This window comes from Camellia sinensis, chromosome 10 (genome assembly GCF_055761805.1).
Source record: "Camellia sinensis isolate YWXY chromosome 10, ASM5576180v1, whole genome shotgun sequence".
NCBI lineage: Eukaryota > Viridiplantae > Streptophyta > Magnoliopsida > Ericales > Theaceae > Camellia > Camellia sinensis.
Genome location: NC_138970.1, coordinates 170,358,758 through 170,430,846, shown reverse-complemented (window position 1 = coordinate 170,430,846; position 72,089 = coordinate 170,358,758). Strand labels below are relative to the sequence as shown.

The window sequence follows — 72,089 nt, the reverse complement described above, 5'->3', positions numbered from 1 at the left end:
TTGCTTTCTTCCTCCCTTTTCTACAATGATTTTCTCTTCTAAAGAAAATACAAAAACATTTCATTCAATAATGACAAAGTACGAATCTATAGATGACTATATTTTATTTCTCTTTTTAACGATAAGTGATCTAAATGTTTTCAATTTTTATATTCTTAATGACTAAAAAATTTTTTATTTGTTTTTGGGGATAAATTTTGTTTATTTTTGTTCATTGTATTTTCAATTTTTTAAAAGTAAATTAGAAGATTTTTGTTATAAAATGCTTTCTTTTTTAAAATTTTATTTTATGGTTTCCCATTTCAAATATCTAAATGGCAGATTGAGATTCTCTTGGTTAATTTATACTTCTTTGGTAGTTTCCCTCAACCATTAACATCTCTTCAGCATTAATTCTATTTAGAAGCTTTAATCTCTTTTTTCATTATTAGTTTAATTTTGTTCATTGTTAGTATAAATTTATTTTTTCTAGATTGCTTTGATCTCACACAATGTTTGACTTATGCAATCACCTCTAAGTGACTTCAGAACTAATAACTTTTTGAAGGGTTGCACCATCAACCTTCTTCTATGGTAAGTGTTCTTTGTTTGTTTATTCGTTTTTTTAAAGTATAAACTTTGTAATTATTTAGTAAAAAAATAGTATTTATTTATTAGTTATTATTTATGTTTATTAATAAGTAGTTTAGAACTATCACTATGTTTGGTTACCACTTTTCAAAAACACTTTTCAAAAAATTTTATTTTCGTATTTTTTTATTTTTACTGAATTTTTTTAATATTTTGAGCAATTTTTTTAATTTTTAGACATACCTAACATAAATATATTTATAAAGTAAAAAAAATTGAAAAAAATCTTTTAAAAATTCACTAAATACCAAAAGTACAAAAAAAATACGAGAATTCAGTACATTTTTTGTATTTTTATGTATTTATTAATTTTGAAAAATATTTTTCACAAATTTTTTACTTTTTAGATACATCTAAGTAAGGTGCATCTAAAAAAAAAATGTTTAAAATTTTAAAAAAAAATCACTAAAAACAAAAATACACGAAAACTAAAAAATTCAATTTTCAAAAAACTTGATTCAAAAAACTCAAACCAAACACATTATACTTTCCGAATGGAAAATTCACACCAATTGTACCAATGCCGCAAAGGACTAGATTGCATCTCACTCAAAAATTATACTTCAGCAAAAGCAGCAATTATTAGGCTATTTTGACCCGTTAAAAAAAAAAAAAAAAAAAAAGGAGGAGGAGGTAATTTATTAATTTATTAACTTATTAGGTGATATTATTTTTTTAATTTGTTTAAATAGTTTTTTTTTTTTAAAAAGTTAAAAAATTAAAAAATTAATTTTATTATTATTATTTTTTGGGCAAATTACATATACCCCTCGACGTTTAGCAAAATTACAGATATCTCCTTGAGGTTTGAAAAATTACAAATACCCTTTAAAGGTACTGTTTACATAACAAATTAGGGGAAAAATTATTATGAAAATATAAATTTTAAAAGATATTTGTAATTTCTAAAACTTCAAAGAATATTTAACTAAACTTCGAAGTAGCTATATGTAATTTGTCTAATTTTTTTTTGTTTTTCAAAATAGGTCCTGTCACCAAACGGAAAAGTCAATCTGCCGTACAAGAATTATAATAATAGTTTATTATTTGTTTATTTATTTTAATGGATCCAAAGATCCTATTATAATAATGTAAATTATATAAATGCCAAGTATCAACGGCCATGTTATGTATTGAGGAATAAATAATAATTTTTTTATAATGTTAAAATTATTAGACATAATATTTTAAAAAAAAATTTATGTATTTTTTTCAAACGTAATATTTTAATATTACACTCAAAAAACATAACACTCTAATGTAATCCATTAAAAAAAAAATTTAGTATATTTTTCTCAAACGTAATAATATAATATTTCAAAAAAAAAATTTAGTGTACATTTTCAAAACATAACATTCCAATCAATGTAACACAAAAAATATTAGTATATTTTTTTTAAACGTAATACTCTAATATAACACACTAAAAAACTCATAAATATACTTTTCTTAAACGTAATAATGTAACATTAAAAAAAAAAAAAAACTCTTTAGTATATTTTTTTCAAACATAACACTTTAATCAATGTAATGCACAAAAAATTCCTTAATGTATTTTTTTAAAACATTGTATTCTAATGAAACACTTCAATTAACACCAAAAAATCACACCAGCAGAAATGTAAATTTCCACGCTCAACAACCACACTTCAACCATCAATCCCCCTAAAAAGAATCATTCACACTTCACCTTCCCATTTCCATTCCCATTCCCATTCCAAAAACAAATCAAAAAATTAAAAAAATAAATCACAAAAGAGCATTCAGTTAAACTCAAAATAACACCAAATCAAATAAATACAACTTTCCAAAAGAAAAGGACTAATTGGTTTATAAGAAAACTTTTAGAATTAAATGGATCGATATTCCCCATACAGGATTTATGGGTAAAATTTTCTTTTATTTAACAGAATTAACTAAAAAAAATAAAAAAACTTGATTGCTATCCCATACAATAATAAAATTATTTAAATTATTAATTTAAATAAATTTCTGACTTTATTAAAAATTATAATTTGACTTATTGATTTATTAATAAAATGGGTCATTTGTTATAAATTACAAACTTCAGGGGGTCAAATGTATTTCCTAAAATTATATTAGATGATTTATATTTTAAACAAACCTTAAGAGGGTGTATTTGTAATTTACCCCTATTATTTTTAGGTTTGGGTTTTCTGTTAGGCACAAGCTTGTCTCTAGTTCACAATTGGATTGGAGCTTGTTGTTGGGTTCCATAACCTCACTATGAAACTCATATCGATAATCTAAATCATTAATGTTTAGGACTCGTCGAGTAATTCATCTCTATAAAAAATCACATTGATTAGATATTGATAACTACTTGATTAAATTAAATTTGTGTCAATAATAACTGTGATTGTAAAAATAAATTGTTGACACAAATGTATTCTGATCAAGTAACTATTGATATCCGATCAATGTAATTTTCTTTTTTCTATGAAGATAAGATATTTGACGAACCCAACCCATTAAACTGTTCGGATTAACGATGTGGCCCCATAGTAAGCCTATAGAAGCCCAACAACACGCTCCAGCTAGAAAACCCAGCAAGAGAGAAGCTCATTCCTTCTTGTTATAGATAAAACACTAGTACGTAACCCGTGCGATGCACTAGAATTTATTTTTAAAATAAAAAATTGATTTTGAGTCTACTTTATGTGTAAAAAATTTTTACAATTGAAAGTCAAATACAAACAAATTTGCAAATAGCTGATGAAAATTTTTGTCACTATGTGTGATCTATGTAAAAAGCTCATAATTTTTTTATTTTTTATTTTTTGAAAGTTAAAAAAATATGTGTATTCTCAACCTGAAATCAAATCTTCATTTGTGTTAATCAAATTTATCAAAAATCATGACTTATACTTGTATCAAAATATTTTTTTCTGAAAAGATAAAAACATTGAAAAATTCTATTATATACAAATTATGACTTGGTTATAACTCATAGTGTATTATTATGGTCACATCAATCGAAAAGATCTTTACTAATTTCTTATATTTTTGGTTATGTTTAAAGTGTATGTTGTTGTTTTTTAATATAGACACTTTCCATATTCTCAAAAAAAAGAAAAAAAAAGAAAGAAAGAAAAAAGAAAAAAAAAACAGATGCATCAGATCTTTAATTATGCTTTAAGTGGTGTTTGATTATGATCCATTATAATATTTTTATATGATAATATTTAAGTATTTTATTACATGAAAAAAGTGCTTAAAGTGAGTTGATTCAAATGTAAGATTTATGCTTATATCAGTAAGATCGTAAAAAAATATTCATGTTGACACATAAAAAAAATTACAAATTTTTATATCATAAACAATGTCTTCAAAGGGAATCAGACACAAAATCTCTATAACCTTAATAATTTCAGTTCTCAAAATTCTGATTAATTATGTGACACATCATAATAACCGCAAATTTTTTATTCCAGCTAAATTATTTTTGCATTTTTTTTTTTGGTAGAGCTCATGAAGGTGCATTATCAATAATGCTATAAATTCAAAATTTTTATTTAAAAATTATTCAAGAAACATCAATAGGTGCCTTAAATATACACAATCATTTTCGATGAATCATCATTCTTTAAAATAATACTCTGCGTTATTTATCATTTGACATTTGTCAATTTATCTTCTAAAAACTTAACAAAAAAAGGTATTGAATTTCATTATTTTAATCTATCAATATCAAATTAGACGCTGCACATGAATGTAAATCACTTCTAAATATATGATTTTTGCCATAAAATATAATGGAGTTAACTTTATGATTATTTTTTTTTACAAAAGAATAATTTAAATTTAAATTTAAATTTAAATTTAAAATAAAATAAATTTTAAATTATTTATATTAATAATTTTAATCTTATCGTTCTATAAAAGTATTATTTGAATACTTATATATAATAAATTTAGTTAAATTATTTTATTATTTTGATGATTTTAGTTATATTGTGCTATAAAAATGTAATTATCATATAATGACTTTATGTGATATATATTACATTATAAGATAGTAAAATAAATACTCATGTTGTTATTAAAAATAATAGCTAAATTAAAAGAGAATTAGTAATATAAACTAAAAGCGATTCTAATTATTTAATTTGAATTTGAATTTATATTTGTTTAGAAAATAAAAATATGTAGAAATAAAACTACACAAAAACTATTAAAGAGATCAAATATAAATATGACACGGTTAGATTAAGAAGAAAATATATAAATTAATTATGTATGAGCATTGATTTTTTTTTCTTCAATATTAAAAGAATTTTTTTAGTAACCAAATGTTTGATTATTTTTTAAGTTTTAGTCGCCTAATGTCTGCTTTTTGATGGCACTAAGCTTCGTAGTCACCATAATTGTTTAGCGAAATTTGTTATAAAGTTTTAGCTACTAGCATTTTAGTCACTGAAATATATACTTTCTTTTTTAGTATGAATTGTTTAGTCGCCAAAAAAATAGTCTTATGTTTTATCACAAAATTGTAATTTCTCCACAACCTGTCTATATTCCGTGCAACCTATAGTATGTATATAAACAAAACAATACATATTTTATCAGTCATTCCACAATCCAAATTATTTCCATCCATCCAAAAATGAATAACTGTAAATGTACATATTCCATACAAACCAACTATTGTCCAAACTAAAATTATACTTCCACACAAAATAGAGAAGCATACAAAAATTCAACCCTCCATATACAAAAAATTATATTTAGTACCATGTGAAATGGCCATTTGGCATGGTACAAATTACCATCGTAATCTGTATCACGACAAAAGGTGATCTATATGCCACGCCAGTAACTATCAGTTGAATTACAAAAGTTATCTGTTTTAGTAATAGTAATATGTACAAAAGCAGAGGACGACATAGTTAGCAGAATTATACAAAAGTGTCAACTGTCCTCCATACCCAAAATTTGATTATCCACAAGTCTACGCCAAAAGCCATCTACAAAAAATTAAAAAAAATAGCACCTATTACAAAATATCAATTGCTTCAGACATATGAAAAAAAGTTATAATAACATGCATTTAAGGTAGAACAATCTGTAAAAGCTTTTTTTCAAAATACAATCATACATATGTTTGATGAAAGATTTATTCCAAACTTGATTTCAATTTACAAAAAATACAATTTTTAGGAGTATACTTCTTACAATGTTTATTGGTAGAATGTTTTGCTTGTAAATTTATTTTAACACTTCTTCATTCCCATTTTCTAAGTCAAAGTAAAATAAATGAGTAATCTACGGGGTTATCTCCATAACCATATCATGCTTTCTTAATAGGTTTACCACCCAAATGACCACCGTCTATGATGAAACAATGACACCAATTACAATCAAATTGTTGAACATTTATTGGATGTCAAACTGTCCCTTTTTCGGTTAAGTTTAAGGCGTTTCCGGCTCTAACTCTCAATCTACACGTGCTAATGACATTCCGTCTATGGTCAAAGGTTCTATTTGTCATGAGGAAACTAGTTGTGATGTCCGTACGGTGATTCGGGGGCTGTTTTGCATTTTCGCCCCCTTAACGCCCTTTCTCAGTTAAGTTTAAGCCGTTTCCAACTCTAACTCTCAACTTACAGGTGCTAATGACATTCCGTCTATTGTCATAGATCCTATTTGATGTGAGAAAACTAGTTGTGATGTCCGTATGGTGATTCAAGGGCTGTTTTGCATTTTCGCCCCCTTAACGCCCTTTTTCGGTTAAGTTTAAGTCGTTTTCAGTTCTAACTCCCAACCTACATGTGCTAATGACATTCCTTCTATTGTCACATGTCTTATTTGACGTGAGGAAACTGGTTGTGATGTTCGTACGGTGGTTCGGGGGCTGTTTTGCATTTTCGCCCCGTTAACTCCCTTTCTCGGTTAAGTTTAAGTCGTTTCCAACTCTAACTCCCAACCTACACGTGCTAATAACATTTCGTCTATTGTCACAGGTTCCATTTGATATGATAAAATTGGTTGTGATGTCTGTACGGTGGTCCGGGGGTTGTTTTGCATTTTCGCCCCCTTAACGCCTTTTTTTGGTTAAGTTTAAGCCGTTTTCGGCTCTAACTCCCAACCTACACGTGCTAATGACATTCCGTCTGCTGTCACAGGTCCTATTTGATGTGAGGGAATTGGTTGTGACATTCCTATGGTGGTTTGGAGGCTGTTTTGCATTTTCGCCCCCTTAAAGCCCTTTTTCGGTTAAGTTTAAGTCGTTTCCAACTCTAACTCCCAACCTACACGTGCTAATGAAATTTCGTCTATTGTCACAGTTCCTATTTGATGTGATAAAACTAGTTGTGACGTCCGTACGGTGATTCAAGGGCTGTTTCATTTTCGCCCCCTTAACGCCCTTTTTCGGTTAAATTTAAGCCGTTTCCAACTCTAACTTCCAACCTGCACATGCTAATGACATTTCATCTATTGTCATAGGTCCTATTTGATGTGAGAAAACTAGTTGTGACGTCCGTATAGTGATTCGAGGGTTGTTTTGCATTTTCACCCCTCTTAATGTCATTTTTCAGTTAAGTTTAAGCCGTTTCCAACTCTAACTCCCAACCTACATGTGTTAGTGAAATTTTGTCTGTTGTCACAGGTCCTATTTGACGTGAGAAAACTGGTTGTGACGTCCATGTGGTGGTTCGAGGGCTGTTTTGCATTTCTGCCCCCTTAACGCTCTTTTTTCGTTAAGTTTAAGGCGTTTTTTGCTCTAACTCCCAACTTACATGTGCTAATGACATTACGTGTGCTGTCACAGGTCCTATTTGTCGTGAGGAAGCTGGTTGTGACGTCCGTACGATGGTCCGGGGGCTGTTTTGCATTTTCGCCCCCTTAACGCCCTTTTTTGGTTAAGTTTAAAAATATCACCAATAGATATACTTTTAGGGATAAAAATATTTCATACAAAAAAGATTTACCTTTTCAAACGAAAATTTTGATTTCAAAAGGATAGTGATGTAATATTTAATTTTCAATTTGATCCCTAAAACTACAATAATGACAAAAATGTCATTTTCGTCCTTAATTTTTTTTTCCCTCCTCTAAAACCTTAATTTATTGTAGTGTTGGTTGTGGGGTGAATCAAGAATTGGCATTTACACAACAAAAATATGAGAGCAATACTACATTCACTAAAATTTTTACTAAAACACATGTGTCCATCTATCATTTGATGTTTCAAGAATGTCTAAGAAAAATGATATACAAACCTACTTTTTAGATCTACTTTTTTATGTCCAGTGATGTGTAAATAAGATGATTAATTGATGATTTGAGAATAAATAAGAGAAAAAATTAATTTAGATATTTTAATTAAGTGTCATATCATTATGTTTAAAAAATGAGTCTAACATTAAGCGATGAAAAACCATGATAACAACACTGCATTCCTAGTGAAAACACTGAAAACATCGACCTGCAACTTCTTCAATTATCAACTTGTAATTGAATGCCAAATGTGTAATTTTTCATATCTTCAAACCTTATATTTTTTTTTCTAGGAGGGAAACATGGATTCTTTGGCCAACTTGACTGGAAATGAATAAAACATGTTAAATCAAAATTGTCAATGCATATATACATTCAAATGTGAAACCATACTGAGAACAGCTACAGTCAAAGTGATTTTCTTTTTCTTAGGGTTTAGCACTTGATCTTTTTAGGATTCAGTCTGAACTAATAAAAAGCTATTGCATGACTAAACAGACCACTTGTTTTTTTTATAGAAAGAACCCAAAAATTACCTTTAGCCTCTGCTGAAGAATCAAGATGATCTAATCCTTGGAGTATGCCCGAAAAGTTACTACCATAGGCTTGCCTAGCATAAGAAAGGGGCAGAACCAAACAGTTAGTGTTATGACCAACCAATATAGTGGCTAATTCTATTGCATCATATTTACATAGGATACTTTGATGGGGGATGCAGAATGGGGTTAATAGACACCTACCAATGGACACTGCACCAAGTAGTGCTTAAGAGTTGCCTCTAGCAGTTGTAATGGGAGATGAGGTAGAAAAAAATAAGAAAATGATATATCCTAGCTAAGAGGACAAGTAGCATGTATATTCATTCCCAAACAGGTCTTAAATTGATTCGATACCAAGGAACGGGTTTAAAGTTTGGAATATTCAGAACTTATAAAGCACTATTCATAGCTTCTAAATTACAATCAACAATTCTTCCTCTACCCCCACTAAGAGGGGGAGAGAGTGAGAGAGAGAGAGGAACAACCAAATATTACAACAATTTTCCTTCTTGATGGAAACCAGCAAAGTTGTTTGGGAGAGAAACCAAATATACATTGGTTGTACAAAATTATGAAAGAAATTATTCAAAGGATATAAACATATTTACAATTATCATACCTATCAATATACATCTAGAGAATGGGAAAGTTGTGAGCATAAAAAGATCATGAAGCACAGCCCGATCTTTAGTTATTAAATAATCCAACTTAGAACCAGGATTCTCATCTAATAGAATTGTTTTAAGTAAAGAATCCAAATGTGGACTTTCAATAACCTCTTCAATATGAACTCACACAAGAGCTTTGACCATTATGAATGAAGTTAAAATGAAGAAACCATGTGATGTTTTGCTTTTTGTCAACTAGTTAGTACTTTGTTGAGTCAATGTCACTGTTTTTGTTCTTAAATTCTCTCTTGAAATTCTTCTACATATATGCAAGAATTTCTGGTATCAATTAAAGTAAGAACTATGTCATCACTAATCAATGCAAATTTCAAGAGATATTGGCATCAAATTAGAATATAGTGACAAAAGAATAACCATGAAAAGAGGGAAAAAAAAAGGTACAAAAAAATAAAAAGAAGAAAACAAAGAAAGTGATGGCAACATCACTCAGATTTTACGTCTTGTGGATTTTTAAAATCTTCTATGCTTGTTACTTCCTATATGTGGAACTAATTACATCTTGTGGATTGTTAGAATCTTCATTTCCCAGGATTTTTTAACTCCTTACAAAGAATCTAACTTACTCATTAGAACAACAATAACACCAGGAATACAAATCTATGTATTCCCTAAAATGAGTATGGGAATGCAAACTTTAAGTTCATTATAACATTTTTATTCCAGTTTCAAATGCAAGACTAGTTTTCTTGTTAACTTAGAATAGGGATTCTAACAGTGCCCTTAAGGTGCAACTCTCTCAAATACTACACCCGAATTTCATTTTTGACACACACACACACACACACACACACACGCACACGCGCACACACACACAGGTGTGCTTCAATATTAATTGAATCAGATTACACTCAACTAACATTTTTCTTGAAAAAATAACAAAAAACTACAATGCTATGAGCATAAAAATGTAAGTATTGAACATATTAAAGACCTTGGATAATGGATGGTAACTAAAACACAATGGTAGATAACTATAAATGTAAGAAATAAGAACACTCCAAACTATACAGTCTGAGCAAACATTGACAATCGATATCCCGAAGGATAGTAACCTGGGTCCCATTCAAGAAGTTGTATGTCCATAATTTTAACATAGTGGTGGAGGAGAATATAAATAAATCAATGATTACATAAAAGACTAACACTACCAATTCTATCAATATCAGGCTTATTGAAGCAACTTACACAAAATGTATTCATGTAAAATCATTGAACTAGTGAGTGAGTTGGTCACCTTTTTCCTTTCATTATTTGATAATAAGTAAGTGGCATTACCTTAGATTTGAAAATTCAAGATGGTAATGTACCCGCTCAAGAAAGCAAAGTGTACAGAGCCCTCCTAATTGATTGAAGGAGATATCCACCACAATATTCTGAACAATGCATTTAACAAGCTTAACCTGCCACCAGAGAATCCAATATCTAAAAATATAAATATGCATTACTAATAAGAAATATTATGTATACAAGCATGCACTACCAAAGGGTGGCTTGGCCCATATATAAGTATGCATACCAAACTACAAACCTTTTACCATTTAGCATAAGAGAAAAAAATAAAAATAAGAACAAGATGAGTAAAAGTAGAGAAAAATAATGATAACAATAAGCACCTCAATTGGTTAGGGAGGATGAGTTGTACACAAGACTACATTGAAAATATCTGAACTCAATAATCAAAACCACAAAATCCCCACTTAAAAAGGTATATTACCTTAAATGAGAATTCCATAACTTTGTGGACCCAGAAGAGAAATGGGACAGCATAGTATATTGGTGCACAATTATGTGCCAGTTCAAGCATAAACATGGCATTTATGAACGCCCAAAACCTTTTGGGAAAAAAAAAACTCTAGATCAAGAGGTTTTAAGATAAGTACAAGTAATGTTGAATACATGGGACCATTTGTTCCCAAGACTAGACAATACGGTATTGTTAAACAGTGAGGCAATTGGCATCAAGACAAGGAATCCTAAGAGTAAATGTACCCCGTCCTACATTTGTTTGGTTCAGGAATAGAATAAAGGAGTATTGAAGAGTGATTTTGTGTGTGTGTGTGTGTGTGTGTGTGTGTGTTTGGAGGGGGGGTGTGAGGCTAAATTCTGAGTATGGTATGCATCTTATGCTTTTCAAGTTGTTAAACCCCATCACTTTTGTTGTTAAAAAAATTAAATTAAATTAAATTAAATTAAATTAAAATACCCAATCATAAGTATTCACAATTCTAGCATTCAATCAATTTAAATTCCCAAACAAAAGTTTCAATTATTCAGTGTAGACCAATTTATATGACTAATCAAAAGAAAATAAAATGCCCAAGACATTTTTTTTTATTCCCAATAAAAAGAATTAAATTCAAATTCCCAAACAAAAGTTCCAATTATTCAATCCAAACCAATTTTTATCAATAATCAAAAGAAAATCAAATACCCAATAAATTTTAGTAATTTTTTTTCAGAATCAATTGATAAATTTGACGACAGGAAAGGATTGGATATCAGACCTTCTCGTTCAAGGAATTACACTTGGACTGTACAAAGCTATCGGCATCGAAATTATCAAACTTGAAGACGTTGAGATTTTGCTCGAGCTTATTACTCGAGTCCTTAGGGTTGCTGCTCTTCGCTGTAGTGTGTAGACCGCCCCTGGAACTCCCGGCTCCGCACTGCGAGAGCGCGAATCCGTTTTGTTCTTTAGGCTACTACAAGTTCAAACTCGTGTCACGGTTCTGAATCTAATCTCACAAAGTGCAATATGAGACCGATAAATCACCAAAGAGTCCAAATCCGGCAAATCGTTTTGGAAAATTGATTTTAATAAAGAAGTGCCAAACATGGACTGCTTTGCCAGATACAGAGTCGCCACCTAAATATTTTATTTTGGGAGAATTTAGGAAACCCTGACTCATGCCTAAGGCCACGTGTCCGTCATTACCAAAGTTGCCTCGGCTCGGGAACTTGGGTACGAGTGGGGAAGGTCATGCAATGAGCACCCCCGCTCGCCCGATCAAAAGATCGGCCTTTACTAAGCATGATATTTTGTTTTTGAAAACACATGTGTTCTTATTCCTTTTATTAACGTAGAATTACTATGTTATGTGCACAACATACAAGTATAGACTACATCGCCTGAGTTGGAACAAAACATTGCATATTCGTTTGTGAAAATGATTTTGAAGTTTGCTACTCGCAAGTAGGCTTAAGACCAGGATTTCGATGAATTGTTCTAATTCAAGAAATCCAACCTTCACCCACATGCATTCAGGCAGTTAAACACTTAAGCATTTAGCCTCATGGTAAGCATGCTTTCATGGAAACATTAACACACATGTAGTATGCTAAAGCGTAAACACTCATAGTGTACTCCGAGCCAAAACAGAGAACTAGTTAGAAATCATGCATGATCCTAGTTCATGTTAAGATGGCTAATGCAACACATGCAAAAATGCAACTAAGATAGGCTCGGCTATTCTAAGATGGCGTATGAAATGCAACTTGATAACATGTATTCAAGTAGGAATTGAAATACACTACAGTTAGTATGATGCGCCAAGCCCGGTGCATGCAACACAGATGAATGAATGCACGCATGCGAAGCATAAGGATGTTAATCGAAATATGCCCTAAAACTAACCATCGTAAGCGGTTAAGTAAAAGGGAGAAAGAAATGGGGGTTGGAAGACATGTATCACATACACGCACGTTTATTACAACAATTGACCTTTTCAACGGAGGGTTCGAATAAGAAGCTAACTAGATAATCTAAGCTAATTAAACTAATTATTACATCACAAAATTGATTAACTAGCTATAATTAATTATTACAACACAAATTGAATAGCTAAGCACATTAGCTAATTAAGTACAAAACCAAAGCATAAACTAGCTAAGCAAATTAGCTATATAAAGCAGTAAAACAGGAGCCTCAAAGGGAGAAGAGTGTAAGCATGCTCGGTTGCCTCGTTCGGAAATTCGTCGCGATGCCCCAACTAGCCTCTGTTTGCAATTGACCTCAGAACATTGTACAAAGCTCCACAAAGCTTCAACTCCACCATGGGAACCTGTAGGAGCATGGCCAACCAGTTGTTAGTGTGGGAGACCACCTGCTGACCACTTTTCTTTACTATATACCAGAAAAAGTGGTCGGCCAGCTAGTTTTTCTGGCTGGCCGGCCAATTTTTGTTGTACTTTTCCAGTTTGCTACAACAGAGAGCAAGAAAGGGCATGACAATGTATTTGCAAGATATGTGTGCACAACCACCCTCCCTATCATTTCATGAGCTCAAGGAAGTGTAGTTCTCATCCCTCGGGCCACCAATCATGCATCTCGATGCATGATGGCCAAGAAGGCAAATTGCACAATTCAATATGAAATGAATGCACACGTAAACACATAAAGCCTGGAACTCTATCATGTATGATCAAGAGTGTCGGCGACCGAGAATTGAGGCACGTTTTTCAAATATGAAACATCCCTCGTTCCTCGTGTTTGGACTAACACCTAATCCAAACACAATGCAAGCAACAACATGCAAATATGCAATGCAACTCAAGAATGCAAACATGTAATGTAACTCAAGCATGCAAAACACAATGTAAGGCATGCATACACAATGCAATGCAACAATATGGCATACTCAATGCAATGTGACATGGCATACACAATGCAAGGTAACAACATGGCATACTCAATGCAATGTAACATAAGCATGCAAACAACATGATGCAATGTAACAACATTCACATAACATGCTCAATGGACTTAAACCAAAATGGATAGACCTCAGTCATGCCCAAATCAGTGGCCATAATGATGAAACTATGGCATGAAGTACAAAGTAAATGCATGCACAATGCAAAGGCCCATTGATCAGGCATAAGAGTACAACTCTCAAGAGTGCTCAAAGAGTGACAAATGTGGAAGTGTAGCAATATTAAGTGCACTGAAATAAGGTATGAAATGATGCTAAATCATTCAAATAATACAAGTATAGCATGCAAAGGTCCTTAAGCATTAGAGCTAGCAAAGAGGACTACAAAGGGGACATGCAATACATGGCATAAATGCATGAACCAATCATAGATAGAGCTCAAGTAGGTCTAAACAAAGACCAAAACATGCTGAGATGAAGACTCAAGGATCTAGGCAAGATGGCATACATGCTAGGCCACAAACAAGGTAACAAAGCACAACTCTTAAACCACAATTAGAGAGTAATGTGCATGAGGATATGACAATGCTACATGCTCTGAAATCAAGTATTAAATAATGTCAAACCATCCAAATAGCTTAAAGATAGCATGCAAGAGGCATCAAAACACAAGGCTAGTATGGCCAATTGTACTACAGCTATACAAAGCATGAAGCATATGGTTGAGGCAATCCAAAACAATCCTAGAACATGTCAAAATGAGTCTAAAACATTCATGGAAGGAAGCCAAAACAAGCTAGCATGAGGGCATAAGGCATGATGCATACACGGCAAATAAGGTGGATTACACTATACCTATTAAGACCAAGCATGAGATGACTTAACCAACAAAAATTAGAGTTATATCATGGCAAAATAACCCCAAAAATACATTGAAATGACAGCTCGTAAGCTTAGGCATGAAGGCATACGCAGTGACTCATGTTTAAGGCATAAAGGACCAACCCTCCAACGCATTGAATAAGTGAAAGATGTGAGTGTATGGCCATGAAATATGCACTGAAATCTCATAATAAATGATGTCAAATCATTCAAATAGGCCAAGCAATGCATGCTAGTGGAGTTGATACACAAAGCTAACAAGCTAGAATGCATTATAGCTATACAAAGCATGGTATGCATGACCAAAGCAACATAAATCAGAGCTAGAGCATGCTAAAACATGGACAAAAGCTTCTTAAAATTAAGCCAAAATCATGTTAGAATGATGGTCTAAAGCATGATACACATTAGGCTAGTTCATGTAAATACACTACAAGTACATGGAGCATGCAAGGGGCTATCAAACCAACCCAAAACAGATCTAAGGCATGGAAAAACACCACCAAAAACCTACTTAAATGGACTCAAAACAAGCTAGAAAGACATGCTCAAACATGAGGCATACAAAGCTAGTTTGTGAGGATTACACTACAAGTGTATTAAGCATGCATGAGGTGACAAAACCAAACCAAAACAGTGGTATGCCATGCTAAAATAACCCCAAATACATGCTAAGATATGGCCTACATAAGCTTAACAAACATGCTCAAACATGAGGCATTCAACCCTCTCCTATTGGGAACCTCAAAACCACCTCCCCACCACTAAAAATCCTCTGGATTTCAGTGGTGAGAAGGCCATGCAAAGGCTAAAACAAGATCCTAAAGGGATGGCCCAGAACAAGGCCTAAGAGGGGGTAGACCATCCCTAACATAAAAGTAACCTTAAACAAACATTTTAAGGACTACAAATCAGAACTTTTTGTAGTTAAAAGTTAGGCTTAAATAAGCATGTAAATAGGTCCAAAATCTTAAGCAAAGATAAGGGTTTAAAGGGTTAGAAGCTCATCCTTGAAGAACACCTTCAAAGCTGTAACTCCAGCAACTTCTTTGAGCTCAAACCAGTCCAAAAACTCCAAAACAAACCTAAAGAAGCCTCAGTAACAAAAGGATGATGTTTGAGTGTGTGTTTGTGTGTTAAAGTGTGATAAAATTACACTTTTGAAGCACAAAATGAAGAACAAGAGCAAGATAGAGACAAATGTGTATGTATAACTCTCAAGCCCTAAAATCTGAACCTGGAGGAGGGAGGGGGAGGTTCTCTCTTATAGAGAACAAAGAACAAGCTTGTTGGACAAGCTTTAGGCTGAAAGCCATCCCTTCATACGTGTATGGAGGATGGCTTTTGTGCCTTCCAGCTAGCACAGTTGGCCTATGAATATCTCCAAAAATGTGATGAAAAGCAGCCGACCACTTGAAATGGTCGGCCAGCTACTTGAAGTGGTTGGCCGACCACCACAAGTGGTCTCCCAAGACAAAAAGTAGTCAGCCATGGTGGGAGATGGTCTACAGCATGAAAGAAAGCTAGTGGTGTGGTGGCCGACCAGAAAAGGTGGTCCAAAGACTAAGAACACCAGTTGGCCGACCAGAAAACTAGTTCGCGGGGAGGAAAGTGATCTCCAAGGGAAGAATTGGTCTCCCACCCTTGTACCACCTTCCAAACAAGGAAAACAAGGTTTGTACCAAAAACAAACCAAAAGGGATGCAAGACGAAAGTTCGTGAGGCAAAGCGCGCAGCCGAAAGCCTCGAAAACTAGTCTACCGGCATCAAAAATGGTCTCCCGGACCATAGTGTTCCTCTAGGCAAAGGCAACAAGGTGTGGTTCAAAAACCACACCAAACGGAGAACGTTAAGCGGTCCCGAGACAAAGCGCACGACCGAAAGCTCCAAAAATCGAAAACCGGTCTCCAAACGAGAAAAGTGGTCTATGACCACAAAAGGGTGGTCTACAAGACCTCTCCCTCCCTCCAAGGAAGGAAAACAAGGCTTGGTACACAAACTGAGCCAAAGCACAAAAAGTTCTGAGGCTCGGAGGCAAGGCTCTCAGCCGAAACTTCGGAAACTCGAAACGAGCACAACATGCACAATCACCGAGCGCTCAATCGATAACGTCTGAGTCTTAATATCGGTCAAAAATGGGGTGTCTACATAGTGTTATTACCCTTGACTAAGACGACTTCGCTGAAGCCATTAAAACTGTATACGGTTTCTCAACTCAGCTCAGATCAGATCAACAACAAACAAGCAAAATTTAGGGCTTTGATATGGGAACAAACAAGAAATCGAAAGAAAATGATTGGTTTAGATCTAAGGAAGAGAATGGATAACGAGATTGAAGAAGGAATAAGAGATAATGATTGAAGCCATGGCAGAACTCGAAGAAATGGGCACACGGGAGTGATCTCTTCGGAAGTCTCTAAGCATGTTGATTTGGCGGAACAGCCAAAGAACGAGAAAAAAAATTGACAATAATAAATCAAAAAATTAGGTGCTATAAAAATCAGCAAAGCAAAAAAGGAGAAGAAAAGTAGTTGATGGTGTTTTCGAGAGACGATGACAACAAGATGAGAGGTGGTCAGCAGCATCGCGATGGCAGTGCTGGCAAGAGGAGTAAGGATGGCAATTTGAACCCGGCCCGACAGGGACCCGATCCCCCGACCTCGATTAGAATGAGTTTTTCCCGAAAATTATCCCCATAAGGCCGAGGATGGTATTAAAAATTAAATCCCCGATGGTTTTTGGGCTGGGGACGGGGATAGGTTTCCCTCGCCTAGGCCCCGGCCCCGGCCCGGATAATCCCCGAATAATTTCCCTAAGATTCCCCGAATATTCCTCATATATATATAATATTATGTTTATGTTTAGGGTTGAGTTGTTTGCCTCTCTCTCTCCCACTCACTCACTCACACTCACCTCTCAGTCTCTCTCCTCTCAACCTCTCTCATTCTCTTTCTCTCTTTGCTGCAGCTGTTCCTCACGACGTCGGCGTCAGTCGTGGTGGCGACTCATCCACTGTCCTCTTCCTCCTCTCATCTCGTCGATCTCCGATCTCGTCGAACTCACCCATCTTGTTGATCTTTTCGATCTCACCGATCTCCCTCATCAAGAACATCACGACGAAGCCTTTTCCTTGCCGGACTCCGACGCCTTTCCCTTCACTGCCGTCAACGTCACTACCTTGTCGCCAACACCATCTCTCTGATTTTTCTTTTTTTGATCTATTGTGCGTAATGATGTTGATGATTTTATTGATTGTTGTGTAAGTATAGACGATGTGTTATTGATGTATGATGTTATTGATTGTTGAGTTGATTTGTTGATATTTTGTGATCTACTGAGTTGATTTATTGATTTGTATTATTGATTTTTTTTTTTTTGACCGGGGAATTTTTGGGGTCGAGGAAACCCGATCCCCGTTAGAGGCGGGGATGGGGACGGGGACGGTGGTAGGTTCCCCGTTAGGGATTGGGGCGGGGCCGAGGACGGGAAGATTATCACTATCGGGGATCAGGGATCGGGGAGTGTGATCCCCGGCCCTGCGCCCGCTCCGCCCCGTTGCCATTCCTAAAGAGGAGACATATGAAAGAGAAGAGCTAGAGGAGAGACAGAGGACACTGACTAAGAGAGAGAGAGAGAGTAGTGAGTTCGTTGTGTGTAATCCATTAATTGGCAACTAAACATTTTTTTGGTTGCCAATTCATTTTAAAAATCCCTCCAATATTTGAAACATCACCCTCCAAATATTTTAGTTCTTTAGCAACTACAAATTTTTTTAGTCGACCAAATTTTTTGGTCACCAAAGATAAAAAGTAAATTTTTATTTTTTATTTGGCGACAAAAAAATTTTAGTAGCCAAAGCTAGCTCTACAGCGACTAAAACATTTTTTAGTCGCTGAAAATAAATTTTTGGCAACCAAACCTTTAGTCGCCAAAAGTCTGAAAGTAATTTTTTGTTTTTCATTTCGCGACTAAAAAATTTTAATAGCCAAAACTATCTATACAGTGACTAAAACAATTTTTAGTCACCAATTGTGACATTTTTAGCGACTAAATTTTTTTTTAGTCGCCAATAATTAATATTTCCCAACTAAAAAATTGGTAGCTAAATATTGTACTTTTAACGACTAAAACAATTTTTGGTCCCCAATTCCACAAGTTTTGGTAGCTAATTTTTTTTTTTGTTGCCAAAAGTATATTTTGTTGTAGTGAATATTCCTTTTTGAATTATTCGTACATATTCTATATAGATATATAAAATTTAAATTAAATATAAATGCTTTTTAATAAATAATTTCATGTTAAATAAAAAATAATATTAAGACATCAATAAGACAGATACAAAAAATAAAAATACAAAAAAAAAATTAATTTGATACGTGCGATGCACATAATTAAACATATTTTGTCTTATTTATTTATTTGTATGTAAAAATATATTTTTTTAAAATATCATAATAATTAAATTAAAATATCAACTATATAAAAAAATCTGACAATGACAAAACTAAATATACGATGAAAAGTATATAAAAAATAAATATTCGTCAAATAGAGTCCATATAAAATTAGTTATTATAATTGAAACTAAATTTGTATAAAATTTTATATGTAAATAAAAAAGGCTTATTGATGTATTTTTAAAAAAAAAAAATTAGAATACGTCACATAAAAAAGAAAAAAAAAACACTATTTATATATATATATATATATATATATATACTGGCAGTTCATCCGTGCGATGCATGGGCTATTGTTTTTTGTGATGACCGAGTGTGTAATTCGCCTCATCCTCTTTGAGTTATATTGGGTTTATTCTTGTTAGAGTGTCAGGTTTTAATGTAAGGTCTTATCAACTGTTAGGTTCGTTGTTTTTGAAAAAAAAATTCTCAAAATTCTTGTTCTTAATTATTTCAATTCCGAGTTTCACTTGTTACGGAAGGTGCGGGGTTGTATCCAGGGTGTCACAGGTCAAGTAGGGAAATTTTCTAGCTGGGAGGCAGAACCACATGTGCGAGGGCTTGGGCCACATGTGTGGAGCCGGGGCCGCACGTGTGGAGAAGAGGGGGTTGTCAATGGTGCATTTTGCTTTATATTCACCAGCGGAAGGAGGTGCGGGCGGGGGGGGGGGGGGAGTGCTACACATGCGGGGGGTGAGAGCCGCACGTGCGGATGGGGGTGCCGTACGTGTGGGAATGGGTGCCGCACGTGCAGCAGTCTGTTGAGTCCAAAAATCTGTCTTTTTCTCTTTTCTTGGGCTGAGTATATCTCACTCTTTACACATCTCTCTCTCTAAAAATATATTTTTCTCTCCCTTCTCTTTAAAAACCCCCCACCAAACACCATAAACTCTTGATTTCTTGTCATCCATTGGAGATTGGATTTTAACACCATCAAATTTGAGGGTTTCTTATCTTTTCTTCTCCAAAATCTGAGGTAGGGATTTTTTTTAGAGTTATATATATATATATATATATATATTTACAAGATTTTGCTGATTTCATGGAACTCCCTTTTGTGGTATTGAAACTTGATTTTGATTCAAAAGTGTTGATGAGTTTTAAAAAAAAAAAATGGGTTCACACCTTGTTTTCAAAAAGTTCTTGAGAGTTGAACTACATTAATAATGAAGGGTGTGTTAGAGAGCTTGTTTCAAAAAAAAAAAAAAAAAAATGGGGATTTTGCCTAGCTTGGGGAAAACCTAGAAATTTGGAAATTTTTTTGTTGATAGAAATTGAAAACTTATAATTTTGCTCTATAAAGTGTTAGAATGAATGGTGAATTGAGAAATTCTTATTGTTGTATATATATATATATGAAAAATCCCATGGAATGTATGAAATAGTTGTTTTGAAGTTGTTATTCAAAAATGTGAATATAGTCGCGAAATGATTAAATGGTTGAGGATGTATGAAATGTGGAAGTGTTGCTACTCTTTAATAGATATAAATTATTATATGTTTATGTTGTGAGATTGCATTGAAAATGTAAATGGAAATTGTGAATCGAAATGGAGGAATTGTGTGGAAATGTTGCAAGTGGAAGACTATTATAATTGCCTTGATATATGTTGCATTGGTATTTTAATTTATTTGGTTGTTAAAAATTTTGAGTTTGAGATTTGAAAATATTTGCATTGAGAAAGGAATGTTGTGAAATAAGATATCATTGAAATGTTTTGGAGTAAATACGTTTGTCAAACCAGATAGGAGGTGTAGATGAAATTGATTAAGTTGACTTGAGTGTCTAGGGATGGCAATTTGAATCCGGCCCGACGGGGACCAGATCCCTCGACCCCGATTAGAACGGGTTTTCCTCGAAAATTATCCCCATAGGACCGGGGATGGTATTGAAAATTAAATCCCTGACGGTTTTCGGGCCGGGGATGGGGATAGGTTTCCCCCGCCACGGATAATCCTCGAATAATTCCCCTAAGATTCCCTGAATATTCCTCATATATATATATATATAATATGTTTATGTTTAGGGTTGAGTTGTCTGTCTCTCTCTCTCCCACTCACTCACTCACACTCACACTCACCTCTTAGCCTCTCTCCCTCTCTCTCTCTACTGCAGCTATTCCTCACGGCGTCGGCGTCAGCGTCGGCTGCGGTGGCGACTCCTCCACTGTCCTCTCCCTCCTCCTATCTTGTTGATCTCCGATCTCGCCGAACTCATCCATCTTGCCGATCTTTCTGATCTCACCGATCTCCCTCCTCAAGAACATCACAGTGACCCCTTTCCCTTGCCGGACTCTGACGCATTTCCCATCACTGCTGTCAACGTCGCTGCCTTGCCGCTAGCACCATCACTCTGATTTTTCTTTTTTTTATCTATGTGTATGATGATGTTGATGATTTTGTTGATTGTTGTGTAAGTATAGATGATGTGTTAGCATGATATTATTGATCTGTTGATATTTTGTGATCTGTTGAGTCGATTTATTGATTTGTATTATTGGTTTTTTTTTTTTTACCGGAAAATTTTCGGGGTCAGGGAAACCCGATCCCTGTTAGGAGCGGGGACGGGGACGGTGGTAGGTTCTCCGTCGGGGATCGGGGCCGGGGAGTGTGATCCTCGGCCCCACCCCGCCCCGCCCCGTTGCCAATCCTATGAGTGTCCAGGGTGAAAGACCGAAAACAAGCACGGAGGAGGTACCACATGCCTTCCGGTTAGCTACCGGTAAAGTGGGGGTTTCGGTAGTGCTAGTTATGCATACTTGTAGATACCAACCAAAAGATTACCTGAGTTGTATTTACTGCCCCTTTGAACTTGATTTAAATTGTTGAATTTTGTTGAAATTTTAAGATTTCATTGTGCATGATGGTTTTCAAAGGATAAAGATGAGATTTTCTTTTAAAGGCAAGGCATAGCATGTGCATTCCATTTCATGAGACTTGTAAAAAATGTATATACTTTGTTAAGATTTTTCTACTAGGCTTTATGCTCACCCTATGGGATTTTGGTGTAGGAGAATATGTGGTGATTCCGCCAAACTAAGTGCGTGGATATATGTGTTGAGAGCATAAGGCTCTTGTTTTATTGTGATTGTACCTTTTTTTTTTTTTTGCAAGCCAAGGGCTATACTTGTATAGGTTCAAACAACCATTTTGTGTAACCGGGCTTAAGCCTTGGACTTTGAGGGTATTTATTTATTTTGACTAGATGTTTTACATCTTATAGATTCATGTACCGAAGTCATTAAATGTATATCTGCATGTGGAACTATTTTGTAAACACCTTATGATCGTGTATTCAAGTGTTGGAAAATTACTTCTGTTATCATAAAGAGCAGTGATTGATGTACTTTTATTGTGTATTTTCTTGGGATGTTGCAACTTGATATCAAAGCTACCGGGTTTGAATACTTGGGGCTCGTGGGAAGTGGTTGTTTTGCCATAATGAGTTAATTTCGCATGATTAGGAGATGTTGTATATTTCGTGGCTATGTGATAACATGTTTATATGACTAGATGGGTATGGGGTTGGACTTTTGGGATGTGGTTTGCACCTATTAAATTTCTTAAGGTCTTATTAGAAGGGTATTTGATCAATACTTGTTCTATTAAGAATTCTTGGTATTTCGTGGGACGAACTTCATCGTAAAGGAATAATCCGTATGTGTTTACATGACTAAGTGCTTATGTGGAGTGAAACTAACATGTTTATATGGTAGAGAGATATATAGAATTGTTGTGGTCAAACGTGTGAGGCAAGTTGTGGGCACATTTGGGGTTATGTGCTAAATTGTTTACTTTATTCCTTAATTAGGATGTCATAAAGGGGTCAAGCTTGTGGTGGTAGAGGTAGGAGGCGCGGTAGACCTCGCCAAGGTGTACATGAAGTACCGGTCCATGAAGTTCCGGTGCAAGAGGAAGGGTTCAGCCAAGCTAATGCAACCGAGCAAGCAGGGTAAGCTAATATGGCCGAACAAGTGGGGCAAGCGGGTCAAGCCGCAATAGGGGCCTTAGCCCGAGAAATGGCAGGGGCTTTGAGAGAATTAATGAATTTGTTGAGGGCAGAGAACCAAGCCCAAGAGAATGCCGTAGAGACAAGGGCGAGTTTTCTCACTAGAGAGTTTTTTGCGGGCCAAACCGGATGAGTTCCATGGTGGCCCCGAGCCCAAGAAAGCAGATGAGTGGCTTGAGCAAACGGTGAAGATATTTGAGATGCTTCATAATGAAGATAGCGAGCTAAGAGAGACTTTAGCGAGTTACTACCTCAAGACGGATGCGGGCTAATGGTGGAAGTACACTAAGGGTAGAGTAGAGTCGACATGGGAAGCCTTTGTAGTTGCTTTCCAAGACAAGTATCTACCTCCCACTGCTAGGGAGAGATTGAGGCAAGAGTTTCAAGACCTCAAGCAACTTAACCTATCTGTAGCTGAGTTTGAGGTGGCCTTCACTAGTTTGTCCCGGTTTGCACCGAAGTTGGTGGCAAGGAAGAGCGTCGTTGCATAGAATTTGAGAAGAGGTTGAGGAAAAAATTTTTGTTCACGGTTGCCGAAAATATGATTCGGAACTATGACCATCTTATGGAGGCAGCGGCACATGTAGAGATTACTGTGCAGGTCGAGGAGGAGAGACTTCAGCGTTCGAGGTCTGGGGGCTAGGAGTCACAAGGAGATTTTAGACCCAGTAAGAAGAACAGGGGCACTTTTTCATCCCAGTCCCAACCACAGCCAACTAGATATACTTTTTCCTTGCCTAGTGCGGGCTCGGCGAAGAATGCATAGGGTAGTTTTTCATGTTTCAAGTGTGGCCAACTTGGTCACAAGGCCTTTTCATGCCCATAGAAGGGAGGAGCGCAGTAGATGTTACCACCACCATCACCTAACCGATCTCAAAGTCAGTCTCAGAACAGAGGGCAAGGACTTAGTTATTTTCAATGTGGTCAGTCAGGGCATATGAGGAGAGCTTGCACGCAGTTGGGAGGCGTATCTGGCACATCAGGGTCGAGGCAGACTTAGAGCCACCAGCAGGCTCATTCAATTCAGACTTCACGAGCTAATCAGGAAGCTGCTTCGGTTCAGTCAGTGCAGGATGCCTATGCTCCGAGAGAGCAGCAGGTTGATCAGAGGTCGCAGGGGCGCGTGTATGCTGTTACCGCGCCAGAGCAATTACCCGGATCCTTAGTTGTGAGAGGAATTTTTGTTGTGTGCAATTCTTTCGCTAATGTGTTAATAGATATGGATATGTCTCATTCATTTATATCTACTGCATTTGCTTCTGCATTGGGGTTAGAAGTGGCACGGTTAGCGTCTCCGCTCAGGGTGGAGTCACCAGTTGGGGGTACAGTTGATTTAGACCGACGATGTCACGGTTGTGAGATAGAGGTTGCCAGGCACCGACTTCCGTTTGTTTTTGTGTTACTAGGCATGTCAAGTTTTGATGTCATTTTAGGCATGGACTGGTTATCTTCATACCGTGCTATGATTGATTGTTATCGTCAGAGAGTCACAATGTACACCTCAAGTGGTGACTATTTTTATTTTCTAGGAGACCGAGTTGATAAGGTCTTGTCACCAATTTTTGACCCTCGTAGTAGGAGTAAGCCGTGTGGTCTTCTTGCGACTCTCTTAGATAATGAGAGTTATAGGGCTCATGCTGAATTACCAAGGGTAGTTTGTGAATACCTGGATGTCTTTCTGAGGATCTTTCTAGTTTGCCACCCCATTGGGAGATCGAGTTCTCCATTGACTTAGTGCTTGGCACGACACCAATTTCCATGACGCCGTATAGATTTGCACCCGCCAATTACATGAGTTGAAGATTCAACTCCAAGAACTTTTAGATAAGGGCTTCATTCGCCCTAGTACATCACCTTAGGGAGGATATACCTTGGGGAGTGTCAGCTCTCTTTGTGAAGAAGAATGATGGGTCATTGTGGTTATGTATTGATTACCACAAGTTGAATCGAGTTACCGTTAAGAACAAGTATCCTCTACCTAGAATAGATGATTTATTTGACCAATTTATAAGGTTTCGCTACTTCTCGAAGATAGATTTGAGGTCGGGATACCATCAGTTGAGAGTCCGAGAGGAGGACATTCAGAAAACGGCCTTTTGTACGCGTTATGACTTCTATGAATTTCTTGTAATGCTTTTTGGCTTGACCAATGCACCTGCTTCCTTTATGGATTTGATGAACCAAATTTTTTGAGAATTCTCAGGCTGCTTCGTGGTCGTCTTTGTGGACGATATCTTGATTTATTCTGCCTCCGAGGAGGAACACGAGACTCACTTATGGTTAGTACTTGATTTGCATAGGGAGCACCAATTGTATGCCAAATTTGAGAAATGTGAGTTTTGGTTGACTGAAGTGAAGTTTTTAGGACATGTGGTGTCAAGAGAAGGAGTCACTGTAGACTCTTCTAAGATAGATACTGTACAGGATTTGGAACAACCTAAAAATGTTTTTGAGATCCGGAGTTTCTGGGGATTAGCTGGGTATTATCTCTGTTTTGTAAGGGACTTCTCTAGACTAGCCGCACCTCTGACTAGGTTGACAAGGAAGGGTGTCAAATTTGTGTGGAGTGAAGCTTGTGAAAGGTCATTCCAAGAACTTAAGACTAGATTGACCACCGCACCGGTCTTGATAATTTCGAAAAGAGGTTTGGGTTACACCGTCTATTGTGATGTGTCCTGGGATGAGCTTGGTTGTGTCTTGATACAAGAGGAAAAGTTGTGGCCTATGGTTCACGGCAATTGAAAACTCATGAGAAAAACTACACCACCCGTGATTTAGAATTAGCGGCGGTAATTCTTGCCTTGAAAATTTAGAGGCAGTATTTGCATGATGAGAAGTTTGAGGTTTTCTCCGATCACAAGAGCCTAAAGTATTTGTTTTTCCAAAAAGACTTGAATTTACGCCAACGAAGGTGGATGGAATTTATGGAGGATTATGATTTTGAATTACACTATCAACTGGGGAAAGCCAATGTAGTGGTCGATGCCTTGAGTCGAAAACCTGTGAGTAGTTTGGCAAGTGTGGCCATTCGGGAATGGGATATCTTAGGCGATATCGGCAAGTTTGACTTGCGTTTGGGTGAGTCCAATGAGGGTGCTACATTGTTTACATTGGTTGTTCAACCTACCTTGTTAGTAAGGTCATTGAGGCACAATAGGGGGACCGTGAGGTGGAGTCAATCTGTGATAGAATTTCCAACGGGAAGGAAGAGAAGAGTTTGAACATCCACTCGGATCTAAGTGTATGTCATCTAGACCGTTTGTTCGCATCAGAATCTTGTAAAAAGGAAGTACTTCAAGAGGTCCATCACTTATGCCTTGCGGTACATCTGGGAGGCACCAAAATGTACCATGATCTTAGTCGCCAATTTTAGTGAAGAGATATGAAGCAGGATGTCTCTTTATTTGTATTGAAGTGCCTTGCTTGTCAACAAGTGAAGGCCGAACACCAAAGACCAGCAAGTTTGCTACAACCCTTATAGATAGCCGAATGGAAATAGGAGCACGTTACCATAGACTTTGTAGTTGGCCTTCCTAGAACACAGTGAGGCAATGATGCCGTTTAGGTGATTATTGATAGGTTGACTAAGTCTACACATTTCATTCCAATGCGCATCGGTGACTCAGTTGAGCAATTAGCAGAGTTGTACATTAGAGAGACAATTCGACTTCATGCGATCCCTGTAACTATTGTATCGGATAGAGATCCTCGTTTTACCACTCGGTTATGGCAAAGCCATCAAGAGGTGTTGGGAACTAAGTTGACCTTCAGCACCGCTTATCATCCACAAATTGATGGACAGTCGAAGCGTAACATTCAGATTTTGGAGGACATGCTTAGAGCTTACGTCCTTGATTTCAAAGGGTCTTGGGAGAGACAATTACCATTGATCGAGTTTTCCTATAACAATAGTTATCAAGCTAGCATTGAGATGACACCATTTGAGGCCTTGTATGGCTGACCTTGTAGATCACCGATTTGTTGGGCTGGGGTAGGTGATGCACCGTTGTTGGGTCCGAAAATTGTTAGAGAGACAACCGAGAAAGTTGCTTTCATTCAGAAGAGGTTAGCTACGGCCCAAACCGACAGAAGAGTTATGCCGATAAGAGGAGACGACCTTTATCCTTTGAGGTTGGTGACCACGTGTTCCTTAAGATCTCGCCCAGGTTGGGTTTAATGAGATTTGGCAAGAGTGGTAAATTGTCTCCAAGGTTCATTGGGTCTTTCGAGATATTGGAGCGAATTAGGGAAGTGGCATACCAGTTAGCCTTACCACCATAACTTTTGGGGGTTCACAACGTGTTTCATGTATCTATGCTTAGGAAGTATGAACCCGACCTTTCTCATGTCCTAAATTGGATTGAATTGGAGGTAGATGAGGATACATCTTACGAAGAGCGACCGGTGCAAATTTTAGACACACGAGAGCAAGTGTTGAGGGGAAAGACCATACCATTGGTAAAGGTGTTGTGGAGGCACCATGGGGTTGAGGAAGCTACTTGGGAATGGAAGGCGGAGGTTCACTCCAAGTATCCGAATTTATTTGAGAATGCTTAGTTGTTTTAATTTGTAATATTCCCCAGTGTTTGAGGGAAATATATTAAAATTGTCAACCATTTGTTGTTATGTGTATTGTTATTTTAAGGCATAAGATTACTATAAATTGCCATTATTGTTTTTGGAGAGTTTCATGCTTATGTGGTATCATGAACCGTTGTTGTTAACATTGTGACTTAGGCATCTGGAAACCATGTCGATAATGGTGAACTTTGGTTGAGAATTGATATTGTGATTTGAAATTGTGATCGCGTGGTTTTGATCGCTTATAGCACTTTTGTTTGGGTAGTTGGATTTAATTCCAGGGATGAAATTTCCTATAGTAAGGAGGTTGTGATGACCAGGTACGTAATTTGCCTCATCCTCTTTGAGTTATGTTGGGTTTACTCTTGTAAGAGTGTCAGGTTTTAATGTAAGGTCTTGTTAACTATTGGGTTTGTTGTTTTTTAAAACTTTTTCTCAAAATTCTCGTTCTTATTTATTTCAATTCCAAGTTTCACTTGTTATGGAAGGGGTGAGGTTGGATCTGGGGCGTCACGGGTCGACTTGGGAAATGTTCTGGCTGGGAGGCAAAACTACACGTACGGAGCGGGGGCTGTATGTGCGGGAAGTGAGGCCGTACGTGCAGAGAAGAGAGGGGTTGTAAATAGTGCATTCTGTTTTATATGCACAAGCGGAAGGAGGTGCGGAGGAGAGTGCCGCATGTGTGTAGAGGTGAGAGTCGCACGTGCGGATGGAGGTGCCGTACGTGCGGGAATGGGTGCCACACATGCGGGAGTTCACTGAGTCCGAAAATCTGTCTTTTTTTCTCTTCTTAGGCTGAGTGTATCTCACTTTTTACATATCTCTCTCTCTAAAAATATATTTTCCTCTCTCTTCTCTCTAAAAACCTCCACCAAACACCATAAACTCTTGATTCCTTGTCATCCATTGGAGTTTTGGTCCAACATCCTTCATTAAATTTGGAAAGCTAACCGAGGGCTTCGTTTTGGGCGGTAGAGATTGGATTTCAACACTGTCAAATTTGGGAGTTTCTCATCCTTTCTTCTCCAAAATCTGAGGTAGGCATTTTCTTAGAATTATATATATATATATATATATATATATATATTTACAAGATTTTGTTGATGTCATAGAACTCACTTTTGTAGTATTGAAACTTGATTTTGATTCAAGAGTATTGATCATGAGTTTAAAAAAAAAAAAATGGGTTCACTCCTTGCTTTCAAAAAGTTCTTGAGAGTTGAACTACATTAATAATGAAGGGTGCGTTGGAGAGCTTCTTTCCAACCAAAAAAAAATGCAGATTTTGCCTAGCTTGGAGAAAACCTAGAAATTTGGGACTTTTTTTTTGATAGAAATTAAAAACTTATAATTTTGCTCTATAAAATGTTAGAATGAATGGAGGATTTGGAAATTCTTATTGTTGTATCTATATATGAAAAATCCCATGGAATATATGAATTAGTTGTTTTGAAGTTGTTATTCAAAAATGTGAATATAGTCGCGAAATGATTAAATGGTTGAGGATGCATGAAATGTGGGAGTGTTGTTACTCTTGAATAGATATAAATTATTATATGTTTATGTTGTGAGATTTCATTGAAAAGGGAAATGGAAATTGTGAATCGAAATGGAGGAATTGTGTGGAAATGTTGCAAGTGGAAGACTATTATAATTGCCTTGATATATGTTGCATTGGTATTTTAATTTATTTGGTTGTTAAGAATTTTGAGATTGATATTTGAAAAAATTTGCATTGAGAAAGGAATGTTGTGAAATAAGATATCATTGAAATGTTTTGGGATAAATACGTTGGTAAGTCCGGCTAGAAGGTGTAGATGAAATTGATTAAGTTGGCTTGAGTGTCCAGGGTGAAAGACCGAAAACATGAGCGGAGGAGGTATCACGTGACTTCCGGTTAGCTATCGGTAAAGTAGGAGTTTTGGTAGTGCTAGTTATGTCTACTTGTAGACACCAACCTAGGGATTTTCTGAATCGTATTTACTACCCCTTTGAACTTGATTTAAATTGTTGAATTTTGTTGAAATTTTAAGATTTCATTGTTCATGATGGTTTTCAAATGATGAAGATGAGACTTTCTGCTAAAAGCATGGCATAGCATGTGCATTCCATTTCATGAGACTTGTATAAAATGTATATGCTTTGTTAAGATTTTCCTACTAGGCTTTATGCTCACCCTATGAGATTTTGGTGCAGCAAAATATGTGGTGATTCCGCCAAACTAAGTGTGTAGATATATGTGTTGAGAGTACAAAGCTCTTGTTTTATTGTGATTGCAATTTTTTTTTTTTTTTGGCAAGCCAAGGGCTATCCTTGTATGGGTTCGAGCAATCATTTTGTGTAACTGGGCTTAAGTCTTGGACTTTGTAGCCCTTGAGGGCATTTATTTATTTTGACTTGATGTTTTACATGCTATAGATTCATGTACCGAAGTCATTGAATATATATCCTCATGTGAGACTATTTTGTAAACACCTTATGATCGTGTATTCTAGTGTTGGAGAATTACTTCTATTATCATAAAGAGTGGTGATTAATGTACTTTTATTGTGTGTTTTCTTGGGGTATTACATTTTTTAAAAAATATATATTTTATGTTATGTTGTATGTGTTATAAAAGAATAGTTTTAATTTTAATTTAAAAGTAAAGTATGATTCCAATTATTTAATTTGATAATATTATTACTATTGTTCTATAACAGTGTTACTTAAATATTTATATATAATAATTTTAGTTAAATTATTTGTGTATTTTAATAATTTTAGTGTTATCATGTTAAAACCTTATAATTATCATATAATAATTTCATATGATATGCATTAAATTATAAGATAATAAAATAAATACTCATTTTAATGTTAAAAATAAGTTAAATTGGAAAAAAAATTAGTAACATAAAATTAAAAGTGATTCTAATTATTTAATTTTCTTTTAAATTCAGTTGGAAAATAAAAATATGTAGAAATAGAAACTATATAAAATTTATTTAAAAAATTAAAAATATGGTGTAGTTGGATTAAGTTTAAAACACATAGATTAATTATGTAGAGTATTAATTTTTTTTTTAATATTCTTTTTCAATTATTCATAAGTATTGTATATTGGTATATAAAATTTAAATTTAATTTAATGTTTCCTAATATTTTTAATATTTAATAGAAGAAAATTAATTTAGTATTAATTCAATATGTAGTTTAGATTAAGTAAAAAAATTTTACATACTATATTTTAGCACTAATTTCGAATAAATAAAGGTGTATTGCTGTAGTATTTTTAAAAAGTAAACAAGAAGAGTAATGTGCCACATATGAGAGAGAAAAAAAAAAGGAAAAAAAAAAAAAACAGAAGAGCATAGAGATACGTCATATAGAAAAGAAAAAAAATGAAAGGTAAACATTGCTTTTAATATATATATATATATATATATGATTAGTAGGTGACCTGTTCGATGTACGAGAATTTATTTTTAAAATAAAAATTAATTTTGAGTCTTAATATTTTGCGTAGAAAATTTTAACAATTGAAAGAAAAATACAAACAGATTTGGTAATAGTTTATGAAAATTTTTGTGACTATGTGGCATCTTATGTAAAAAGCTTATAAAAATAATTTCTTTCAAAGTTTAAAAAAAAGAGAGGATATATTCTCAATTTAAAATCGAACCCTCATTTAGGTTAATCAAATTTACCAAAAATCATGAATCTCACTTGTATGAAAATATTTTTTAAATTAATTAAAATATTATATTAAAATATTTGTGTTAACTTTATTAATATAATGATATTTTATATTATGATATGTGTTACAAAAGAATAATATTAATTTTAATTTAAAATAAATTTTAAATTTAAAATATTTATTTTAATAATCTTAGTATTATCTTTTTATAAAAGTGTTAGTAGAATATTTATACATAATAAATTTAGTTAAATTATTTGTTTATTTTAATAATTTTAGTTCTATTGTGTGCTATAAAAGTGTAATTATCATATAATAATTTTATATAATATATATTAAATTATAAGATAGTAAAATAAATACTCATTTTGATAGTAAAAATAATAGTTAAATTAGAAAGAGAATTAGTAATATAAAACTAAAAGTGATTCTAATTATTTAATTTTAATTTTATTTTTATATTTATTTGGCAAAAAAATATGTAAAAATATAACTACACAAAATTTATTTAAAGGATTAAATATAAATATGTTGTGATTGAATTAAGAACAAAATACATAAATTAATTATGTACAGTATTATTTTTTCTTTAATATTCTTTTTGAATTATTCATACATATTGTATATAAGTATATAAAATTTAAATTAAATATAAATATTTTGTAGTAAATAATTACATGTTAAATAAAAAATTAAATATGAATTAATATTAAGACATCGATAAGACAGACAAAAAATAAAAAATGTAAAAGAAAAAAATTAATTTGATCCGTGCTATGCACTTAATTAAGTACATGCTGTCTTATTTATCTATTTGTATATAGAGATAATAATTAAATTATAATTATAAATATATGGAAAATAAGTATTTCTCAATAGAATACATATAAATTTGATTATTATAATTGAAATTGAATTTATATAAAACTTTATATATAAATGGAAAAGACGTGTTGATGTGGCTTTTTAAGAAAAAAAAAAGTAAGCCTTTAGAATGTGCCACATAAGACAAAAAAAACACTACTTATATATACTAGTAGATGACCTGTGCGATACACGAGAATTTAGTTTCAAAATGAAAAATTAATTTTGTGTCTTAATACTTTATGTGTACAAAAATTTTAACAATTGAGAGCCAAATACAAACATATTTGCTAATGGTTAGTATGTAAAATAGGCTTATAAAAATAATTTCTTCCAGAATTTTAGAAAAATATATAAAGAGAGTATAGCGACGCCAGTTTTGACCCGACGTTTTATTATGTTTCGGACTCAAGTTTCATGGTTCAATGTTGTTGTCCATTTCTTATTTCCCTTGTTGTTCCTTGGATTGGTCATTTGGATTGTAGTTGTGTGTTTGGAATAGGTTGGTTGCTTGATTTTCCAAACCTATGTTGCCCAGATTTTTGTTCCTCCACTTGAGTGGCCATTCTTGCGCTCAAGCGGGATTTGCAAACTCTCAGTATTTTTATAGAACTGCAAATGCTGGAAGAGTGTATTCTACGCTTAAGAGGTGTTTCCTACGCTCAAGCGGGCGAACACCCAAGTAGCCAATGTTGAGCTCGAGCGATGTCCTTCGTCGGCAAAACTTCAGAAAATGTGTATTCTACGCTCGAGCGTCACTTCTTGCACTCGAGCGAAACATTGTGTCTGACACTCGAGCGTCACTTTTCACGCTCGAGTAGACTGTGTCTATAAGAGTCCGTGAAGATGACTTTTTCATCACTTTTTCATTCCTTTCTCGCTCTAAAACTTTCCAAAAACTTAGATCTTGAGTTTCTCTCTCTAAAACTCATCTTCTCTCTACTATTTCACCTAGATCCATTAGGATCTTTACCCTAGTGCCTTTGAGAAAAAGGTAGAGCATCTCAAGAGCTCCGCTTTGATCTGAGTAGAAGTTGGTTTCGAAGTCTTTGAAGTTTCTCCTTTGTTGCTTTGGTCTTCTAAACTTTGAGGTAGGGATTTTCTACACTTTCATATGATCTTTAGCTTAGTTATTTGTCGTTGTGTAACAATGGTGAGATTTTGGAGTAGTTTGAACAAACCTAGGGTCGGGTGTGAAATAAAAAGAGGGGTTTTTGGTAAATGAAAAATAAATGGTTATGGAGTTTGAAAATGAGATTATATTGTGTCAAAATTGTTGATTTTGGTGCTTGAGTTGATAGTTGGAAAAAAAAGGGAGTTTGCCCTAAAATGATTATAATATTTATTTTGTATAAATAAATGACACTGGTGTTACAAACATGAAATTGAGCGAATATTGAAATAGATAGTGGAGTTGAGTATGTAATACCTCTCACATTTGGAAATTTTGAATAAATTATCTGTCTTGGGATTGAATATCTGTTTAGAAATAACTGTATTGGACTATCGGTGGAGGATAGCTATGATTGTTGTAGAAATTGCATGAGGATCAGGTGAATTAAAACTAATATATTGTTTATTGTTTATTATCATTCAATATGACTGTGTTTTAAATATGTTGCATATATATGATGTTTGAGAGGAAAAATGGGATGTACTCCATGTTTGAGAGGAGATATAGGGAATGGACTCCATTGAAATTAAGTTAGCCGAAGTGTCCTTAGTGAAAGTCCCAAAACCGCACGTATACATGGGTACTGATCTCGCGGACGAAATTTTCGTAAAATGGAAAATTGAAGTGTTTGTGTGGTAATTGTGTTGATTACATTATCATTGAGTTGTAGTCTTAGTTGGGTTGTTGAAAGATAATGAAATTGGCTTATGGATTGAAATGAATTGAAGAAAAATAGAGTAATATATAAACTTGGTACTTTATGATTATTAAAAATGTGAATGTTTTGTCACAGGCATTGTATATACACATTGTACTTATATCTTTGTTAAACCTCATATATTGTGTTAGATTATTCCTACTGGGTTTTGGCTCACCCTATTTGGGAAAACCATTTTTAGGTGTTGGTGACATGCCTCCACCAAGGTAATAACTTAGAGGGACTTTTGGGAAGCAAGAACTTCTTTATTTTGTTTTTATTCTTTTGTATAGCCAAAGGATTTAATTGTATTGAGCTAGGCTCACTTTTGTGTAACCAAGCAATGACTTGGAAAGATGTAAGCCTATAGGACATCTGACTAAATGTTTAGTTTCATTTCTCTCAACATTATAACGCATGCTATAGATTCAGGATGAAAATTGGTGAATGTATATCGCATGTGTTAACCTTTGTAAACAAACTCTGAACTCTAATGAATGAATGCATCTTATTTATGTTATTCTTCCACTTATGAATTGTATTTATTGCATAATTTTGGGGGCGTTACAGAGAGAAGATGCATTTTTAATTTGAAATCAAATTCTCATTTGTCTTAATGAAATTTATCAAAAATCATGAATTCCACTTGAATCTAAATATTTTTTTTGTTTTAAAAATAAAAACAACGGAAAATTCTATAATATACAAATTATGATTTGGTTATAACTCGTGGTGTATTATTTTGATTATAAATTGAAAAGGTCTTTACAATTGGGCAAAGCACCAATAAATCTCAAATTTTAATTTGTTGAACCATTTGGTCCTGCCTTTTATTTGTTAGACTTATAAGTTCTATTTGAACATTAATTACGTATATACCCATTTATTTAACACGTATTTTTTTTTTTTTTGGTGGAGGACAAATATAAGTTTTTACTGATGTTGCAATGACAAAAATGCCCAAAATCTTACTATAAGCTTTTCTTTTTTTTTATGATTTCCTTACTTTCCGAACAAAACGGTTGAGATATTATGAAACATTATGGGTTTGTATCCCAACGTCAGTGATTGGGATCCTCTTTTTGTGTGATTGAAAAATCACATCTGACAATGTTGACCCTCCAATGTTGAATGACACAATAACATAGCATATGACCCACAAAAAACCCATGCCATTGATGTTGATGATGTGGATGATGTAGTTGATGTTGTTAATGTTGCTGATGTTGATGATGTAGTTGATGTTGCTGATGTTGATGATGTCGCTAATGATGTTGAGAAGATCGGTGACAGAAAAAAGAAAAATCTACAGCACAGATCGGTGACAGAAAAAGAGAAGATTTGTAGATCTACGACCTTCCAGATCTTGATCGTCGGCAACGAAAACAACGTTGTAGAGTGGCGGCGTGAGGCATGCTCAGATCTACAGCTCCGGAGATGGCATGTTCAGACCTATAGCTCGACGATTTCGGCGACTAAGAGAGAGAGAGAGAAAGTGGGTTTGATGATCAATTACGTTTGAGACGAACGTCGAGGTATGAAGCGGCAGCACAAGGTGGAAGGCGACTTCGAGAGATAGAAAGTGAGTGAGTGAGTGAGGAGAGAGAAGGGTTTAGATGATGTTAAAGAAATGAGATAGAGAGGGAGGGAGAGAATACATGCACACCATGACAAAATTAAAATGAAATCACAATATAGGCAAAAATGTAAACTCCATACACAATATATCAAAAACATATATCATACCAAAAATAAAAATGACTAAATGGTTTAAGAAAAAACACTCAAGATTAATTAGAGTAACATTTACCAAAATGGGATTTATGAGTAATTTTTTTCTTACTAATTTCTTATGCTTGTGGTTATGTTTAAAGAGGTACATCAAGTCTTTAATTACACTTCAAGTGGTATTTGATTATGATCTATTATAATACTTGTGTATGACAATATTTAAGTATTTTATTACACGAAAAAAGTACTTAAGGTCGATTGATTCAAATGTAGGATTTATGCTTATATCATAAAATCGTAAAAGTTATTTACATTGATATATAAAAAATTATAAACTCAAATCATAAACAGTATCCTCAAAGGGAATCAGACACAAAATCTATATAACCTTAATAATTTCAGTTCTCAAAGGGGTTCTGATTAATTATTTCAGTCAAATTATTTTTGCATATATTTTTTAGGAGAGCTCATGAAGATATATTATCAATAATATTATAAATTCAAAATTTTTGTTTAAAAATTATTCAAGAAATATTAATAGGCGACTTAAATATACACAATCATTTTCGATGAATTATTATTCTTTAAAATAATACTCCACACTATTTATCATTTGACATTTGGTATTTGTCAATTTATTTTCTAAAAACTTCACAAAAAAATTAAGTTCCATTATTTTAATCAATTAATATCAAATTAAACGCTACACATGTATGTAAATTATTTCTAAAAATATGATGTCTGACATAAAATCACAATAGAATTAACTTTGATTAATGTAATGATATTTTGTATTATAATATGTGTTATAAAAAAAATTAATTTAAAATAAAATTTAAATTTAAATTATTTATTTTAATAATTTTAGGCTTATTGTTCTATAAAAGTGTTAGTTGAATATTTATATATAATATAATAAATTTAGTTAAATTGTTTGTTTATTTTGATAATATTAGTTCTATTGTGCTATAAAAGTGTAATTATAATATAATAATTTTATATGATATATATTAAATCATAAGATAGTGAAATAAACATTCATTTTAATATTAAAAATAATAGTTAAATTAGAAAGGGAATTCGTAATATAAAACTGAAAGTGATTCTAATTATTTAATTTTAATTTTATTCTCATAGTTATTTGGAAAATAAAAATATGTAGAAATAGAACTACACAAAATTTATTTGAAAGATTAAATATAAATATGTTGTAATTGGATTAAGAAGCAAATACATAAATTAAGCATATAGAGTATTGATTTTTTTTTTCTTTAATATTCTTTTTGAATTATTTATATATATTGTATATAGGTATATAAAATTTAAATTAAATATAAATATTTTTTAATAAATAATTTTCTATTAAATAAAAAATTAAATATAAATTAATATTAAGAAATCAGTAAGATAGATAAAAAAATAAAAAATAAAATTAATTTGATCCGTGCGATGCATGTAATTAAACACATTTTGTCTTATTTATTTATTTGTATATTGTAGTAATTTTTTTCAAATGTCAATATCATAATAATTAAATTAAAATACCAACTATATAAAAGAAATTTGACAATGATAAAACTAAATACATGATAAAAAAAAATATAAAAAATAAGTATTTGTCAAATAGAGTCTATATAAAATTGATTGTTATAATTAAAAAGCTGACTGTTTAGCTTTTTTAGCTTGTTTTGTCTTTTTGTAGGTAAGTTATGTAAGAGGTAATATAACTTAAAATTGGTAAAAAGCTGGAAGTTGACTTTTTATCAACTTCCCAAAAGAGCATTGAATTTGCGTAGAATTTTATAGGTAAATGAAAAAGACATCCTGGTGTATTTTTTTAGAAAAACAAAATAATATTTTAAAATGTGTCACCGAAATAATAGAAACATATTACATTTAATAATATATATATATATATATATACTCCATCTATCTCAAAATAGAATAATGCTTGGGACCCCCTTTTGGGGGTCACCCCCTCACCCCCCTTTGCCACGTGGCGGGTGGTGATTGGGGGAGCAGGAAAAAAAAGAAAAAGAAAAAGAAAAGGTAACCAATGAGAGAGAGAGGGGGTCAAAGGGGGTGAGAGGAAAAGGGGGAATGAATCATTGTTGCTCAAAATATTAGTCCCTTTTTTCATTTTTTATTTTTTATTGTCCCAAAATATTAGTCTCTTTTCAGAAATTAAGAAATAAAATAATATAAATTTATTATTTTGTCTTTTTTTTTTAAAAAAAATACATTAATAATACAAAAAAGTATATTTATGATCATTGATATTTTAAAATATATATATATATTATTAAAAGGAAATTTTAGAATTTTTTTTTTAAATATAACAATTATATTGTTAAAAAATTAAAATTTTCAAAAGAGAGTATTATTTTGGGACGGATGAAGTATGTGTGTCTCTCTCTGCCTGACATGCCACCGAACGGAAAAGTCTGTCTGTCGTGGTAGAATTATAATAATAGTTTGTTGAAAAATGACTCGTAGCTCGAATTTGGTCTGGCTCGAATAGCTCGAACTGCCCAAAACGACGTCGTTTTGGGCAACATTTTTTTTTTTTCTTTTTCTTCTTTCTTTCGTTTTCATTTTTTCCTCTTCATTCCTTCGAGCACAGAGACAGAGAGGGAAGGGAAGAGAAGAGGAGGGAGAGAGAGAGAGAAAAGAGAGAAGGGAAATTTGATGTCTGGATCTGCATCTGCAAAAAAATTTGCTTCTGCATCTGGATCAAAAATATGAACAAAAAAAATATGGATCTGCAAAAAAAAAAATATGCATCTGCATCTGGATAATGTCAGGATCTGCATCTGCATCTGCAAAAAAATCTGTTCATTTTTTTTCTAAGTCTGGATCTGCAAAAAAAAAAATTTGATGATGATAATGTTGATTCGAATTTGCAGAGGAATTTTTTTTTTGTTGTTGATGAAGATGATGAAGATGATGTTGACGATGTTGAAGATGATAATGATGAAGATGATGATGTTGAATATGTTGAAGATGATGAAGATGATCCAGATCTGCAGAGGAATTTTTATTTTTTTTTTGTTGATGAAGATGATGATGATGAAGATGGGAGTTTGATCCAGATGTTGAATTAAAAATGGGAGTTTAATTAAGATTCTGAAGATGATGAAGATGATGATGATGTTCAAAATCTGAAGTTGTTGAAAAAAAAAATTGATCTGGATTTGGATCAAAGAAAAAATTTGTTCAATGGATCTGGATCTGCATCAGATTTTGAACCAAAAAAATTTGTACAACAGCTTCAGATTTTGATCAAAAAAAATCTTATCTGAGTCTGCAGATTTTGAACAAAAAAAATTTGATGATGAAAATGGATCTGGATCTGCATCAGATTTTGAACAAAAAAAATTTGATGATGAAAATGGATCTGGATCTGCATCAGATTTTGAACAAAAAATTCATGTTCAAATTCGACGGTTGATCTCTCTCTCTCCCCTCCCCTCCCCTCCCCTCTTCTTCTTTCTTCTTTCTTTTTCGTCTCAGTTTCAGACCAGAGAGAAGGGAAAAAAAAGAAAAAAAAATAGCAAAACGACGTCGTTTTGGTGTCGAGCCAAATTCATGCCTCCGAATTTCGAGCTACGAATCAGAACTGTAGTTTATTACTCTTAGGTTTAAGTTGTCTGTCATATATAAAAACTTGAAACCTTCATTATTGTGGGGGGAATTTTGAGAGAGAAAGAAAAGAAGGACAAGACGGTTAGAGATTTTCGGTTCTTCATTATTTGTAAGTTTAATGATTAATTTTTTAAAAAAAATTATTAAAAGTCTAAGGTAAGAAGGATAAAAATATTAATGAATATTTTTTTATCACTAAAAAGTACATCTCTCATGAAATATTTTGATGAGGAGTTATTTTGTTAGTTTTGAAAGATATTTTGTTTTTAATTTTACCTTTTAATTTATCTGTAGATTTTTTTTTATTTGTTGACTTTTTTTGACTATCTATTCAAATTTATATTTATCTGTTCAAATTTTTTTGACTATATGTTCAATTTTTTCCCTTATTTGTTTAAAAATTTTACTATTTGTTGAATTTTTATATATCTCTGTGTGTGTGTGTGCGCGCGCGCGCTGAAATTCTCATTTTTAACTTATCTGTTCAAATTTTAATTTTTAACTTGTCATATCCACTATTTAAAAAAATTATTTGTTTAAATTTTTTTCAATGTGTTAAAAATATATATTCATGAATCCACTATTTGTTGGAATCATTTTCTCTCTCTCCTTATTTGTTGTAATATGTTTCATCATCATTATCATCATCAACAACAACACCACCACCAACAACAACAAAAAAAACAACAAATAATACGAAAAAAATATGAAAATAATAGAAAAAAAATCTGAGATCTATTCATCAGCGATATGAGATTAGAGAAAAAAAAATCAGATCTACGAGCCATGGAATTAGTAGCATTGAAAGTTCTCATTTCGTCTTTGACTCAGTTAATTCTCGTCTTCTTGCGATGGTTCATAGGCTAATTGCTGGAATCTTTTGGTAATGGAGCTACGGTTCTGTCCGGGCATTGTTCTTTGGCAAAGAGGAGAGAGAAGAGAGAGGTGGATCGGCAGAAAATCTAAAGAGAATGAAGAAGAGAAATGATAGACCAGCGTGCTTGAACCAATTGTAACGTCTCAAACCCTTGTCGATGTGTTGAAGTTGTTCTTTACTCACATTCATCTCTTTTCGATCCATTGATCCAATACCAAAACGATTGACACCATTAGCTGTCCTAGAGGCGAAATCCGACGATACTGATATTAGAATCCGGGAACCTGGTTGGCATACCAACAAGCAATAACACAAGGGATTTACATGGTTCAACAATAGCTTACGTCCATAGAGAGAGATTACACACTGTAGAATTTTTCAGAGAGAGATTACAATTCACACCTCACAACCCTTTATAGAACTCACTCTCTTACACATAGATTATGCACTCGGTGTTTGTTGCTCACACACCACTCTACACTCACCTACTCTCTTCTCCCTCTCTAAATCTATATATACACGGCGAGAGGGAACAAAGAAAAGAAAAACAGAAAAGGAAGAAAAAGAGAAAAAGTTAAGAGAGGCAACTACTCTCTTCCTTCGGCAGAAAAACTTCAACACACACATGTGGAAGAGTTAACCTAGCACATGGTCAACTCATTCTTCCTTTCGGTGCTCCATTCTCCTAAGATGAGGTGGAAGTAAAATTTTCTCCCTTTCTACGCTTATCTCCATAACCGACTTCTCACTTGAACGCCATTTCGGCCAAATTCTTGCAAACTTCCAATTTGTCTCTGGTGACAACCTTGGTCATCATGTCAAAAGGATTCTTGTCCGTGTGAATCTTCACCAGCTTCATTAGTTACTTCTCTATCATTTCTCATGTAACAACCCCGAATTGTGTTTAGTCACTAAACCATGATTAAGAATGCCTAATAAGTGATTAAGAGGAAATACTAAATTAATTGCATGGGAATTGTGTTATTTGTGCTTATATCTGCTTGACGTAGAAAGATTTGTCTGAATTTCTATTTTAGTATGCAAATTGAAGGCCTTATCATCATTTGATTACGAAATTGACTCGGTTTATGTATTCTTTTGAAATTTTTGGAAATTTATGGTAGATTTAATTAAAATTTGATTCGGACCTAAATAATTAGAATAGAATAATGTTATTTAATGAAGTTAAGCTAGGATTAATTAAACCCCACTAATCAAGCCTATATAAGGCTAATAGTGACTCAACAACATTTCATCTTCATTTCTTTGAGAGCAAAAATGTGGGAGAGAGAAGGTTTGAGTGGAAGAGCTGGAGTTCAAGAGAAAGGATAATTGAATTGAGAAGAAATTTGTAGCATTTGACTTGAGAGCTCAACCAACTTAGCATCTAAGCACAATTGAACACCTAAGGTAAGAATTCAAGCCTTTAATTATGTAATTGAGTCAACTAATGCATGGATTCAAGAGAAATTAGAGGTTAAAGTCATGAATTAAGCTAAGGAAGTAAGAAAGAAGAGTAAACCATGCATGCATGTGCAATTCATTACATTTTGAGTATGTTTTCTAAAGAATTCTGTCATGCATGTACCAATTCTACTTTAGTTTTGGGAATTCATCATGTTTTCCATCATTTTACTTTATTTGATCATGTTTTGGAAGGTTGAAGTTCATATCAACTCATGTATGTTATGTTTCCAAGTTTCAAGTTTGATTGTAAACAATTGGAATATTTTTGGGCTTTAATTTTGTGAAATGATCTTTAATCCTTGATGTATTACAAGTTTAGACATGTTTTCTCAAGTTTTGGGCGCAAATGATGTGTTTTGACGCTTTGAATTTGAGTTTTGAAGCTAGGAGTGCAATCTAAAAATTCCAAAATTTGCAGGCTTCGCTTGAGTAGTGAAGTTTGCGCTCAAGCGAAGAATGCGATCTTACAGTACTTTTGCAAAGTTTGGGGGTTGGCTCGAGCGACATAACTTGCACTCGAGTGACCACCTTTATTTTTTATTCTCAGCTCGAGTGTAGGAAGTTGCGCTTGAGCGAAGACCTTGTTTTCAAAAATTTGGACAAGTGTTTTCAAAGTACATTTTGGCATCTTCATTGCACCTTAGGCATTCCTAAGCCCTAATTAAGACACAATAATAAGGATAAAGTTTAGAAAAAACACCTAGACAGAAAAAAAATGAGTTAAATGTTTTTCGGGTGTGTGTTTCAACGTGTATCCGCTATGTGTTTGCGTAGGTCACGTGCCATAGACTGTTGATCCAGCTGTTCTAAATTTTATGCCTTTGGAGCTATCTATGAGTAGTAACTCGGTAAAACTATGTTTAACTTTAAGTCTTTGTGAATGATATGATACGATCTATTTTGAAATGCTATCTTATGATTAAATGAATGATCGTCCGAACTTCTGAAATCTATTTGTGGCATCCTTAATATCATATGATATCTTTCCTTTATGGGTCATCAGTTATGAACGTCTCTGTACACATGAGTCATCGGAACTACGTCCCACATAATTATGGGTCGTCAGATTTGTTAACGCTAATGGATATACCACGTATGATCATATATGAATTTTAAATGTGAAGATGAATATGATTCTGATTATGAATGTGACTTTGTTTCTGAATCCGAATTTTGAATTCTAAATCTATTATGGACATCATTCATTAAAATCCTTCACTCTATTATTATTCACTAGGCTCCAACTCACTATATTATTTATGTATGTAGGTGATTAGGCGCGTGACCAGGCCCATTGATGATTGCCTGTAGGTCTATTTGTGTCGGCCAACTTGTGCGCCTCCCAACAAGGTTCCTAGAACGTTTTATGTGGTTGAATTTTGTGAACCAAGTTTATGACTTTTGTATTACTTTTGTTTTTGTCTGAACAAGTTTTGTACGTTCTATATGTGTGGGTTATGGTGACGCAAGACCAATGTGGATATGATGTCACGTATATGTATCTAAAGTTTTAAATTTTCTGTTCCATGTATGTCTGCATAGCTCTATGGATATTATATATTTATATTTGCTTCTGCTAGCCCCTATGTTTTGTTTAATTTGTTTAGAGGCCTTTGGTAATCTCAGGATTACTGACGGGTTTGGGTCATGACAGAGTGGTATTAGAGCTTGTGTTATATCACACTCACGAGTCCATATGAGCTATAGGATGTCCTAGAAAAGAATTAGGGACATTACATCTGCATGTGTGGGTGTGTGACATCATGTGAACATATCAGAACCAATATGAAATGACTCTGACATGAAAACTTAACACTATGAAAAGATTATTCCTATGTTTATTAGCGCTCTGTTTACCTATAGTAAATGGAAAATATAAGAAGTGACGGTACAGCTAAATCTTCTGAGTCCTGAATGAACCGGATGAAACAAATGCTTGAAGCCTTAACAGAATCAATGATGCAACAACAAAGACAACAACCTCTGCCTCCTCTGGCCCCTCCGGTCCAAGTAGAACCGATAAATAACAACATTATCTCATTGACTAAAAAATTTACTAAAATGAAGCCACCGACTTTTCTGGGTGGTATTGAGCCATTAAAGGCTGAGACTTGGATATTAGAGATTGAAAAGTTGTTTGAAGTCTTTCCATGCAATGAAACTCAAAAAGTGCTACTTGCCACCTACACTTTAAAGGAAGAAGCTGGCCGTTGGTGGATGCTTATCCGAAATGACAATGGAGCCATGACCTGGGATCAATTTAAAGGAATTTTCTATGAGAAATACTTCCCTTAGTGATTTAGAGATAGAAAAATGTCAGAATTCGAGCAATTGAAGCCAGGTAACATGTCTGTGGCTGAATATGAAGCCAAATTTACTGAGTTAGCTCGATTTGCTCCACATATGATAGATTTAGACTACAAGAAGGCTCAAAAATTTGAAAGAGGCTTGAATTTGGAAGTGTTTGATAGGGTCGGTGTATTAAAACTGCTCAAATATGTGGATGTGCTTGATAGAGCTCTCATGGTTGAAGCCAACTTAGCTGCAATGATACAGACGAAAGCTCTAGCAACTAAATAGAGAGGTAAGAGATCGGGATTTAGTTTCAAAAAAAGTCAGTCATTCTCAAAGAAGCAAAATACGATATTCTACAGTAGCTCAAGCCAAAGTAGTGGATCTGCACTAACCTGCCCAGAATATGGTAGGAAACACAAGGGTGTTTGTTATCAATCAATGGGTGCCTGTTTCAGGTGTAGGAAAACTGGCCACATGATGAAAGATTGTCCTGTCGGGTCCGAAAATGCCCACCATCCTGCCGTAAGTTCAGCCGGATCAGCTTCTATATCGAGATCAAATGTGAGAGCCATTACTGGGAAAGAAACACTAAGGCAAGGTCGAGTTTTGCATTTGCACTGGGGGACGTCCAGAACACTGAATCTATGGTGTTAGGTATACTCCATATTTGCGCTCAGAATGCATATGTGTTGATAAATTCTGGTTCTACACACTCATTTGTGTCACATGCTTTTTCTCAAAAATTAACTAGACCACTAGAACCTATGAATTATTTGTTATCTATATCTATACCTTCTGGGGGTTCTATGGTGTGTGCTTATGTGTATCGTTCGTGTGACATCGTGATTAGGGATGTGTTATTGTATGTTGATTTGCTATCGTTTGACATTGTTCATTTTGATTGTATATTAGGCATGGATTGGTTGACTAAGTGTAGACACTCCATTTTTGACCGCCCTTACGACTTGGGCACCACTGATTGATCACCCAATGATGAATGTGCACGCTCATCAAATGTTTGATTTCCTTAGCAGAAAGCCTCAGATTTGAGCCTCAAAAACCTACAAGCCTTACATCATTTTTGGACCACAACAGCTTTTTTTCAAGCTTGACCACCTGGGCGCCTATAGATCCACTAGTGGCCAACCAGCCGCTATTAGTGTACGGTCGTCCCCTTTAGTGGCCGCAAGTGAATGCATTGCACCAGTTGTGTCTATATGGATATTTCTGAGATAGTCTCATATATTTCTATATATAGATGACCTTTTTTCTCAAAAATTAGGGTTAGGAAAACTTGAAGAAGGAAAATTCCCAAAAATATCTCTTTTTCTATCTTGCAACCTACTCACTCTCTCTCAACACTTCCTAAGCCTAATTTCTAAGGTCCCTTCTTGAGGTTCTTAAGTTTGAATTTCAGCTCTTTAGGGTATAGAATTAATGGTTCATAACTAAAAGGGGCACTCCTTTTCAAGAGGTATAACTTCAAGCTTCTTTCCCCTATTTATTTTCCATCATTTCTTGCTGTGTTTGTACTGTTTTTCACCTGTATTTATGGACTAAAACTTGTGGTTTAAGGCCATTAAAGGTAGAGGGGTTGACTACCCTTCTTTGAACCTTGCTTCCTAGGCTTTTACCATTGTGTTTCCCATCTTTTCATCAATTCTTTTTGAAATTTTTACCACTAATTTTCAGAGGTTTTCAGAGGCTAAAAATGATGTTTTGAAGTACCAAAAATAGAGGGGTTAGCCTCTCCTCCTTGTACTTGTTTACTAGCTTAAATTCCTCAATATTGTAGCTACTTTTTTCAAGCTTGTCCATGTGAATTTCAATCCTATTTTTGACTGTTTTGAGGACTGTTTTAGGTTGTTTATTTCATTTATGCTTTGTATAGCATGCTTGTAGTATAATAGTCCTTATAGGTTTAGTGTTTTAGGCATTAGACACCAACCTATTTGAGTTGATAGTATTTATTTACTGCTCTTCATACTTGTGTTCATCTCTAAGCATCTCTGCACTCTCCCTATCTTCTTCATTTTCCTTCTCATTAGTGGACTTAACTATCACTCTTTGGACTAAAATGACTAATGAATGGAAAGGTAACTAAAATAGGTAATAAAAGTGAACTAAAATGGACCAAGATAATAAAATCAACTCGAGTTCAATCGGACGTTAATTGAACCCGTTGAGTCTTGAAGCATTTTATACTAACTAATGATGAAAATGGTTCAAGATTCAAAGTTAACCACTTCCCTTGATCAATTCCATGATAGGGAGAGGTTTTTGTTGGTCTTTAGTTTCATTTATTGAGATTGTATCCCTTGGTTCATAGGTCATCACGCAATGAATTTGCGTCGATTGATGGCTTGCGAATCAAGTTTACTCCTCTTTTGAGCTATTTGATGGTAAGGATAGGAGAGTGAACAGACATCTCCTGAAAATGCTCTATTTATACTATGTTTGTTATCTGTTGCAACAAGGCAGTACCACAAACTAGCGGCTGGCTGGCCACCTTTTTTAGCCAGGCAGTGTCCCTTTCTCCTGCAGAACAAAGCAGAGGCTAAGGCAAAACAATGCAATTTTCTGACTGCGAAACAGAACCCTTTTGGCAACAAAACAGAGGCATTTTCGGGTGGAAACCACCTTCATGCATGAGCATTCCTTACTTCTCAAGGATGATTAGTTAGAGTACTTAAATTACTTAGCTTAATTAATTCTATAGTGTAGCTACTTAGTTAGTCCTTTATATTATTATATTTGTGTTGTAATTAATTAGTTAAAGTAGCTAGTTAATTTTGTGTGTAATTAATTAGTTAAATAATTAATTTTGTGTTATAATTATTTAATTAGCTAGAATAGTTAATTAAGTTCGGTTGTAATAATTAGTTAAGTAGCTTAGCTAATTCATTTATTTGGACCCTCTTGTGCGAGGGCCAATTTGTACTAATTAGCTAGTGTAGTTAATTTAAATCATTGGGTTTGTAATAGTTAGTTAATTCATAGTAATTAGCTAGGCCATTCATTTGGACCCTCCTGCGCGAGAGCAAACTTGTAATAATGTATATGTATTTCAACCTCACGTCTTTCTCCCTTTTATTTACCCGCTTATGATTGATAGTTTAGAGCATCATATTTCATTTAGCATTTCGCCTTGTATAAAGCATTCATTTGTCTTGCATGCATTAGGCTCGACGCATCATTCTAACTCATATTATTATTTATTACTTTTTTGAAAAATGTGCTCAAATCACATGCTTTCAAATTGATTCACATGTCATGTTAGTAGCCGAGCCGATTTAAATTGCATAACGCATGTGTTGCATTAGTCACTTGCATAGAGCATGCATTTTTCTAACTATTTTATTTCTTTTGGCTTGCCTTGGAGTACTAGGTGAGCATTTATAGCTTTAGCATATCGCATGTGTGTGATTGTTGCCATATCAAGCATGTTTACCATGAGGCTAAGTGCTTAAGTGATATATCTCTTGAATGCCTGTGGATGAAGGCTAATTCCTCAAATTGGGTTAATTTGATTAAATGTACATATAAGATCACTTTTTCAAGTGGTACATATTCAAAATAAAACATGAAATCAAAGTGTTTCAAATTTTGTGAATTAGTCTATAATTGTGTGCGTCACATAGTAATGCTAGCCTAAATAATCGAAACAAGAGCATATAATGTAAATAAGAATCACATCATGATTAGTAAAGGCCGATCTTTGATCGAGCGAGTGAGGTGCTCAATTCGTGACATTCCCCTCTCATACCTAAGTTCCCGAGCCAAGACACTTTAGTGATGACGGATAAGTGGCCTTTGGCACGAGTCTCGGGTTTCCTAACTTTCTCAAAAATATTTAGGTGGCGACTTTGAAATCTGGCAAAGTAATCCATTTTTGGCATTTTGATTGAAAATCAATTTTTCAAAAGAATTGCCAGATTTGGACTCATTTGTGTTTATTTATTTCACATTACACTTGTGAAAGCAGATTCAGAACCACGGGAGTTCGAATTGTAGGGCTAGTCGTATCCGATAGTAGCACGAAAAGCAAGCCATAGTTTCTAGCGACTCTGCTGGGGAACTTTAGAGAACTTGACTTGAAATTCAAGATGTGAAATTTTATCTACACTTATATGTTCTTTGCATTGCATTTGTATTGGTGCATTTTAATCACTATATTTGCAATCTGCTATTCTTGGATGGTTTGCCGAAAGCTTGTCCAAAAGCTTGCCAAAAGGCTGACCGGTCGTGGGTTCTGCCATGTTGGGAACACAACCCTTGGATCTAGGCTACCACTGTACCGTTTGATCCTTCTTTCATTTCTCGGTGTTAGGTATGAGAGGTATATTAGGTAGTCTTGCTAAGGTACCCTTATTTTGACCATTTGGCTTAGTTACATATAGAAAACCCGTAGAGACTGTTCCAAACTAGGACAAGATGCTCACCCGATTGTAGAATTGTGTGAAACTACTTGATTGAAATAGTGAACCCTAGTTCATGACAAAACTAGGATAGGGTAACCCTATCCCCTCATAGAAGTGTTTTGGCTCTCTCTTCACTGGTATGTGCTTTACAGTGAAACTGTACAGGAATGTGCATATCAGTTGCAAGGTTGTATCTGTTTTGGGGCAGAATTCAGTGTGGAGTATAGTTCTCCAGCTTTGATCATGTCTGTGTTGATAAAACTCTTACCTGAGATGCTATGCGGTTTTTGATTGTTTCTTTTTTACTTCATTTCTTTTGCTAGATAGTTTAAACCATAGCTTCAAAAAGTTCGGATATCCCCCAAGTACTCTGGACCCGAGTCGGAAAACTTTGTAAGGCCAAGGATCTTGTTCGGGGACAACCCGTGTTTACCTCCCTCTCACCGGTTACAAGACGGAGGAGAACCAATCAGAGTTCACGAATCCAATTCTTACAGTAATCACCTCGTAGCTCACCTGTGTTCAGTCCAATTCAAAAGCAGTCATCCACTTCCAGTCTGATTCAAAACCAGTCACCTATTCTAATTGCACAATATCTCTCGGCCAATATGGAAGAATTGCTACTCCACCAACAACGAACAGTTGAGACGCTATAGCATGATGCGGCCTGTCAGGCCGAGGTCATAACCAGGCTACAATAACAACCACTGCAGTTAGCTGTGGCCTCTGTATCCCATGTACCTGCCACAGCTATCCCAACACCCAAAACCACTACAAATACTGCCAATGTTCAAGAAAACCAGGGCAATCCAACAGAACCTATCCCGGCACAGGGTTCTAGAGCCCCAATTTATCAAACTGAGGCACCCTTCGAGTTCAAAGTTAATCCAACGGCGCTTAAAGTCACTAAATTAGAGAAACTGTTCAAAAGAGCGCAAGGGGTTAACTCCATCCCAGACATAGAGGATGGATAGACTAATTCTGCGGTTACATTCCCGAATTGATTGAAGATGCCACACATTGATTGTTTTGACTGTTCCAGGGATCCAATGGTTCACTTGCAACTATTTTCAGATATTTTGTGGCTAATGAGCTTAACTAGACTACAGAAGCTGTCTCTCTTTGGTCGCACCATGTTAGGTGTAGTGGCCATTTGGTATGCTGAGTTAGAAGATTCCATCAAACAGAATTGGGAGGAGATGACCGAAGCCTTCATGCTCAGTGCTCTTATAATACACAGATTGAGGTCACAACTCGTGATCTCGAGGCAACACATCAAGAGTCGAAGGAGGGTTTCTCTAAATTTGTGACAAGATAGAGAGTTACAGCCTTGATGATGACCATGAGGCCTTCCGAGAAGGACCAGATCAGAATGGTTGTCCAAAATCTACATGGCTAGTTGTTGCAGAAGATGATTGTTCTACCCCTATTTACATTCACTGAACTTCATGAAATGGGAGTGCAAATCAAAGATGCCATGAAGCAGGGACTTATTATAGATGAGAAGGAGTCGACAAAAAGGCCATTTGTACGCAGTTCCAATGCTACCAATGGTAGCACAGCTGCGAGGCCATCGGGTGTAAGTGTTGTCACCACCACAAAACTGCTAACCCCTTTGCCAATGTAGCCCCACAAACCTTATCCAACCCTACCCAACCTCAGAGTAGGACTTTTAACCAACTATTCATGACCCTCTCCAAAGCCATGCAAGTGCTAGTCAAGAAAGGGCACTTAAAACCCTTAGAACCTCACCTACTTCCTGACCCTCTCCCACTCAAACATAACCTTACAAAGTGTTGGGCTTTTCACCAGCAACATGCTCATGACACCGACCAGTGCTTCCGATTACGTCATGAGATTCAAGATCTCATTGACAACAAGGTGATCTCTCCACCTCAGAAACCAAATGTAACCATAAATCCACTCCCAACCCATAATCAAGTCCCCCTACCCCAAAACCTTAACCTTATCTATACACTGGCCACCTCTTATGACCCCAGCATATATATTACCCCCTCCCACCTACCGAACCAATGCTATTCATTCTTGAGGCCACAAATCTATGGATGATGGGTGCATTTAAGCCACAACCTGAGCCTCACAATATGGTGACAATACCCATGGTAAAGGAGGGTCAGGCCTTGAAGAAAGGTATTGGCCTGTCGTCGAAGTGTCCCGGGGACTTACTTGAAAGGGCATACGATCCGAGTTGCTATATTGTGGCAACCAGTCAAATCAGACCTAAAGTGGTGTTACCAATCTCGGTAGGCATCAATATAATCAAAGAGAATGGCCCGAGCTAAAGGTTGGACGACCTTGTAGATCTGGAAAAAGATCTAGATAACCTATAGTTCTTTGACGAGCATGATCAGGGAGATGTACAGATCGGGTGGTTTGTTCTGAATGGATCGACTGATAATACCGGATGATTGAGTGATAAGCCAAAAAAGGAAAAAGAAATTGGGATGAAACTTGAGGGAAAGGAAACAGAGATAACTGCAGTAGCCGAGTAGGGTGATAAGAAAGAAAAACTGCCAAAGGGCACATGTGTGGGAAACCCAACCCATGAAGTGGGAGTTGTGAACACTACAAATATTGAACAGGAAGCTGCACTGATGCAGTTTGAAAGAGAAAGAATTCAAAATAGCATGAAAATCGCAGCCGCCTATCGCCCTGAGGAGAACACTTTCACTGAAAAAATGATTCAAATGGAGCTTGACAACTACTTGTCGACAACTAATAGCGAGTGGTGGGATGACAATGATTCGTGGCTGGTCCACACCGACGAAGATTGGGGAGGTTGCATCCTAGATAATACATGGTATGTTGAGGAGGTAGGTTATCTTACTCACAGTAGATGGTACTTTAAGCCACTACACCTGGATCAAGCAGAGCCATCAGGAAAGAACCAGGAGGTTGAGAAACAGAAGGAGAAGCAGTTGGAGGAGGTGTTAGTTTTGAAACAGCTCAAGAAAATCCAAGCTGATATCTCTATTTTGGGACTCCTCATGGCGTCACGAGTGCACCAGTAGGCAGTATTATCAACAATGGACAAGGCTAAATTGTCCATTGATACTACTCCCGAGCAACTTGTGGGTCTAGTCTTCCCAACTGGTGCCAAGCCAACGCTCACTTTCTTGGACAAAAAGCTATTGCCGGAAGGCTCGGTTCACAACAAGCGATTATACATATCTATGGAATGTAGAGAGAAGTGGGTGCCGATGGTGTTGGTAGAGACCGGTTCTACCATTAATGTTTGTCTTTCCCGTACTACTTATGCAGTTGGCGTTAACTAGCGGACTTTGTTCCCACAACCTAGGTGATACGGGCATATGATAACACAAGCTAAGAGGTCATCGGCACGGTGAAAGTGCAAGTCTAAGTTGGCCTATTAGAGCAAGAGTTTCACGTCTTGGATGTACCGGCTACCTTTAATCTACTATTAGGGAAACCTTGGTTACATCACGTGAAAGTTGTGTCCTCCACCCTTCATCAAATATTGAAGTATCCTCGTAGGGGAGGAGTAGCAATTATTTTTGGGAACTCATCCATCTATCTACCTCCGGAGGTGACTACGCTAGTGCTAGAGATCAATCATGGCAACGAAGATGTGTTCCTCTCGGGATTCACTCTGGCTGAAGCCCGAGTAGTGCAGGCCATTCTAGCTGCAGACGAAGGCATGTATGTTAGTCCCCAGTCCGTTTACTTCATGAACAAACTGCGACATATTCCAGGAATAGGGCTTCGAAAGAGCAGTCGGAAAAATGTTACAGCGCTGACAGAGGTGCCACATAACCTGCATGCCTTTGGATTGGGCTATGTGCCCACCAAAGAAGACTGGATAAGAAAATGGGAAGAAATGAGGGGGCAGAGCGAAGGCTAAGAGAGCTGGAAAGCAATATGAGCTTGTCCACAGGCCAATCCAGGGGACGTTGAATGGCTATTTTATTCGAGAGGGAGATGACTTCCTTTTTTGTGGCTTCCCTGAGCCTTGGGTAAATTCCTCAAAAAAACACGTCCTCGGATTCGAGATCTTCTTTGATCTACAATTGTAGGATAATGATGAGGAAAGGGCTGAACCAAACATTAAAGCTAACCAGAGCACAAAAGATGACTGAGACAACATCGAGGTTGAAGTGGGGGCAGCACTGGCCAATCTCCTAACAGATCATGCGGCTGACCTAGAGAACTTAAGGGATAACTTTAATGTCTCCATAATCGGAGAAGAATCAGGTGTGGACCCAACCTTTGAAATTTTGGGCGTATCAAGGGCACCACGTCTTACTTGGCCGCTAGAGGAAGGCTTTCTTTCCAGTTTTGAATCGGGTGATGAGCCAAAATCTGATTCCACTGAGTCTGTGGAGTCGGGATCAGATTCAAGTCAATCTGGGAGGTCTGAGTCTGGCATTCCCAAGGGTGGTAACCTGGATGCCAAGGTCCTGTCGAGGTCCTTTTTTTCTTTTACTTTTGAGTCAGTAGTAATCGAGGGTCCGAATCTTTTGAATGAAAGTGCTACAGATTCTGTGTATTTCTCTGTGCCGCTTATTTATTACGTTGACCAAGTTTTTCAAAATTTTAAGGAAAATGAAGAGGAAGAAATTCCTCTAGCTTTGAAAAACTTGATTAGTCGAGGTATGCTAAGCCTTATTTTAATGAAATCATTGCCATTAATGTGGGTACTAAGAAGGATCCACGCGTGGTACAGATCGGGTCCACATTGTCTTTAGAGGAACGTGAGCGTTTAATCGCTTTATTAAAAGATTTCAAAGATGTTTTTGCGTGGTCCTACAAAGACATGCCTGGAATCGATCCTAAGATTGTACAGCACCGGATCCCTCTCAATCCCGAGGCCCGACCAGTTAAGCATAAGCTACGCAAAATTCGTCTAGATTGGGCACTAAAAATCAAGGAAGAGGTACAAATTGATGCAGTATTCTTGTTAGCATCTGAATATCCGACCTGGTTGGCCAATATCGTCCCAGTGTCGAAGAAGGATGGCAGAATTTGGGTTTGTGTCGATTTTCAGGACTTGAACTGCCCAAATGATGACTTTTTACTACCATATATTGATGAGTTGGTAGACTTCCCCGCATGCCATGCCTTGCTTTCCTTTATGGATGGGTTTTCTAGATATAACCAAATTCTGATGGCACCAGAAGATAGAGAAAAGATGGTTTTCACCACACCATCGGGTACGTACTGCTACCGAGTCATGCCTTTCGAGTTGAAAAATGTTGGGGTTACCTATCAGAGGCCTGCAACCGCCATTCTGCATGATATGATCCACAAAGAGGTTGGGGTGTATGCGGACGATATGATTGTCAAGTCTAAAAAGCGAGAAAGTCACTACATCGCACTAGAAAAGTTCTTTCAACGGATTAGGGAATGCAGATTGATGTTGAACCCACAAAAGTGTACCTTTAGGGTGACGGCAGGGAAAATGGTGGGATTTCTGATCACACAGAGGGGACTTGGAGTAGATCCTTCCAAAATCAAGGTTATCTTAGAAATGCCACCACCAAGGACTGAAAATGAGGTGCGCGGTTATAGCTCAATTTATTGCACTCCTTTCGGAAGACGAATATGCCCTACAATATCGGACTCCCACGGTTCTGAATCTGATCTTACAAGTGTAATATGAAATAGATAAACACCAAAAAGTCTAAATCCGAAAAATCTTTTGGAACATCGATTTCGAATCAAATTGCCAAAAATAAACTGCTTTATCAGATATAGAGTCGCCACCTAAATATTTTTGAAAAATTTAGGAAACCCATGACTCGTGCCAATGGCCATGTGTCCGTCATCACCAAGATTGTCTCAGCTGGAGAACTTAGGTACGAGAGGAGAAGGTCATGAATTGAGCACTCCCGCTCGCCCGATCAAAGATCGACCTCTACTAATCATGATGTGAATCTTATTTACATTATATGCTCTTGTTCCGATTTATTAGGCTAACTTACTATGTGATGCGCACACACACAAGTATAGACTAATTTGCAAGAAGTGGAACACTTTGATTCATGTTTGTTTTTCGAAATGAGTTTCGAATATGTACCACTTGAGAAAATGATCGCATATGAACATTACTCAAATTATTCCAATTCAAGCAATTAGCCTTCATCCACAGGCATTCAAACAATTTATTACTTAAGCACTTAGTCTCATGGTGAACATGTGTTGACATGGTAACAATCATACTCATGCGATATGCTAAAGCAAATAAAAGCTCATCTAGTACTCCAAGCCAAAAAGAGATGAGAGAGTTAGAATAATGCATGATCCTAACTATGCAATATGACTAGTGAAATACATAAAATATGCAATTACTAGGATCGGCTACTAATATGGCAAATGAATCAATTTGATAGCATGCTATCTAAGCACGTATTCAAAGAATGTTTAACTACAATGCAAGTTAGGATGATGCGCCGAGCCCAATGCATGTAAGACAATGAATACAAGGCATGAGATATGCTGAACGAAACATGATACCCTAAACTAACCATCATAAGTAGGTAAATAAAAGGAAGAAAGACGTGGGATTGGAAGACATACACGTTATTACAACTATGCTCTCGTGCAGGAGGGTCCGAATAAACTAACTAGCTAAGCTAATTAACTAGCTATTGCAAAACGAATTAAATAATTATTACAAACCAAATAAACTAACTATGCTAGCTAGTTATTACAAAACAAATGAATTAATCTATTCTAGCTAATGAGCTACACTAGCTAATTAAGAACAAATTAGCATTAACTACTTACTAATTAATTACAACATGAATACAAAATGAAAATAAGTAATTAAGCTAACTAATCAGTCCCGGGAAGTGGGGAATGCTCATGCATGCATGGATTTTCACCCGAAAAGCCCACTATTTTGCTGCCAGAATGCTTTTGTTGCACAGTAGAACATCTTTTCACCTCAACCTCTTCTCTATTCTGTTCCAAAAAGGTTGCTACTCAATTTTTCAAAAGTGGCCGGTAGGCTAGAAGTGGTGGTAAGCTGGCCACAAATAATAGTTTACCATCTGCCGTCCAGAAATAGTGGCCTGCCGGCCACAAAATCTTGGTTCTTCCTGTTATAACAGAAAGCATACAGAGCACGAAACAAGAGATTCTCAAGGTATGTTTGTACATTTTATCCCTTCTTATCATCAAACAGCTCAAAGAAGGGGCAAGCTTAATTCACAAGCCATCAATCAATGCAATTTCATTACATGATGGCCTATGCATCAAAGGGTACAAGTTCAATAAATGCAACATAAAAGACTCTCAAACATCCTCCCTATCATGGATTGATCAAGGGAAGTGGTTGACCTTGGAAACTTGAACCATTTCATCACTAGCAAGTATGAAATGCCTCAACTTTCCATGTATTCAATTAACGTCTAATTGAACACCCAATTACTTATTATCTTGCATCATTTTTAGTCCTCATATTTATTATTCCATTTTAATTACCAACCATTCCTTAGTCAATTGAGTCTAAAGGTGATCTTTAAGTCCTCTAATGGAAAGGAGCACCAAACCTAGAGTTGTTTTAGGCATGAGAGAAGTATCATGTCGTTGGTAATGAACCCCTAAAGGGATTAAATCATTAAGCACAAGGCCTCAATCTCAATCTTAAATAAACAAGTAGCTTAAACAACTTTTAAAGCAAAGCAAAAGCCAAGAAAGAAGGGAGGTTGTAGAGGTTATTAAAGGTGATCACAGGTGATCACAAGTATGGAAAGCTTGAAATAAACACTATCAACTCAAATAGGTTGGTGGCTAAGGCCTAAACCACCAAGCTTATGAAGACAATTACACTACAAGCATGCTATACAAAGCTCAAATGTAATGAACACTTACAAATGGTCCTAAAACAGTACAAAATCAGTCCTAAAACATGCTGGAATTAAGACAAAAATAGCCAAAATGATAAGCTACAACATGGAGCTATGTAAGCTAGTAAACAAAGCATAAAGAGGGAAGGCTACCCCCTCCATTTTTGGACTTCAAAGCATGGTTTTTTTCCACTGAAAGCCTCTGAAAATCAGTATTTAAAATCTCAAAAAAAGTTGACAAAGAGGTGGGAAACACAAGGGTAAAAGCCTAGGAAGCTAAGTGGAATGAATGGTGAGCCACCCCTCCACCCTCATTGGCCTTAAACCACAAGTTTCAGTCCAAAATTGTAGAGTTTAGACAGCCCAAAAACAGTCTAAAAATTATTGGAAATCAAGCAAGCTATTTGTTAATGTAATAAAACCAACCGCATGCTTATATCATTAATATATATTTAATAGGTAGTGCTTCTCCATCAGATGATTTATTGTAGTGCTTTAGGTAGTGCCTTCAACTTTCGGCTAGTGCCTTCAACTTTCGGCTACTTTGTATTTTTATATGTTTGCTTTCATAATGTAGTATCATAATGATGTTGTATTAGCTCTCCTATATAATGGAGCCTTCTCTTCATGTTTAATATACAATTGAATCACAGAGTGTATTAGCTCTTTCAATCACTCTCTCTCTCAATATTTATTTCATGGTATCAGAGCAGGTGTAATCCTGTCTCATCATCAATATTTTTTTTTGTTGTCTCTCTCTTCTACTCAAATCTATTCTTCTATTTCATGCCTAAATACGGTCCAGCTTTTGGAATGGCTATCGACTCATCCTCCTCTTCTTCTGATATTATCATCTCATCATCTTTATCCTCTCATCAAATGGAAACCTCTCATCTTCCGATCACCGCCCATAAACTGAATGGGCAAAATTATTTGCAATGGTCTCAATCCATATTAATGTTTATACGGGGAAAGGAGAAAGACGACTACATCACCGGAGCCTCAGCACTACCAGAAACCACAGCATCAACCTACAAAAGGTGGATAGCTGAAAATAACATGGTCATGTCGTGGCTCGTCAACTCTATGACCACTGACATTGGCGAAAATTTTCTGTCATTTGATACTGCCAAAGAGATCTGGGACATGGCAAAAGAAACGTTTTCAGACAAGGAAAACACATCTGAAATCATCCAGCTTGAAAGCTCCCTCCACGATTTACGTCAAGACAATCTTACGTGTGTTGCTGATGGTTTGTTGTATAAAAAGATTGTCGAAGGGAAGCGTGTGTTTACATTCTTGTTAGGATTAAACACAAATCTTGATGAAATCAGAGGAAGAATTATGGGAGTAAAACCGCTACCTAGCCTTAGAGAGGCATTCTCTGAAGTCCGTCGCGAAGAAAGCCGGAAAAAACTCATGATGGGATCCCATCAACAACTGAATATGGCAGAAAGCTCGGCTCTTAAGACTCAATTCGCTCCTATTGACAACCGTCAGAAAAATAAAGGAGGTAGGCCTTGGTGTGATCATTGTAGAAAGCCGGGTCACTCGAGAGAAACTTGCTGAAAGATTCATGGAAAGCCAGCAGATTGGAAGCCACGTCAGCCTCTTGAGAAAGAAGGACGAGGTAATCATGTAGGTACAAATGAACGATCACCACAACCTGAAGCAAGCCCTTTCACCAAGGAGCAAATGGAGATGCTCCAGAAACTACTACAGTCACAATCTGGTTCGTCTTCCAACCACATCATTGGATCCGGAACCTTGGCTCACAAAGGTAATTCTTTGAACGCCTTTACTGTTGGTAAGAAACGTAAAAAACCTTGGATTGTGGACTCAGGAGCATCTGATCATATGACGGGAGATGCAACAATTTTTGATACATATAGCTCATGTCAAAATAATTTAACGGTCCGAATAGCAGATGGTTCACTATCAAAGGTTGCTGGTATAGGTTCAGTTGTGCTGTCTAGGAATCTTATTCTCAACTCTGTTCTCCTTGTTCCTGACTTGGACTGTAATTTATTGTCAATTAGTAAACTCACTAAGGAAAAGAGGTGTGTTACTAATTTTTTCTCCACTCATTGTGAATTTCAGGATTTGGATTCGGGGAAGACGATTGGCAATGCTGAGGAATGCTCTGGACTCTACATCCTTAAGGAACGCCACTATCCACAGGAACAACCTCAAACGGCAATTCGTGGTAGTTCTTTTTCGGTTTCGTGTCAAAATAACGATAGAGCAATTATGTTGTGGCACTATCGCTTAGGTCATCCGAATGTTATGTATCTCAAGCATTTATTTCCTTCATTATTTAAAACTCCAAAACCTTTTGATTGTGAAATCTGTCAATTGTCTAAGCATGTACGGTCCCATTTTCCCATTCAATCCTATAAAGCGTCTCGTCCATTCTCACTAATTCATAGTGATATCTGGGGTCCATCAAGAATAAAAAATGTAACTGGTACTAGGTGGTTTGTCTCATTCATAGATGATCATACTAGATTAACTTGGGTCTTCCTCATGAAAGACAAATCTGAAACAAGCCAAATTTTCAAAAATTTTCAAATTATGATTCAGACACAATTCCAGTCAAAAATCCAAATTCTAAAATCTGATAATGCTCGGGACTATTTCAACTCCATTCTAGGAGAATTTTTAGCCAAAGAAGGGATAGTTCACTTAAGTTCATGTGTTGACACCCCACAACAAAATGGCATCGCTGAACGGAAAAATAGACATTTGTTAGATGTTGCTAGATCGCTAATGTTTTCCACAAATGTTCCACAATTCTTCTGGGGGGAAGCTGTTCTTACAGCAGCCTACCTTATCAATAGGATGCCATCTAGGGTACTACAATTCCAAACTCCTTGTCAACTTCTCCTAAAATCCTTTCCAACTACTCGCCTCATCTCCACTATCCCACCAAAAATTTTCGGGTGTTCTGTCTTTGTTCATATCCATCAACAGTATCGAAGTAAACTTGATCCTAGGTCGCTCAAGTGTATCTTCATTGGGTATTCGTCACATCAAAAAGGGTATAAGTGTTACTCTCCGGTCACAAGGAAATTCTACAATTCCATGGATGTCACATTTTTTGAAACCCAGTCTTACTACCCTAAAATCGTTCTTCAGGGGGAGACTCCACCCCAGGAAAATCAATTTTGGACCCTTGAGTCATTTAGTGAGCCATCCATCACCACCAAGAATCCCACACCTCCTGAGTCATTGAATCAATCTTTACCTGCCGAAAATTCTGAGTTCATTGTTGACTTGCGGGATAATGAGCACATCCAAAAGGAAACGGAGGAAGGAGCAATTTCTCAACAATCCCATGAGGCTGAACCGGGTTCTAATCCAAGCAACATTCCAGGTGACAATCTTCCTCCCACAGATAGTACTGATAATTCTGAGTTAGAAAATAGTATTCTTAATATGCCCATAGCTTGGAGAAAAGGAGTTAGATCATGTACTCAGCATCCCATTGGGAACTTTATTTCTTATGATAAGCTATCACCTTCGTTTCGTGCCTTCACGTCTAGCATCACGGAGATACCCATTCCTCGGAATATTCAGGAAGCTTTCAAGTATCCGAAGTGGAAGGCGGCAGTCAATGAGGAAGTTCGGGCTCTGGAAAAGAATGGTACTTGGGCAATTACTGATCTTCCAAGAGGTAAGAAACCAGTTGGGTGTAAGTGGATTTTCACAGTAAAACACAAGGCAGATGGTAATGTAGAACGTTATAAAGCTCGGTTGGTCGCCAAAGGATTCTCCCAATCCTATGGCATTGACTATCAAGAAACCTTTGCTCCAGTTGCCAAGCTCAACACTGTTCGTGTACTTTTATCCTTGGCAGCTAATCTCGATTGGACACTTCACCAACTTGATGTGAAAAATGCCTTTCTCAATGGTGACTTAGAGGAAGAAGTTTACATGGACATTCCTGCTGGACTTGAGACAACATTAAATTCCAACAAAGTTTGCAGACTCCAAAAATCCTTGTATGGTCTCAAACAATCTCCCAGGGCCTGGTTTGAACGGTTCACTAAGGCAGTGAAAGGGTACGGTTTTGTTCAATGTCAATCCGATCATACATTATTTGTGAAGCACTCCCTAGGAGGGAAATTGGCAATTATCATTGTTTATGTGGATGACATAATTCTAACAGGTGATCATGAAGAGGAAATTGGCTTACTTAAAAAATTCCTCACAAAGGAATTTGAGATTAAAGATCTTGGAAACCTTAAGTACTTTCTTGGAATGGAGATTGCTAGGTCAAAGAAAGGTATAGCAGTCTCACAACGTAAATACGTTCTAGACTTACTGAATGAAACAGGGATGCTAGGATGCAAGCCGGCAGACACACCTATGGACACAACTATCAAACTGGAAGAAAGTGACGGTAGTGCACCAAGTGATAAAGGGAGATATCAACGTCTTGTGGGAAAACTCATTTATCTTTCTCATACAAGGCCAGACATCGGCTTCTCTGTTAGTGTGGTCAGTCAATTCATGAATAATCCAACCGAAAAACACATGACTGCTGTGATCAGAATATTGAGGTACCTAAAAAGGACACCGGGAAAGGGTCTCTTCTTCCAAAGAACAACAAATAGAAAAATTGAGATTTTTTCAGATGCAGATTGGGCCGGTTCATTGACTGATCGAAGATCAACTTCTGGCTATTGTTCGTTTGTTTGGGGGAACGCGGTTACATGGCGAAGCAAGAAACAGTCAGTGGTAGCCCGTAGTAGTGCTGAGGCAGAATTTCGTGCTATGGCACTAGGTATCTGTGAGGGAATCTGGTTGAACAGGATGTTAGAAGAATTACGGGTTCCATCTGAGCATCCCATGGTTTTATACTGCGACAACCAAGCCGCCATCAGTATAGCTAAGAATCCGGTTCATCATGATCGAACGAAACACGTGGAGATAGATCGACACTTTATCAAGGAAAAGATTGAAGAAGGCGTTTTTCAAGTCAGCTACACTCCAACAAACTATCAAAAGGCTGACATTCTCACAAAAGCTCTTGCTCGCGTTCACTTCGAAGATCTGACGGAAAAATTGGGAATGATTAATATCTACAACGTAGCTTGAGGGGGAGTATTGGAAATCAAGCAAGCTATTTGTTAATGTAATAAAACCAACTGCATGCTTATATCATTAATATATATTTAATAGGTAGTGCTTCTCCATCAGATGATTTATTGTAGTGCTTTAGGTAGTGCCTTCAACTTTCGGCTAGTGCCTTCAACTTTCGGCTACTTTGTATTTTTATATGTTTGCTTTCATAATGTAGTATCATAATGATGTTGTATTAGCTCTCCTATATAATGGAGCCTTCTCTTCATGTTTAATATACAATTGAATCACAGAGTGTATTAGCTCTTTCAATCACTCTCTCTCTCAATATTTATTTCAAAAATAGTAGCCAAAATAACAACTAAAGCAAAGAAATAAGCAAAGGCTTATATCTCTTGAAGAGGAGAACACTTTCTAAGAAACGAAACAACAATTACACACCCTCAAGAGCTCAAGGTAGGCTCAAAAGTGCCTTTGCTCAAAGACCACAAGCTTTGGTTTAAAGTGTATTAGCAAAGGCTCAAGAATTTGCAAGAGAGATAGAGAGAATTGTAGAGAGAGAGGAAATATTTTGCTCCAAAATGTTCAACCCTCAAAAATGCAAGGGGAGGTCCTCTATATATAGAAAACAATGACACTCCCTTAGAAATATCAATACATACACGTGCAGGCAGGTGCATGCATCTGTGTAAATAGTTGGCACAGCTTACCAAAATATCTACAAAAATACACTTGTGGCCGATAGGCCACACACATGGCCGACAGCCAAGATCAGTGGCTGGCAGCCAATATCAGTGCCCGGAAGTCCACAGAAATGGGCCTGCAGGTCCCAGGGTTTTTAGGCTTAAAAAACTAGGGTTTTGGTCCAAAACAAGACAAAAGGTGTGTAGGGTTTGAAGGCTCAAAACTGTGGCATTCTGCTGAGGACTTCGAGCACTTAACAAGCATATACAATTCATCATTGGGTGTGCAAGCGGTGACATCCAAGTCATAAAGGCGGTCAAAAATGGGGTGTCTACAGCGGCTTTCTGGGTAAAGTGCAATTCATAAGACGGTTTATTTCAAAACTAACCTTGACTTGTAAACCACTATTTGGTCTCCTAAAGAAAGGGAAGAAGTTTTGATGGGACGATCGATGTTAGTTTGTCTTCAAACAGGTCAAGAAATACTTCCAGAATCTACATGTGTTGTCATTGCCAGAGCTAGGGAAGCCTCTGATCTTGTACTTATTGGTAACAGGTACAACCATAGGGTGCATGCTCGCTCAGGAATCTGGGGATAAGGTGGAGAAGGCCATCTAGTACTTGAGCAAGAAAATGCTAGACTACGAGACCCGTTATACTCCCTTGGAGAAAGCTTGCTTAGCCTTGGTGTAGGCTACCAGAAAGTTAAGGCACTACTTGTTAGCTCATACTGTAATCTTGGTTTCGCGATTAGATCCCGTCAAATATTTGTTTGAGAAACCAGCACTTACAGGTAGGCTAGCCCGTTGGCTGCTTCTTCTCTCCGAATTTGATCTCAAGTATGTTACACGCAAATCAGTTAAAAGAAGAGCTATAGCAGAATTCCTGGCAGACCACCTAGTAGAGAGCGATAAGGCAGTGAAATACTTGCTTCCAGATGAAGACATTCTGCACGTAGAAGAGGAAACGTGGATGATGTACTTTGACGGAGCGTCCAATTAATACAGTTATGGGATAGGTGTGTTGCTGATAGCACCCAATGATTCCCATATACCCTTAGCCTTCAAACTCCGATTCAAAGTGTCTAATAACGAAACAGAATACGAAGCGTGTATTGCTAGTTTAGAAGCTACCCTAGAACTAGGGGCAATAAGGTTGCATGTCATCGGAGACTCGAACTTGGTTGTTTCCCAAGCAAATGGGGACTGGATGGTCAAAGAAGAGAAAATGAAGGTTTATCATCAGGCCTTGGATATGCTGATTCCAAGGTTTGAAAAACTGACATTTACGCATCTTCTTAAAGAGAACAACTGGTTCGCTGATGCACTAGCAACTCTATCTTCTATGGTAGACATCCCGTTGGGAGTGAAGATGCATCCAATCATCATTGAACAAAAATACACGCTGGCTTATGAGACCATCGTTGCTATAGATAAGGTTCAAGACAAGAACCCCTGCTACTATAACATTTGGAACTTTTTGGAAAATGAGGCATATCCACCAGGGGCAAATGCCAAAGACAAACAGGGCATACGGCGTCTACCCGTCCAATGTATCATCTGCGGTGGTAAGCTCTACAAAAGAGGACATCTGGGAATGCATAAGTTGTGTGTTAAAGAGGAGGAATCGAAGCACCTTATGGAGGCTATCCACGGAGGGGAGTGTGGAGCACACACGAACGCTGTGATGCTATAGCTCAGAAGATTCTCAGACAAGGTTATTACTGGTCAACCATGGAGGAGGATTGCATTGGTTTTGTACGGCGATGCCACAAATGCTAGATCCATGCCAATCGCATGAACATACCGTCGTCTAAGCTCTAATCTATGACTTCACCATGGCTTTTCTCAGTCTGGGGAATTGACGTTATTTGTGCGGTCTCGCCAAAGGGCTCAAACGAACATGAGTTCATTCTGGTAGCTATTGACTATTTTACGAAATGGGTGAAAGCTCAATCCTATGTCATGCTAAAGGCATCGAATGTAGCCAAGTTTATCAAAAACAACATCATCTGCTAGTATGGAGTTTCGAACAAGATCATATCAGATAACAACTCACACTTCAAGAAAAAGGTGGTGGATCTGCTCAAGAAATACAACGTGGCTTTTCATAAGTCATCGACATATAGACCACAGATTAATGGAGCTATTGAGGCCGCTAATAAGAATATCAAGAACATCTTTTAGAAGATGGTTGAGACCTACAAAGACTGGCTTGATAAATTTCCATTTGCTCTCTGGGGCTACAGAACATCGATTCGAACATCCATAGAGGCGACCTCCTATTCTCTGGTGTACGGGGTGGAAGCCGTTCTACCAATCGAAATTGAAGTATCGTCCTTGCAAATTATGGCGGAATGTCAGATAACAGAGGCAGATTGGCAACAAAGCAGGTTTGAGGAGTTGATTTTATTTGACAAAAGGAGGTTGAGGGCATTATGTCACATCCAGGGCTACCAGTGCTAAATTGCCAGGGCTTTTAGTAAGAAAGTTAAGTCCAGGAATCTCAACGAAGGAGACATGGTACTGAAAGACAACTGAGCTCCTACCCATGACCCTAGAGGCAAGTTCAGACCTAATTGGACTGATCCTTATATCATCAAGTCTATCTGGTCAGGAGGGACGATTATTCTCATGGACCTAGATGGCCTATAGTTTTCACAACCGATCAATATGGACAAGTTGAAGAAATATTTCCCTTGAGAGGCTCGCTAGGTCAAAAACCTGAAAAGGCGACCTGATGGTACAAATGGGTTTCAAATCTATAGTGATGCTTCGTACAAAGGCTTGGGATGTGTTATAATGCAAAACGGTAAAGTGATTGTCTATGATTCTCGACAACTTCGACCTCACAAGAAGAATTACCCGACCCACGATCTAGAACTTGTAGGTGTGATTTTTGCTTTGAACATCTGGTGCCATTATCTATATGGAGTGACTTGTGAGGTGTATACGAACCATAAGAGTCTGAAATATTTCATTACCTAGAAAAAACTAAACATGAGATAGAGAAGATGGCTTGAGTTGATAAAAGATTATGATTTGTAGATTTTGTATCATTTGGGAAAGGCAAATACAGTTGCAGATGTTTTGAGCAGAAAATCCATTTGCTTACTGGTCAAGAAGAATTGTTGTATGAGTTGGAAAGAAATCAAATTGAAATTGTGTTGCGTAAGCAAGGTGGAGTCCTAACTGCCATTTCTGCACAACCAGCTATCATTGAGGAAGTTAAGGAAAAGCAATTACAAGATGAGTTTTTAAAAAAGATAGTTGAAGAAATGGATTCAAAACCAAGGCCGGGATTTGTGTATGACAATAATATATTGAAGTTTCAGGGTAGGCTTTGTGTACTGGATTGTTCAGAATTGAGAAAACGTCTTATGACCGAAGCACATAACTCCAAATTTGCTATGTATCTGGGGAATACAAAGATGTATCATGATTTGAAACAAAATTTTTGGCGGCTTGGAATGAAGAAATGTGCTGCTAATTTTGTAGCTAAGTGTTTGCACTACCAACAAGTAAAAGCTGAACATCAACGACCCGCTGGATTGCTTTAATCGCTTCCAATACCAGAATGGAAATGGGAACATATCATGATAGACTTCATTGTTGGTCTACCTCATTCTTTTAGAGGTATAGATTCTTTTGAGTCAATGTTGATCGTTTAACTAAGTTTGCTCACTTTTTTCCTGTGAAAACTTTTTACAATGCGGACAAATTGGCTAACATGTATATGAATGAGATAGTGAGATTGCACGAAGTACCAGTATCTATTGTATTTGACAAAGACCCCAAGTTTACTTCAAGATTTTGGCAGAGTTTGCAACAGGCTTTGGGAACTGAACTAAGACTTAACAATGCTTATCATCTACAGATAGATGGCCAATTTGAACGAACCATTCAAACCTTGGAAGATATGCTCCGAATGTGTGTGATAGATTTCCAATGAAATTAGGAAACCTATCTACCACTAGCCGAATTTGTGTACAACAAAAGTTATCACTCAAGTATTGGGATAGATCCTTATGAAGCGTTGTATTGTCAAAAATGCTAATCTCTAATTTGTTGGGCCAAAGTAGGTGATAGATCGTTATTGGGACCGAAACTTGTACAAGAGACGATTGGAAAAGTGAAACGAATTCAACAACAGTTGAAAATCGCACAGAGTCATCAAAAAAGCTATGCAGATGTCCAAAGAATAGACAAGGAATATGAAGTCAGTGACCATGTGTTCATTAAAGTAACTCTGATGAAAGGCCAGACATGGTTTGGAATTAAAGGTAAATTGGCTCCGTGGTATATTGAGCCGTATGAAATCATTGAGAAAATCAATCCAGTGACATATCAAGTGGCCTTACCTCCAGTCATGGAGAATATGCACAATGTTTTCCACATTTCTATGCTTCAAGACTATTTGCAAGATCCACTACATGTGATTAATTCAACTCATGTGCTTCTCAAGGATGATTATACGTATGAAGAACAGCCAATTTAGACTGTGAGCCGTTGAATCAAAAGATTGAGAAATAAAGAAATTCTGTTGGTGAAAGTAGATTGGCAAAATCATGGAGGAACTTATGCAACACGGGAAATAGAAGAAGATATGAAAAAGAGATATCCGAACTTGTTTCTATTGGACCATGAGTTCTTCAAATAAAGCTAATTCGAGTTTGGAGGACCAAACTCTTTAAGGGGGGGAGACTGCAACAACCTTGAACTGTGATTAGTCACTAAACCATTATTAGAAATGCCTAATAAGTGATTGAGAGGAAATTATAAATTAATTGCATGGGAATTGTATTATTTGTGCTTATATCTATTTGACGTAGAAAGATCTGTCTAAATTTCCATTTTGGTATGCAAATTGAAGGCCTTATCGGCATCTGATTATGAAATTGACTCCATTTATGTGTTCTTTGAAATTTTTGGAAATTTATGGTAGATTTAATTAAAATTCGACTCAGACCTAAATAATTAGAATAGAATAATGTTAACTGATTAAGTTAAGCTAGGATTAATTAAACCCCACTAATCAAGCCTATATAAGGCTAATAGTGACTCGACAACATTTCATCTTCATTTTTTTGAGAGCAAAAACGTGGGAGAGAGAGAGATTTTGAGTGGAAGAGCTTGAGTTCAAGAGAAAGGAAAATTGAAGTGAGAAAAAATTTGTAGCATTTAACTTGAGAGCACAACCAACTTAGCATCTAAGCACAATTGAACACCTAAGGTAAGAATTCAAGCCTTTAATTGTATAATTGAGTCAACTAATGCATCGATTCAAGAGAATTTAGAGATTAAAGACATGAATTGAGCTAAGGAAGTAAGAAAGAAGAGTAAACCATGCATGCATGTGCCATTCATTGCATTTTAAGTATGTTTTCTGAAGAATTCTCTCATGCATGTACCAATTCTAGTTTAGTTTCGGGAATTCATCATGTTTTCCATCATTTTACTTTATTTGATCATGTTTTGGAAGGTTGAAGTTCATATTAACTCATGTATGTTATGTTTTCCAAGTTTCAAGTTTGATTGTAAACAATTGGCATGCTTTTGGGCCTTGATTTTGTGAAATGATCTTTAATCGTTGATGTGTTACAAGTTTAGACATGTTTTCTCAAGTTTTGGGCCCAAAGGATGTGTTTTGATGCTTTGAATTTGAGTTTTGAAGCTAGGAGTGCAATCTAGAAATTCCAAAATTCGTAGGCTTCGCTCAAGCGGTGAAGTTTACGCTCAAGCGAAAAATGCAAGCTCCCAATACTTTTGCAGAGTTTGGGGGTTAGCTTGAGCGGCATAACCTGCACTTAATCAGCCACCCTTATTTTTGACCCTCAGCTCAAGCGTAGGAAGTTGCGCTCGAGAATAAAATTCGAGCACGCAGAAGTTTTACAGAGTTTTGCAGACCGCTCGAGCGAAGACCCTGTTTTAAGAAATTTTGACAACTATTTTCAAAGTACATTTTGGCATCCTTATTGCATCTTAGGAATTCCTAAGCCCTAATTAAGACATAATAGTGAGGATAAAGATCAGAAAAACACCTAGACAGAAAAGAAATGAGTTAAGTGTTTTCTAAGCGTGTGTTTCAATGTGTATGTGTTTGTGTAGGTCACGCGCCATTGACTGTTGATCCAACTGTTCTGACTTTTCTGCTTTTGGAGCTATCTGTGAGTAGTAACTCTATAAAGTTATGTGTAACTTTAAGTCTTTCTGATTGATATGATACGATCTATTTTGAAATGCTATCTTATGATTAAATGAATGATTGTCTGAATGAATTTCTGAAATACATTCGTGGCATCCTTAGCATCATGTGATATCTCAAGTCCCTTTATAGGTCATCAGCTATGAACATCTCTATGCACATGAGTCATCAGAACTACGTCCCATATAATTATGGGTCATCGGATTTGTTAACGCTAATGGATGTACCACACATGATCACATATAAATTTTGAATGTGAAGATGAATATGATTCTGATTATGAATATGACTTTGTCTCCAAATCTAAATTATGAATTCTGAATCTGTTATGGACATCATTCATTATAACCCTTTACTCTGTTATTATTCACTGGGTTCCAGCTCACTATATTATTAATGTATGTAGGTGATCAGGCGCGTGACCAAGCCCATTGATGATTGCCTAGAGGTCTGTTTCTGTCGACCAACCTGTTTACCTCCCTAGGAGGTTCCTAGAATGTTTCATGTGGTCGAATTTTGTGAACCAAGTTTATGACTTTTGTATTACTTTTGTTTTTGTCTGAACAAGTTTTGTACATTCTATATGTGTGGGTTATGGTTACACAAGACGAATATGGATATGATGTCACATATATGTATCTAAAGTTTTAAATTTTCGGTTCCATGTATGTCTGCACAGCTCTATGGATATTATATGTTTGTATTTGCTTCCGCTGGCCCCTATATTTTGTTTAATTTGTTCAGAGGCCTTTGGTAATCCCAGGATTACTAGCTAGTTATGACGCTAAACCTATGGTTTGGGTCGTGACATCTCATATCCAATGATACCGGACATCAATGTGCTTTGTACGGGAATGGTACATGGAATTCTTGCTTAAGATCAATTGCACCCTAACTATCACAATGTACCTTGTACTCTTCCTACTGTAGACCTAATTCTTGGAAAAATTGCTTTAACCACAAAATTTCTTTTCTGGCATCTGCGGCAGCAATGTACTCTGCCTCTATTGTAGATAAAGCAACACATTTTTGCAGTTTGCACTACCAAGAAACAACTCCCCCTGCGAAAGTGAACAGAAATCCTGATGTGGATTTTCTACCATCAAGATCACTCGCCATATCGACATTTGTAAAACCCTCCAAAATTGGTTCAGCTCCCCTAAAACATAAAAACATCTTTGAAGTTACCTTCAAGTACCAAAAAATCCATTTAACCGCCTCTCAATGCTCCTTTCCTGGATTGGTGAGGAATCAACTTACAACACTAACTACGTGAGTTATATCTGGCCGGGTACACACCATTGCATACAGCAAACTTCTTACTATGGAAGAATATGGGATTGCCTCCATTTCTTTCCTTTTAGAACTGGTCGTGGGACACGAGCATTTTGTCATCTTGAAATGATTGACCAGTGGTGTGTTGACTGGCTTGGCATCCTTCATGTTGAACCTTTCAACATATTTCTCCTGTGACAACCATATCTCCTTGGCTTTCCTGTCACGAACAATCTTCATGCCCAAAATTTGCTATGCTGGGCCTAAATTCTTCATGTCAAAATACTGCGATAAGTCTTTTTTCAACTTGTTAATCATAGCAATATTTTGTTTGATGATCAGCATGTCATCAACATACAACCGTAGGATAATGAAGTTTCCATCCAAAAACCTTCGGAAGTATACACACTGGTCTACTATCGTCCACCATGAATGAATCAAACTTCTTATACCATTGTCTCGGTACCTGCTTCAGGCCATAGAGACTCTTCTTTAGTTTGCAGACTAGGTTCTCTTTTCCATTAACTTCAAATCCTTCTAGCTGCTCCATGTAGATCTTTTCCTCCAAATCACCATAGAGAAAGGCAATTTTGACATCTATCTGTTCTAGCTCCAAATTCAAGTGAGTTGCTAATCCCAAAGCTACTCGAATAAAAGTCATCTTCACAACTGGGGAGAGGATCTCATTAAAGTCAATTCCTTTTTTTTTGCCCAAAACCTTTGATAACCAAGCAAGCTTTATGCTGAAGTAGTTTTCGCTGCCATATTTCTTCAACTTGTACACCCATTTGTTCTTCAAAGCTTTCCTGCCTCTTGGAAGTGGAACAAGCTCATAAGTGTGGTTCTTTCTGCAAAGAATTCATCTCCTTCTTCATGGCTTGTATCCAATAGTCTTTCTTTGTATGGCTCTTCACTTTTGAAAAACTCTTGGGCTCCCCCTCATCAGTAATTAGAATATACTGAGAAGCGGGATATTTGGATGATGGCACGGTAGCTCTTCCTAATCTCTACAACTCAGGTCCAATTGCCTCTGGTGGAGGGGGTTGCTCCCCCTAGTCAACACCCTCTTCATCTGGGTCTTCATCTCTTTCTTCCTGATCCTCAATTTCTGGCAGAGGATTCTGCATCTCTGGCAATTCTAGTTACACCTCTTCGCATCTAGCATTTTGTAAGGGTTCTAGAGATGGAGACAAGTGTAGAGTGATGACAACTCTAGACTTTGCAAACTTTTCAAAATCTGTTACTATTTGGTCTTCCTGGAACACAACATCTCTGCTCTTGAACATCTTCTTGTTCACTAGGTCCCACAACTTGTATCCAAATGTTACATTTGAATAGCCCACAAATATGTATGGAGTAGACTTGTCATCAAGCTTCTGTATGTTTTCCTTGAAGATGTGTACAAATGCCTTGCACCTGAAGACTCTCAAGTGAGAATATGATACTTTTCTTCTAGACCAGACTTCCTTAAGTATCTCAAAGTTTAACGGGATTGAAGGCAACCTGTTCATGAGATAACAGGCTGTACGAGCGACTTCAGTCCAGAATGACTTTGGCAATTTTTCCATTCTGAGCATGCATCTGAATCTTTCTACAATAGTGCAGTTCATCCTCTCTGCCACACCATTATATTGTGGAGTGATGGGAACTGTTGTCTCATGCCAAATACCTCTATTGGCACAGTATGCTTCAAAAACATTGGAAGTGTACTCACCACCATTATCTGTGCGAAGACACTTCAACTTTATCCCGGTCTCTCTTTTCACCATTGCATGAAACTCTTGAAAATATTGGAATACCTCATCCTTTGTCTTCAGGAAATACACCCACAACTTTCTTGATGCATCATCAATGAAAGTCAGAAAATACTTACGGCTGCCAAGTGACTCTACTTCTATGGGACCACAAACATTTGAGTAGACCATGCTGAACACTTCTATTTTCCTCCTACTCGTTGAACTGAAGGCTACTCAATGTTGCTTGTCATACAAGCAATGATAACACTGCTTAAGGGTATAGATACAATTCCTTTTCACTTATGTAAGCCAGTTTTCTGTACCATAAGTCTTGTGACTCCTTATCTTCTACTGCATTGAGAATCTGTGGACAGATCTTCGTTTAAGTCTTGTACATTGTGAAAGACATTTCTTCTCTAGCGATTGTTAAAGCTCCTCTTGTTAGCTTCCAACGGCCATTACCAAATGCACTTGTATAGCCCTGTTGGTCCAGGGCATTTGTGGAGATAAGATTGAAGCGCAATTCTAAAACATGCCTCATATCTTTAAGAACCAGCTTGTAACCAACATTAGTCTGAATGCTAATGTCTCTAATACCCACAATCTTCGAATAACTAGAATTTCTCATTCGAACAGTACCAAAATCTCCAGCGTTGTACGAGCTGAAAAGTTCTCTGTGGGAGGTGGCATGATAGGATATAATTGTGTCTACCACTCACTCTGTGTAGCTATCATCAGTC

The 72,089-nt window shown here is 36.1% G+C and overlaps 2 protein-coding genes across 2 annotated transcripts; both read left to right on the top strand.

The window, feature by feature from the left end:
• The first annotated feature begins 57,176 nt into the window (after positions 1-57,176).
• Positions 57,177-57,932, top strand: LOC145800861 (uncharacterized). The gene has a single exon (XM_082890610.1). The coding sequence runs from the start codon at positions 57,177-57,179 to the stop codon at positions 57,930-57,932; it is 756 nt and encodes a 251-aa protein (XP_082746736.1).
• Positions 57,933-62,586: 4,654 nt separating this feature from the next.
• Positions 62,587-63,829, top strand: LOC145800859 (uncharacterized). The gene is made up of 2 exons (XM_082890609.1): positions 62,587-62,683; positions 63,195-63,829. The coding sequence occupies exons 1-2, from the start codon at positions 62,587-62,589 to the stop codon at positions 63,827-63,829; spliced, it is 732 nt and encodes a 243-aa protein (XP_082746735.1).
• Positions 63,830-72,089: the final 8,260 nt, after the last annotated feature.

Excerpts from the sequence above, each read along its gene's own strand:
- LOC145800859 (XM_082890609.1), top strand. The coding sequence starts at position 62,587 with ATGTTAGTTTGTCTTCAAACAGGTCAAGAAATACTTCCAGAATCTACA. Across the intron at positions 62,684-63,194 it reads CTCTGATCTTGTACTTATTG|CCTTCAAACTCCGATTCAAA; the intron begins GTAACAGGTACA and ends ATATACCCTTAG.
- LOC145800861 (XM_082890610.1), top strand. The coding sequence starts at position 57,177 with ATGGCTATCGACTCATCCTCCTCTTCTTCTGATATTATCATCTCATCA.